Source organism: Homo sapiens, chromosome 12 (assembly GCF_000001405.40).
Source record: "Homo sapiens chromosome 12, GRCh38.p14 Primary Assembly".
Classification (NCBI taxonomy): domain Eukaryota; kingdom Metazoa; phylum Chordata; class Mammalia; order Primates; family Hominidae; genus Homo; species Homo sapiens.
In genome coordinates this window covers 90,951,474-91,023,562 of record NC_000012.12, presented here as the reverse complement: position 1 = coordinate 91,023,562, position 72,089 = coordinate 90,951,474, and the positions used below count along the sequence as shown (strand labels likewise).

General features: G+C 35.7%; 2 protein-coding genes across 4 annotated transcripts, besides 2 other annotated features; both read left to right on the top strand.

Moving 5' to 3' along the window:
- Positions 1-18,590: 18,590 nt before the first annotated feature.
- On the top strand, positions 18,591-59,881 carry EPYC (epiphycan). 2 transcript variants are annotated; one of them, NM_004950.5, is made up of 7 exons: positions 18,591-18,616; positions 20,985-21,162; positions 45,301-45,475; positions 50,583-50,741; positions 51,561-51,763; positions 53,424-53,519; positions 59,237-59,881. In NM_004950.5, the coding sequence occupies exons 2-7, from the start codon at positions 20,998-21,000 to the stop codon at positions 59,405-59,407; spliced, it is 969 nt and encodes a 322-aa protein (NP_004941.2). In that variant the 5' UTR covers positions 18,591-18,616; positions 20,985-20,997; the 3' UTR covers positions 59,408-59,881. The 2 variants fall into 2 exon arrangements, with proteins under 2 accessions (NP_004941.2, XP_011536310.1); XM_011538008.2 differs by lacking the exons at positions 18,591-18,616; positions 20,985-21,162 and adding an exon at positions 43,557-43,660.
- Positions 38,922-39,456: an enhancer, noted in NCBI's record as "OCT4-NANOG hESC enhancer chr12:91377884-91378418 (GRCh37/hg19 assembly coordinates)". NCBI's record gives its function as "activates a minimal SCP1, AML or CMV promoter by ChIP-STARR-seq in naive H9 embryonic stem cells {active_cell/tissue: H9 hESC(naive)}" and the evidence as "EXISTENCE:reporter gene assay evidence [ECO:0000049][PMID:30033119]".
- Positions 59,882-68,386: 8,505 nt separating the features above from the next.
- CCER1 (coiled-coil glutamate rich protein 1) lies at positions 68,387-71,348 on the top strand. Of its 2 annotated transcripts, NR_130711.2 has the most exons (2): positions 68,387-68,440; positions 70,644-71,348. NR_130711.2 is itself a non-coding variant. In NM_152638.4 (1 exon), the coding sequence occupies exon 1, from the start codon at positions 68,821-68,823 to the stop codon at positions 70,039-70,041; it is 1,221 nt and encodes a 406-aa protein (NP_689851.1). In that variant the 5' UTR covers positions 68,387-68,820; the 3' UTR covers positions 70,042-71,348. The 2 variants fall into 2 exon arrangements, 1 of the variants encoding a protein (NP_689851.1); NM_152638.4 differs by having other exon boundaries at positions 68,387-71,348.
- Positions 69,379-69,478: an enhancer, noted in NCBI's record as "active region_6716". NCBI's record gives its function as "activates an Ori minimal core promoter by ATAC-STARR-seq in GM12878 lymphoblastoid cells {active_cell/tissue: GM12878}" and the evidence as "EXISTENCE:reporter gene assay evidence [ECO:0000049][PMID:35858748]".
- Positions 71,349-72,089: the final 741 nt, after the last annotated feature.

The window sequence follows — 72,089 nt, the reverse complement described above, 5'->3', positions numbered from 1 at the left end:
TTGCTATAACAGAACCCACAAATACCTTCTTATGTTACATACTGACTCATGCTGGCCACTATAAACCACAGAAAATTCTTTATGCACACTTTACAGAAATCCTAGCCTCTACTATGCCTTAAAACACATGCCTTTAAGATTTCAGGCTACTTCAAGGATATCACCTTAGATTTCAAAGGATTAAAAGGGAGACTTCAAAGGTCAAGGGAGTGGGTCCTTTGACCCACTCCCACTACCCCAAGCCTCTACACATATTCTCCCAAATTCTCCTTGATTAAGTTAGATTCAGTTACCTTCAATGAAACTTCATTTGAATTCCCCATGAGAGGTATTAAGTATTGTACATTTACTTTTGTTGATGAATTTTATATTCCATGCCATTCTAGAGATTCCAAGATTTGCAAGCTTCTATGAGCAACTTTTGTAGTGATTTGTTAGGGTGTGAAAAAATTTATTTTTCCTCTTTCCTATTCAAGTCCTGAACTAATTAGAGTTTGCAGCAAAATGAAGCATGCTCAGTTAATTTGAATTTCAGGTAAGCAATGTGTAATTTTTTTTTAGTATAAATACATTCCAAATATATCACAGAACATACTTATAATAAAAAATGGTCATTTATTAGAAATTCAAATTTCACTGGGTATACTGTATTTTTATTTGCTAAGCCTGGTAATACTCAATAGTAACTGAGAAATACAATTACAGGGTAAATCAGACATGAGATTAAAATATTACATTTGCTATTGATATAAGAATCAATAGCTGGGCATGGTGGCTCACACCTGTAATCCCAGCATTTTGGGAGGCTGAAGAGGGTAGACTGATTGAGCCCAGAAGTTCAAAAAGAACCTGGGCAACATGGCCAAACCCGGTCTCTACTAAAAATACAAAAATTAGCTGGGCATGGTGGTTCAGGCTTGTTGGCCCAGCTACTTGGGAGGCTGAGGCAGGAGGATCAGCTGGGCCTGGGAAGTTGAGGCTGCAGTGAGCCATAATTGCACCACTGCACTCCAGCCTGGGTGACAAAGTGAGGCCCTGTTTCCAATAATAATAATCTTCATCATGAAAAATATTTATAAAATAATTAATACATTCCAGAGATTTTTGACTTTAATACTGATCTGAATACTATAATAAATTATAACTGAAAACTTTAAGAGCTTTGGATTTTCCAGGTAGCATAGTTCAATAGATAATTTGCTAAGATCTAGAAAGGGTTGAAGGCAGATAACATTTTTTTTAATTTAGGACCTAAAATCTTTGAAAAGTGGAAATTGCATAAAAAAGAACTTTTTACATTTTCATTGTAATTTTAGCACATATAGATAAACATTGTTAATCTCTGGGTGTATTTCCCTCTAGTCTTCTGTGTGTGTGTGTGCGTGTGTGCACGTGCATGTGTGTATGTATGTATATTTGGACCGAATTTTATATATATATATGTGTATACACACACACACACACACACACATATATAGAATGATGAATTGGTATTACATTCTCTCTTCTGCCTTCTTCCAATCTCTCCAGCTCTGCAGCTTTTATCTTTTCTTATTCATTTTAGATTTCAAAATACCAATCAATGACTTATATGTCAACATTCAATAAACACTTCTTAAAGGAATAAAGGAAAGGCTATTATAAAATGATGAATGGGAGAAAAGTTAGGAAAACTCAAAGTATTTCTCACTGAGTGGCTAGAATGGTACTTCATAAAAGCAAGCATTCAGTAAGTGGTACCAGAAGTGTTCACAAGAGGACAAGAGGTGTACCAAATAGTCACCAGTACCAAGTACTGTTTCTAGCCATAGAAGCTGTGGATGTTGGAGGAAACAGGTGATTTGGGTGGTCTTTACTTGGATCTGATGTACTTCTGCACTAATTCCACTCAACGAAATTGAGTTGAAGCTAATCATTCTTCTTTCAACAAACATTGATTGGAACCTTTCCTTGCTCCAGGGACAGAGATGGGAAAGTAAAACATGATTGTTGTCACCATAGAATTCCACTTTGGGGAAATTAAATTGGACAATAAATACAAAATATTCAACAAGTGATATGGAAAATAAAGCAGGATACTATGGAGGAAAAAAACAACAGGAAACATATTTGAGTGAGGAGAAACTATGAAGGTCTCTCTGAGGCATAAATGATCAGTGGTGGTATTTTGCAAGGAGGAAAAGCACATAGAAAACAAAGGGAACAACATAGATAAGGAAACTGTAGTGAGAAATAATTTGGCTTATTGGAGGAAGTGAAAGACTAGCGTCATTCAATACATGGAAAGTGAGTCAAGTGACAGGGTAGCATGAGGTTGGAAAGGCAAGAGGCCATGTTGCAAAATATATTTTAGGCTACATAAAGGATTCATTATTTAATTCTAAGCACAAGAAAGAGTTATTGCTTTGTCATAAATGACCAACAATATCAATAGAGAATTTTTAAAAAATAACAGCAGTATAAAACGATGCACTGTACACAATTTAAAGAAGCTCAGACTAGACCTAATGCATTAAGTGAAAATACAATTCTATAGTCTTTACTTGGAAAAAATCCCTGGTTGTCACAAACAAAACATCTAAATTTTCCTTTGTAAAAGGAAAGCATTTCTGATTTTTTCGATGTGTTTATTTGGTATCTAAGTTACCTAAGCCATGACATAGTCACTTTTACAAATATTTAGATAAGTATTAATAAACCCACTAAAATCCTACTTTTAATTCTTAAGTATATGTATTTATATTATCTAAGTATTCCTTTCATTAACAACGATGACAATAATATTTTTAAAAAACTAAAGCTTGAGAGAGGAAAAACTTAGTAGCAGCTTTTAAAAACTGTACTGAATGCTATCTCAAGCTGCAAACGCCAGAGTAAAATTCACAGTTGAGGTGTAGAAAGAGTGAAAGCTGGATGATGTTTTGGAATCAGAATCAAGTTTAAAGCAAAAACCCTATTCACCTACACCAGCTGTGAAAACCAAGATGAAAAGCATACCATTTTGTAAACAAGTACATGAATTAGTCTATTTAATTTAGAATGAGTGATTTAACTATGTTAGACAACACAAAGAAACTTCAGCCCAAGAAAGACTAGATACTACTCATAACAGAGCCAACAAATGTCAGAGTTGGAAAACTTGAGAGAAAAGTGTTAAGACTGCTGACATTTATATGCATGCGTAGACCTCAAAAGTTGGAAACCAGAGAATATTCTGTAGTAAGAACACCATTAATGCACTGTGTGATACAGTTTCCTGCTCTAGTAAAAGCCTCTTTTGATTTCAAATGTTTTCCTTAAAAAAAAAAATATTTGCTAAAGAACACGAAATTTATTGAGTCTATGTGAAATGTACATAGTGTGTGGTTACCCTTGCAGATGAATGTGGCAACCCATCCATAACTAGATGTAGTAACAGTGGGACTGATAGTACATCTAAGAATAATCACTTCATGTTAAGATGTGGTCTCTCTTTAATCCAGTATGATATTATATTAGTCTATGTTTTCATTACATTATTTCACAAGGGCTTGTGCCCCAAGTACAGTGTCTGAGATATAGCAGGTACTTAAAAATTAAGGCAAATTACTGAGTAAATGAATATATTAATCTTTGTTATTGATATTAAAACAAATAGTGAAGGGTTTCAGAACAGTTTTATATTTGTAGAAAAATAGAAATGGAAGTACAGAGATTCTCAAAATACCCTCCCCCTTCCTGCATAGACTTCCCTTATTGTTAGTATCTTGCGTTAGTTTGAGACATTGGTTACAACTAATGAACCAATATTAATACATCATTATTAATGAAAGTCTATGGTTTATATTAAAGTTCACTACTTTTGTTGTACAGTTAAATGGGCTTTGGCAAATGCATGATGTCATGCGTCCACCACTGTAGTATCAAACACAACAGTTTCATGGCCCTAAAAATGCACACTGCTTCGCTATTCATCCCTACCCAGCCCTTCCCAACTACTGGCAACTGGTGATCTCTTTACTGTCTCTATATTTTTGCCTTTTTCAGAATGTCATATGTTTGAAATCATACCACATGTAAGCTTTTCAGACTGGTTTCTTTCGTTTAGCAACAGGCATTAAATTTTCCTTTGTCTTTTCATGACTTGATAGCTCAGTTATCTTAAATTTCTGAAAAATACTCTATTGTATTGATATACTACTATGTGTTTATCCTTCATCCATTGAAGAATATCTTTATTGTTTCCAGTTTTGGACAATTATGAATAAAACTGCTATAAACAAAGTATTCCTGATTTCTCTCCCCCATTCCTTATAGCATTGCCATTTATTTCATTTGTCTACATACAATAATCTCCCAATACATTGTGGCTATTACTATTTTGAAAAACTATTATTAGATGAATTAAGAATAAGAGAAATAAGACATTTTAATTTCTCTCAATTTATTGCTTCTCCTCTGCTCTTCCACTTTTTATGTAGGTCCACATTTCTGACTTATATCATTCTCCTTCCCTCAAAAGAACTTTTAGGGTTTCTTGCAAGCAGACCTGCTGGTGACAAATTTCCTCCATTTATGTTTGACTGAATGAGTCTTTATTTCTCCTTCATTTTTGAAAGCTAATCTGAATGAATACATAATTCTAGAATTTGGGTTTCTTTTTTTGAAAACTCAATATTTCACTTTACTGTCTTCTCACTTGCATGGTTTCTGATGAGAAATTCAGTGCAATTCTTACATTTATTCCTTTAAAGATAAGGCCCCCACCCCCTGGCCTGGATTATTTCAGGCTTTTCCCTTTGTCTTTGGTTTTCTGAAGTTTGTATACAATATTCTTAGGTATAGGTTTTTGTTATTTATTCTACTTAGTGTTCTGACTTTCCTGAATATGTAGTTTGGTGTCCGTTATTAATTTTGAAAAATACTGTATTATTATTTCAAATATTTCTTCTCTTCCTTTCTATCTTTCTTATACTTCTGGTATTTCCACTCTGCATATGTTACATCTTTTGTAATTGTCTTACACTTCTTAGATATTCTGTTGCATTAAAAAAAAGTTTTCTCTTTATATCTCACTCTTGGAAGTTTCCATTGACATATCATCAAGCTCACTGGTTCTTCCCTTGGCCATCTGTTTACTACAGAGCCCAACAAAAGCATTTTTTATTTATATTACGGTGTCTTTGATTTCTAGAATTTCCTATTGATTCTGTCTTAGAATTTCCATCTTTCTGCTTAAATTACCTACCTGTTTTTGCATTTTGTCTACATTTTATTAATTACTAGCAAATTAGTTGTAATTGTTTTAAATTCTCTATGTGATAATTCCAAAATTTGTGTCATACCTGAGTCATGTTCTGATGCTTGTTTTGTTTCTTCAAACTTTTTATCTTGCCTTTTAAAATGCCATGTAATTTTTTCATTGAAAACTTGACATGATGTATTATGTAATAGGCACTAAAGTAAACAGGCATTTGGTGTAAAAGTTTTATGCTAATCTGGCAGGGTTGGGCTGTGTTGAATGTCTGCAGTAGCTACAGGTGCCACGACCTTCTGTTTCCAGTAATTTCCTTGTTGAACGTTTTCTTCCTCTTGTCTTTGGGTTTTTCTAAAAACTCCTTATTAAACAGAGTCTGTGTCTTGAACCTCTCTCAGTTGTGAGCTCTTGTTTTTATACAGAAGCCCTGTTGATATAGTGGTAAGGTGTTGGGAGGGTAACCATTCTATCATCTTACGATTAAATATATGATTTCAGTAGATTTGTGTTCCTGGGCTGTAACATTCAGAATAAATCCTTAGCCCCCTTTTTTCTTTTCCTTATATGAGATAGGAAGTTTAGGCGGGGCTAGAGTTGGCTGGTTGCCCCTAGTTCACACCAGATACGGCCCTGTTAGAGTAGGTTTCCTTGAAGGGCAGGCCTTTTTTATGCTTTCTTTGGGCATATTTCAAAATATTTGCTAAAGTCAGTAGAAGAAAGGCAGGATTCATAAAATTCTAAAACAATAAAACTGACTAGAGAGAAAAATGATAGTTATGGGAAAAAAACAAAATAATTTTTTGCCATAATTATGTTGTGAATTTCAACACAATATAGTTATTATCTCAGAAAATAGATCACAATGAATTCAGCAGAAATAAAAATTCAAAGGTAAAGTAGAAGAGGTCTGTGTTGAAATTAAGCATAAGAAACTGCAAATTTTAAAAGAAAGATATTAAGCATAACAAACTGCAAATTCTCCAGAAAAGATTGGAAACATAAAGTCCCAGTCAACATCTGGTGACGTTACTAAGGTTCAAGGTCTACTAAACATCTTACTAGCCTCCAGAGAGAAACAGCAAGTGACCTAAACAGTGAAAAATAATTAGGCTGGCTTCAGACTTTTCCACTGTAACTGTTAGTGCCAGAAGAAAATGAAGCAATGTCTCAGTGTCCTAAGAAAAATGTTACCCAATAGTATTCCATTAAAAAATTTGTCCCCAGAATAAAAATTTCACAGATATTTTTGAACATGCAAGGACTCAAAGAACATAGTACATATAAGACTTTTTGGAAAAAAATGATCTGGAAATGAATATAGCTGAAAAGGAAAATTGTATCAAAATTGTGCATTTCAAAAATGAAGCAGAGACAAAAAAAATTATTAATATTAAATAATCAATTTAAATAAACCATTGTTTTATTTATCTAAGGTCAAACATCAGTATGTGTGTATCAAAGGTAAAACATACCGTGTTGTATAGTTGGACAGAGAGAATAGCCTGGATCCACAATTTTGTATTATAATTTCAGCTCTAAAACATTTTAGCTGTATCATCTTGGGAAGGTTAATAATAGAACTATTTCATAGGTTTCTGTGAAGATTAAATGTGCTATAATATATAAATAAAAGTGCAGGAGATATAACTCTTCAAAATATACTAGGTGAAGCAAGCAAACACTGTGCTTTGAGATATAGGAAAATTTTAGCCAATCTCTGTAAAGTAAAAACATAACAAACATTGTAAAGTAGAGTAAAATGTAAATGTAAATAGGTGCATTTAACTTGGAAATATTTTAAAAATAATTTTACTGTTAATATTAATCTTTGAATGGATAATTTTCAAAATAAAATTTCTTGTAATGAAACATTTATATGACTCGTATCTATTCCTTCAATTACAGTATTTTTCTAATATGAAATATAAGTAGAATTACATATTTTAAATCAGATATCTTACATTTTGTATATTATTTACATGTAGCTATATATATCACCTCTTTTATCTGTAGATATGCAGAGACAATAATACTTAAGGTGGCAAATAATACTTAAGGTGGATTACTTTTCCTTTTTCTCAAAATAATTATAGTTCTTGAATTTTTACTTTTACTTACAACTTTTATTTTAGGATTGAGAGGAGGTACGTGTGCAAGTTTGTTACATGAGTAAGTTGTATATTGCTGGGGTTTGGTATACAAATTTCATCACCCACCTAATGAGCAGAGTACCCAATAGGTAGTTTTTCAATCCTTACCCCCTTCCCAAGCTCCACCCTCAAGTAGGCCCCAGTGTCTATTATTTCCTTCTTTATGTTCATGTGTACTCATTGTTTAGCTCCCATTTATGAGTGATAACATGTGGTATTTGTTTTTCTATTCCTTCATTAATTCATTTAGGATAATGGCCTCTAGCGCTAGCCACATTCCCGTAAAGGACATGATCTCATTCTTTTTTATGGCTGCATAGTATTCCATCATTTACATGTACCACATTTTCATTATCCATTATCCGGTCCACTGTTTATGGGCTTCTAGGTGGATTCCATGTTTTTGCTATTGTAAATATTGTTGCAATGAACATATGAGAGAATGTCTTTTTGGTAGAACAATTTATATTTAATTTGTTGTATACCCATATAACAGGATTGTTAGTCAACTGATAGTTCTAAGTTCTTTGGGAGTTTCCAAACTGCTGTTCACAGAGGCTGAAATATTTAGATTCCCACCAGCATTGTATAAGAATTCTCTTTTCTCTACAACTTTGCTAACATCTGTTATTTTCTGACTTTAATAATACCCATTCTGACTGATATAAGATGGTATCTCATTGTGGTTTTAATTGGAATTTCTCTAATAATTAGTCGTGGTGCATTTTATCATAAGCTTGTTGATCATGTGTATGTCTTCTTTTCAGAAGTGTCTGTTCATGTACTTTGCCCATTTAATGGGGTTTGTTTCTTTTTGCTGTTTAATTTGTTTAAATCCCTTATAGATTCCAGGTTAGCTTTTTTGTCAGATGCATAGTTTCCAAATATTTTCTCCCATTCTGTAGGTTGTCGGTTTACTCTGTTGATAGTTTATTTTGCTGTGCAGAAGTTCTTCAATTTAATTAGGTCCTACTTATCACTTTTGGTGTTGTTGCAATTGCTTTTGGAGTTTTCATCATGAAATGTTGCCAGGGTCTGTGTCAAGAATGGTATTTCCTAGGTTTTCTTCTAGGTTTTTTTTTTGTTTCTGGTTTTATATTTAAGTCTTTAATCCATCTTGAGTTGATTTTTGTATATGATGAAAGAAAGGGGTTCAGTTTCAATCTTCTGCATATGGTTAGCCAGTTATCTCAGCACCACTTATTAAATACAAAGTCCTTTCCTAATTACTTGTTCTTTCAATTTTTTGAAGATCAGATGGTTGTAGGTGTTCACCTTTATTTCTCGGTTCTCTAACCTGTTCCATTGGTCTATGTGTCTGTTTTCGTACCAGTATCATGCTGTTTTGATTACTGTAGCCTTTTATTATAGTTTGAAGTTGGGTAGTGTGCTATTTCCAGCTTTGTTATTTTTGCTTAGAATTGCTTTCAGTATTCAGGCACTTTCTTGGTTACATATGAATTTTAGAATAGTTTTTTCTAATTTTGTGAAAAAAATGTTGTTGGTAGTTTGTGGGAATATAATTAAACATGTAAATTCCTCTGGACAATATAGTCATTTAACAATATTGATTCTTCCTATCCATGAGCATGGAATGTTTTTTCCATTTGTTTATGTCATCTCTGATTTCTTTCAGCAGCGTTTTGTAATTCTTATAGTAGAGATATTCTACATCACACATCAAAAAAATTAGAAATAATTCAAATGATCCACCTAACATCATACCTAGAGGAACTAGAAAATCAAGAGAAAACTGACACCAAAGCTAGCAGGAAAAAAAAAAAAAGAGCTGAATTGAATGAAATGGAGATGTGAGAACCCATACAAAACATCAACAAAACTCAAAGCTGGATATTTGAAAGAATAAATATGATGGATAGACTGCTACTTAGACTAATAAAAAAGAGAGAAGATTCAAACAGCACAATCAGAAATGGCAAAAGATACATTATCACTGACCCCATAGAAATACAAAACAAACAAACAAAAACCACTCAGAGACAACTATAATCACCACTATGCACACAAACTAGAAAATTCAGAATAAATGGATAAATTCCTGGAAACAAATAACTTCCCAGGATGGAATCAAGAAGAAATTAAAACTGCACAGACCAATAACAAATTCCTAAATTGAATCATTAATTAAAAAAAAAACAGAAAAAGTCCTGGACAAGATGGATTCACTGCCAAATTCCACAAGATTTATAAAGAAGAGCTGGTATCAATCCTACTGAAACTATTCCAAAAAATCAAGGAGGAGGAACTACTTCCTAACTCATTCTATGAGGCGAGCATCATTCTGATACCAAAACCTGGCAGAAACACAACAACAACAAAAGAAAACTTCAGGCTAATATTGCTGACCAACATAGACGCAAAAATCCTTAGCAAACTACTAGCAAACCGAATCTAGCAGCACACCAAAAGTCTAATCCACCACAATCAAGAAGGCCTTATCCGTGGGATGCCAGGTTGGTTCAACATATGTAAATCATCACATAAAACTGAAAAACAAAAACCACATGATCATTCCCATAGATGCAGAAAAGGCTTTTAATAAAATTCAACATCCCTCCATGTTAATAACGCTTAACAAACTAGACATTAAAGGAACATATCTCAAAGTAATAAGAGCTAGCTATGAAAAAACCCACAGCCAACATCATACTGAACAGGCAAAAGCTGGATGCATTCCCCTTAAGGACTGGAACAACACAAGGATTCCCACTTTCCCCATCCCATTCGACATAGTTCTGGAAGTCCTAGCCAGAGGAGACAAGAGAAAGAAATGTAAGAAAAGGCATCCAAATAGAAAGAGAGGATATTAAACTCTCTCTCTTTTCAGGTGATATGATTCTATACCTAGAAAACCACATGGTCTCTGCGCTCTGCCCAAAGGCTCCTAGATCTGATAAAAGATTTCGGCAAAGTTTCAGGATACAAAATCAACACATAAAAATCGGTAGCACTTCTATACATCAATAATATCCAAGCTGAGAGCTAAATCAAAAAATGCAATCCTATTCAAAATAGCCACAAAGAGAATAACATATCTAGTTCTTATTCTTTTTATAATGATAAAAGACATGATGCATACCAAAACAATAAGCTTTTTAAAAAAAAGTAATATAAAAAAGGCAAGTAAAAGAGAAGAATCTGAAGCCCAAATTATAATGATAAAATGAGTATTCATAGTGGTTGACTGTAACTATTATTTTATTATTGATATAGCATGTGTATTGTGAAAAGTGATATGATAAATACAGTGTACCACATGCTATTCATGAAGCAGAGATTTAATAATATTACTATAACATATTGTTTATCAATTGAACTATGAGTATCTTGCATCCAATTCATTTGGAACACAGATAAGACTGAGAAATGCTAGAGGCTTCAGCTTAGCCAAAACAGGTGTCAGAAAGGCCACGTGCTAAGGTTCAAAGACTACTACTACTCATGATCCATTTGCTATTCTTTTACTAGTCCCTGCTGAGAACCACTCCACCCTTTTTTTAGTTCTCTTAAAACTAAGGGATGAAAGCATTTGTCCTAAGGTCTAAGTCAGTTCATGTATTTAACTGACAAATACTTGCTGAATGCCTGCTATGTATTATAGGCTAGGAATACAGCAGTAGACAAAAATGATAAACCGTGTTTTCATGGAGATAACATTCTGGTGGAGGATATACATAAACTAATAATTTATGTAATCATGTCATATAGTTCTAAGTGTTATAATGAAGTTGTATATATTTTAAATGAAGTGGTCACGGAAGAAGCAACTGAAGTAACATTTGACATTTGAGTAGAGCTTTGAATGACATGAAGATTCAGCGAATTAGGACTCTTAATTCCCCCAAATCCCACCCCCCTGCTTTTTTGTGATGAGTATGTAGTTTGATCAGAATCGACTACACAAAGAAAATATTTTGGAGGGCTTTCTAGAATAAATAATTCCTCAATTCTGGATTTCAACCTGAAAAAAATTGTAAGATACAGAGCAGCTGTAGCCATCTCCTCCATTTGGAAACCCATCTGAGAATGATGCTTACAAAAGGAAGCTTTCTTGAAAAAGAAACTTGTACTTTTCTGTTACTTGGGCAAATCAATTATCTTTTCCTAAGCCAGTTTGATTTTTGGTTTTCTTAACTTTTAGCCAGACAGAGTCTTAAGTGGTACAGAAACTCTTTCAGATTCTCATCAAAAGTCCATGCCATGTATCTTTGTAGGTGACATAAGAAAGTCTTAGCAGCAAATAAAAGTAAAACCTCACTTCCAGAAGCCCATGAATAGCAGCTTGAAAAGTGTCACTGAACAGCTTGGTAGTTTGGCTAGAAATAACAGAAAAAAAGTAATTAAAAAAACAGGAAAAGGAATTAATTTAGTGTGTTGGTCAAGAACCTGTTATCATTATCATAAATACAAACAACCTTCTATATATTAGAATAGCTCAAGCAAATCATAATGGTTATTCATTATTTATTAATTCATGATTTCATTAATTGATTAATTCATTCAAAAATACTGAGCATAAACTTTGAGTCAAGGACTATCTTAGGCACTGAGAATACAACTGTAAATCTGACCAGTAAAGTATATTTATTCACCTTGGACAGACATATGTAAGAATAGAAAAACATAACAGAATATGGCAAGAGCTATAAAGAAACAAATGTGGAGGTTGTGTAGACTATAATGGGAAGGAAGAGGGTCTACCTTGATGTGGAGGGGGTCAGGGGAAGCCTCTTTTGAGGGGATATTTATGCAGAAGTTTAAAAAGTGAGGCAGCCATTCTAAAGTGTGGAAACAAATATTAAGTGCAGTATTTTGAGGATACACTGATTTGGCTTGATTCCAGAACAGAAAGGTCACCCACATGACTGAAGTAGAGTGACTGAGGAAGAGGTGCTTGACCTAAGCTTGGAAAAATAGGGAGGATCTAGCTGATGGGGAGCTTTGCAGGCCATGGCTTGAGTTTTGATTTCACTCAAAGAGAAATGTGAAGCTATTCAATGTTTGCAAAGAAAAAAAAATGTGGGCAAAGGATATGAGCAGACACTTCTCAAAATAAGACATCTATGTGGCCAATAAACCTGTGAAAAAAAGCTCACCATCACTGGTCATTAGAGAAATGCAAATCGAAAGCACAATGTGATACCATCTCACACCAGTTAGAATGGCGATGATTGCAAAGTCAGGAAACAACAGATGCTGGAGAGGATGTGAAGAAATAAGAATGCTTTTACACTGTTGGTGGGAGTGTAAATTAGTTCAACCATTGTGGAAGGCAGTGTGGCAATTCCTCAAGGATCTAGAACCAGAAATACCATTTGACCCAGCAATCCAATTACTGGGTATAAACCCAAAGAATTATAAATCATACTACTATAAAGACACATGCACATGTATGTTAATTGCAGCAGTGTTTGCAGTAACAAAGACTTGGAACCAATCCAAATGCCCATCAATGATAGACTGGATAAAGCAAATGTAGCACATATACACCATGGAATACCATGCAGCCATAAAAAAGTTCATGTCCTTTGTAGGGACATGGATGAAGCTGGAAACCATCATTCTCAGCAAACTAACATAGGAACAGAAGACCAAACACCACATGTTCTCACTCATAAGTGGGAATTGAACAACAAGAACACATGGACACAGGGAGAGGAACATCATACACTGGGGCCTGTCAGTGGGTGGTGGGCTAGGGGAGGGATAGCATTAGGAGAAATACCTAATGTAGATGACAGATCGACGGGTGCAGCAAACCACCATGGCACGTGAATACCTATGTAACAAACCTGCACATTCTGCACATGTATCCCAGAACTTTATAATGAAAAAAATCAAGCAATATAATTTAAAAATAAAATAAAGTAGATAAAACACACAGACAGAAAATGTGGAGTTTTATGTAGTTTTTTCTTTATCTCTCTGGCTCGTGTTTGATGAATGAATGATAGAAACAGAAAAAAAAGGAAGCAGGAAGACTTGGTAATATGCTTTTCTGGTAGTACCAGAGAGAGATGATTGTGAAATGAGATACATCTGTAGTAGAATTAATTTCTTTTGATAGATTGGATGGAGGGGGAAACATTAGGAAATGGAAGAAATCAATAGCAATTTTATGGCTTTGGGCTGGAGCCAACTAGGGTAATGTGATACCACCTAATCACTGGGAAGAGGAGACGGTCAAAGCTTAGAGTGGGTCTAAAAGCCATCATATCAGGTGTATTGTGATTTTCTAATTAGACATCCAAGTGAAGATGTCAAGTTCTAAGTAGTCAACGGCATATATGAATCTTTGACTCAGAATAAAACATGAGGGCTGAGGATGTAAAGCTGGACAATTTACACATAAAATGTTAGCTCAGTGTTGTGGTTAAGAACTTGGGCTTTGCTGCCAGACTGCTCAGCTTTGATTTTGGCTCTGCTTCTTATTTGTTGAAGTCACTTAACCTCCCTGGACCTTAGTTTCCTCTTCCATAGATGAGGATAATAAGCAATGTCAGGCTCATAGTATGTATTCAAAACTAGTTATTGTTAACATATTATTGTTTTTGTTGTAATTATAGCATGGAAGCAGGTGAGGTCACCCACAGAGAAAGGATAACTAGAGAAAAGATGAATCATATGATTAAAACCTGAGGCACTCTAAAAGTTAGAGGTTGGGTCAAGAAAAAGAAGGCAAACAAAGAAACTGAGAAAGCATAGCTCATGTGGTCAGAGAAAAACCACATCAAGACCAAGGTAGGCTGCTGGGACATTAATTAAGACAAAGCCAGAAAACCATTCATACAGAACCCAGACTGCAGTGAAATGATGAGTGAATGGGAACAGAGCAAGCAGAAACAGCCAATGCATACTGTTTATTTGGGAATTTATTTTTCTGAAAAAGGGCACTTAAAAATAGGACTGTAGCAGATGAAAATGTAGACTTCAAGGGCCATTATATTGTTAAAAAAAAAGCATAATTGCAGAAATCAAATTTGAAGGATTTATAGACTGAATTAAATCTGCAGATACATTTTTGGATTCTATAGTAATTTTAAATCATTTGATTTTGAATTCCTTTAGACTTAGCATGTTCTCTCTAATTTGCTGTTGTATCTACCACTTTCGATTGACTTTAATTCAGTTCATTTGGTTTATATAGAATACCTGCCTGACCCCATGCTCAGAGAATGTGTGCATTTACATGGAATCGATCTAGTAGAAGCATGGGATACTTTACGTAGAAGGAGGAGACAACTGAATAAACACAACCCTTGAGAAGAGAAAAGGGAATAGGAGCCTAGGAATGGGAATTTATTTTTTACTTCTTGCACTGTTGTAACAGGGAAGTCAAAGAAGATACGCAGAAGTGCAGGTGAATTTGATAGTGGAAAGTTAACTATTTCTCTGATGACTTCTATCTTTTCAGTGCAGAGAAATGGAATATAGGATCTTTGAAGACAGAAATTATGTTATAAAATATTCATCTTAATGTTGGAAAGGGGATCAACGTTAGAAACACACTAGATCTGCCAGCCAAGGTTGAAGCTTATCTGAAAGAACTTGAAGTGAAACCAATTGTCATTGTATGTGATCTTCACTAGTAATATACAGTTTCTCAGATGCAGAATGGGAGACACTTGGGAGTTGTGCTAAACCAAAGTTGAGGTTTTCCCTGGTGAGTATAATAGAAGGGAAAAGAGAAAGAGCAAAAGTGTTTGAAAGGGAGTAATTATGATAATGGCCCATGGAATCCAAGGGTAAGGAGAAAGTGAAGATAGAAGTTTTAATGGATGGTAAAAAAGTGATGAGGTCTATGGAATGAAAGTCTCATGAGGCAAAAAGACAAATGATAACAGTACCCTACTGGTAGGTTATATAATGCCTGGTGATAACAAGCTGATGGGTTCAACAATGATGGTGAGAGGCTGGGTAGGAATGTGGTAACTTCTACATGTGAGAAGACAAAGCAACCACCAGGCCACCATGATAGATGGATCACACATGGAGGTTCATGTAATTGTGAATGATGATGGACATGTATGGAGGGAATGAATGAACCAGTTGCAAAAGTCATCAACCATAAAAGAGCTGGACAAGGATGTCTAGCAGCTGATGACAGGGAGGATGTTGTGGGTAACTAAGCCACATGTTGAGTTTCAGAATGAATAATGTTTTTGAAAAAGTAAAGAGATCATTTCGGAGAGAAAATGCAGAGCACAAAAAAACTCTCCATTCTTAAATTATGTGGGGGAGGACGAACAGCCAACCAACCACCACTTTGAAAGGACTGCAGAGGAAAACCTTTGTCAGGAGACAGCCAGATTCTTTTAAGGTAATGGAAATAAAGGAAGATTTTCTGAAAGAAGCTGAGACAAATATTGCAGAGAAGGCTTGAAAGATACTGGGAGGAGAAGATTGGATAAAATCAGCATGGTACATGTGGGTTTATGGTGATATGAAGGCCTGGGGCTTTGGATTTCTGCTGAGTAGGAGGCCTCTGAGACAACATGAGGCTTATCTTAATAGTTCTTTTTTGGAAGATAGGTAATCATTGCAGTGAATTTTTGTTGTTGTTTTTTTTTTGTTTTCCCTTATAATCAGTGAGGTGGAATATCTACACCCTCCCATAGCTCTTAATAATGTCACCTTTTGAAGTCAGGGGCAAGGGCAGGCAGCACGGGGCTGTCCTCACAGTGTCTGCTCACCTTTGCTGTAGAACAGAGAGAAAGTAATCACTGGGAGAAAACTGTGTTTAGTTTAAAATTAATTCTGTTTAAGCAAGCAGAGCGGTGTTTAATTAATTTTGTAAAGAGTTACAGTCAAAAGGTTTTGTAAAGTGTTTTGGGGCTTAAAGAGATAAAGCTGCAAAGCCTCTGTTTCTAAATAATGCCAGGAGTCATAATAACTGATCACCCAAGGGTTTCTAATAACCAAGCATGGGCACTACTAAGAAAATTATCATGAGACTAGAAGATATTCACCAAGGATAAGAAAGGCTGGAGCTGGTAACTTATCCTTCCTCACTGCTCAGTCTTGATTAGGTCCTCGAGTGATTGTAACCAATTTGAGGGCTCACACTTCAAAATAGATTTTGAAATATTGGAGAGGGTCCCAATAAGATAGAGAAATGATTTAAGAAATCAACTGTTACAAGGAAATGTAAAAATCGTATTTATTTGGAGGAAGAAAAGGTTCAAGAATGATCATTTCTGCTTGCAATGCTACACAAAGGCAAGTAGTTTGGCCTTTAAATTGTCATGAAAATCGGACTTCAACTGCACAGTGTTCTGAAGCCTAAGGAAGACACAATTTAAACACCAACAGTTCAACAAAGGATAGTGTCGAAACAATATTTCTGGAAATAGTCTTGTAAGTTTAACCAGAGCCCTCCAGAAAGCAAGAAGCTAGGTAGCTCTCACCTCTCTGTCACCTAACAAGGTGCACAGAGTACTAGATCAAATATTGAGGGAAAAGGAAGAAAGTTGGTATTTTCATAGATACTCAAGGAATCTGTTGTTTCTTCTAAAACATTCAGCAGAGCCTGAAGCTAGTGACAGATAAATAGGCTTTGAATCAGAAATGCGTGGAACTGAGAGCTAACACTGCCTTTTTGTGTATACACGTATCCCTCAGACAGACTCAATCATGTCTAGGGACCTGACACAGAGAAAAGCCAAGTTGATTTCCTCTTTTTTTGTGTCACACATGGTGCTGTATCATTTATCATCTGAGTCTCAGTAGTCCCATCTGTGAATAGTGGTAAGCACTCTGCTTAAGAATGTGTTGAGGTGATTAACAATCATATATGAAATCACCTGACACCCCACGTGGACCTTGCTTCTAAAGAGGACAAGCCTAGAAACTTGGATTCAGGCATCTTTCCAGCACTGCTTCTAAAAGTGGCCTTTATATGGTGGGGTGAGACTTCACAGATGCCAGAAATAAGTTCCTGTCTCCAAGATGGCCTCTCTATTTTTTGAGAGGTCTTGGTAGACTTCATACATTACCCATTATCACTGTTTCTGCTCCAAATAAAATTGTTTTTGAGAAAAACAATGCATACTAAGAACAAATCATTTGGAAACAGGGTTGGATGATGGGGATGACAAATAAGAATGCCCTGAATAGATGGGCAAAGACATTTTGAGGGCAGGGAAGATGGGAGCAGAGGCAGGAAGGGGAGTGAGAGAACCTTAAAGACAAACCTTCTTCTCTCCCATCACTTGGCCCAGGAGTAATACCGCTTTCAAAATTCAATACATCTATTCACTTGCAGACATGAAGGAAAAGATTCCTGAAGCATAAGTGAGAACCAAATTCCTAGATTTATCTAAAGCATACCAGAATACAAGATGCAACTTTCACCTTTCTCTAGGACTTATACAATGTAAAATTGAGGTATGGAAATTTAAAGCATATTTTTTCTCTTCATATTTGTATTAAAGTTCAATTTTACAAACCATGGAAGTTAACAAGAGCTTAAAATAAAGCTCCTATTCTAAGGAAAAAATGTGTAATTTGATTTATTTGTCTATGATAGATACAATAACTTTTTTTAAAAAAAGCCCCTTTTCTCCCCAAAACACGCAGATCATATTTATGCATCACTTCTGGATGTAATTTTTTTAAAGTTATGCAAAAGGTTCATTTTTCCCTGTTTTGCTATCAAAGCATTCCATGCAATCAAAATAATTGGGATATCTTTTTTTACTTACCCAATATTAAACAGGTAAGGTTTCTGCAACATTTACCAAATTTCACTTAACATTAATGAAAAGTGAAGAAAGCAATTCAAGACTTCAAGTTTTGGGAAAATTATTTCTTATTAGAACTAAAATATCCATCTATAGTATCACTGTATACATGAACTTCATTTCTTAATTGGTGAGTTTGTTACAGATGAGGTATGTTAAATCCAACTTTTTCCATTTAAAAATTTTAAGGTGATACTTTGGCAATTATAACTCCATTAACATAATTTCAAGAACTTTGTATACTATGTGATTTGGATCCTACTGCTTAGTTTGGGTGACTATAAAATAATTTGAGGTTTTTTAAAGACTGAGAAGTATTTCTCAATATTAGGTTTTGCAAACAGAAAGTTGAGTGTTATAAATTCCACCTCCCACAGACCAGAATTCACAGCCATTGGTCAGGGGCAAATACCACTAGCTCTGCATCCTCAGTCACTTTGTGCCATTTCATCAGGTCAGAGCCAAAGGTAAGTTTTTATACTTGCTTTCTTCTTGGGTCAGAGTTCTTTCCCTACTATAACAACCTTTAAAAAATAATTTAACTTGCCTTAATGTCATCTGGTGAATTTTGATTCAATGGATTTGGTTTATTTTTGTTATTGACTTTGTATTTATATTATTCTTGGAAAATCCAAAATTTTGAATTAGCTTAGGAATTAATAACATACAGCAAATAGTTAATCTCAGTAGTCATGACAGATGCCAATAAAATTAGAGTAGTTTCCAATATATGCCTTAAGTAAAGTTTCCTGACACAGACCACATTCTTTGCCAGTATAGACAGGCACTATTGATTGATATTAATTGAAATTTTGTGAAAAGGGAGGAAATAGTGAAATTTCCTGAGATTAAAAGTATTGTAATGATTACATGACATTATGCATTTAAAATTTTTTTGAGCTATATATTGAAAGTTTTAAATACACAAATTTTAAAATATTAATAAATGGTATAAAGTGAACACAAAATTAAAGTGTTAATTAAGAAACTACATTAAATGCTAATACAATTACTTGAAGAAAGGAATATAAATTTTTTAACTAAACATAGATAGATGCTGTATATATTTTTAAGATTCACACAGCCTGCCTTATAGTTGATAGCTCTAGGAGTGATGCAAAATGCAAGCAAATTCTGAGATGTAGCTATATGTAATCAAATATAGTATGATGTGAGAAAAAAGGCCAGCAAGTGTATAATTTCTTTGAATAATGGAAGTTGCCAGAAACATATAAGGAAAAATTTTTTTTAAGTTGGTAGTGGCTTCTGTTAATGTTTCCAACTTGATTATGGGAGAATGGTTCCTGGAAGATTTGCAAACCCACTGTTTTATTAAGTAGGACTTTGTTGGTAATTGCCTAGAACAGTTCCAAATCTGCAATCCTGCAAAGACTTCTGCAAAGGCAACTGAAATAGAGGCTTAGTTTATCCTGTGTGAATAAGAAATTTATTTGAAGAAAGCATAGGAGAGCTAAGAAGGAGCTCCTTGTACTGCTTCTTATTCTCAGAGGAATTTCATATCCTTCTGCCTAAACCTGCTTCATAAAGGCTTTCTTTCAAGTAACTGAAGGTCATTTTGTCTGCCAGTGCATTCAAGTTTAAAAGTAATATTTATCATGAATTCCCTTTTATATGTATGCATAGGTAGTAACACCACAGGTACTGTTCTTAAAGTAAACCCAAGAAGTGTGTCCAAATGTAAAAGCCTCTAAAATTAGACATGCTTGATACAGAATTTTACAATACTTTGCCTGCTCAATAAGGGATCACTAGGTAACATTTTGGTAAGACTAACTTAAATGTTTCAAATTAAATGTGAAGATTTTTTTTCTAAACCAAAATGTATTCAAATGAGTACATACAGAACTAAAAAAATAATTAAATTATAGGATCTTGATTGAATCCTCAAAAAGCATAATGTTATAATGGAAAATAAGAATTGTGCTTATTAAGGAATTAAAAAACAAAGATGGCTATAATCCCACAGGCATACAAGGGAATCTTACCAAATAGTGCCTTTTAAACATGTATTCCTGTTGGTTCTGAGTTCAAATCTTAGATAGCTATTAAGAATTAAATAAAATACTGAGGACTAAAGGAAATTTTTTTTCTATTCTATTTCATTAGGAGCATTTTGAACAATATTGCATGAAATACTAACGTACATATTAAACAATGTATGTATTTATATGTCCAGAGGCTACAAAGAAGTAACAGAAAAAACAAACAAAACTTTGTTACTTTGTTCTGAAGAAGGCCTTAGACTTAAATGTACAAGAAACAGTTATGAGTCCTATTTTTAAAATTATTTTTAAAACCCCAATGCCTAAGCCACACTGTGGATCACTGAAATTGGAATTATTTGTGGATATCCTAGTTGCATTACCAGTCAACTCTGCCTCAGTTTCTTCACCTATAAAATGGTATGACAGTTGCAGTCATCATCACCGTCATCATCATTATCCTTATCATCTTCAACTTCATATCCCAGAGTTGATGAAGGATCTTAATGTTTATTAAATGGTAAAATTATTAGATGATGAAAAGCTTTTGTGAATAAGCTCTGTTTTTCTCTATAAAATAAAATAAAATTTTACTGTAATTAAAATATCCACTGTAAAATTAGAGACAGGTTTGTGAATTAATTTGAACATCTGGCAGCAATGGTCCTAGGAAATCAGATGATTTTGTGTGTTATGTTTATAAATTATCCATGGAAGGAAAGCTACCAGCTTGAGTTCTTTGATATTGACACTAATTTATCATTTCTATTTAGTGCAAACTATTCATAAGTTATCAATTAAATATTTATGCATTTTAATATTTTATAATTAGGAAAGCTTGAAAAATGAAGACATTAGCAGGACTTGTTCTGGGACTTGTCATCTTTGATGCTGCTGTGACTGCCCCAACTCTAGAGTCCATCAACTATGACTCAGAAACCTATGATGCCACCTTAGAAGACCTGGATAATTTGTACAACTATGAAAACATACCTGTTGATAAAGTTGAGGTAATCGATCCTCCTACTCTTGAAACTTTAAAAAGCATAGGATGAGGAATGACTTGGGTCTGTTTTCCTCAAATAGATGTTTGGGTTTTTTTATAAGTAGAAAGATTTTATGTTAATAATTTCATATTAACCTTTTCTCCAAAACATGTTCAATCTTTTGGAGGTTAATACCGGAACAGTCTTTTGCCCTTTTTTTTTTTTTTTTTTTTTTGAGACAGTGTCTTGCTCCATCTCCCAGACTGTAATGCAGTGTCGCAGTCTTGGCTCACTGCAACCTCCGCCTCCTGGGTTCAAGCAATTCTCCTGCCTCAGCCTCCCGAGTAGCTAGGACTACAGGCTCGTAGCTAGGACACACGCAGCTAATTTTTGTATTTTTAGTAGAGATGGGATTTCACCATGTTGGCCAGGATGGTCTTGATCTCTTGACCTCGTGATGCACCCCCCTCAGCCTTCCCAAATGCTGGGATTACAGGTGTAAGCCACTGCACCTGGCTAGTCTTTTGTTTTTTTAAAGCTCATGTTATTTCCTTCAAATTTTATTGCCAAATTGAACATAAAAATGTATTTCTGTGAAGTTAGAACAGAGAAAATTAGAAAAAGTCAATCAGCAAGGAAAAGAGTTAAAATGGTATGCACGCAATGATGTGGAAAATTTGGGGTAAAGGAGAAAGATGTGAGATTGAAATAAACTAGAAGAAAATAATAATAGAGAGAAAGAACAATAGTTTGGAACTCCACTGTAGCTCAACAGTGAATGTGCTTCCCTAAATAACTGATTGTCTCTCCGGCAGTAATGTAGAAATTGGCAAGGTTGTAGCCCATTCCATAAATCTGATATGACATGTTCCTAATTAAATACAAGTCTTTTAATATAACTAAAGGATACAGGCTAATCTTTATGAATCAGAAAGCAAACAGACCTTGAAATGCAGGAGTGTAACTAATGTGCAACACTGACAAAGACTAATTAACTATAAATAAACAAAAAGAGAAATTACATCACCTTTAAAGGATCATAACATATTTTGGGCAATCTTTAAAGTGTAAATCTTCTTAGAATAACTACTTTTGATAACCAAGGATAGAAAATATTTAGATGAAATCGTATATTTAACTTGTATTGAACTTAGATATATCTTTACTAAGAAGATACTAAAATTTTTCAATATTGTTTATGTTGCCTTATGAATACAAGAGTCAGATTTTCACAATGTGATAGATTTTAAAAATCTACTCCCCTCTCCCCCTTCTCTCTCTTACTTTCACCCTCACCCTCTTTTGACCCTCATTTCATCTTTCCCTCCCATTTTTCCTCTCTTTAGTAAAGTTTAGGCTCTACAGCAGATTATTTTTCTTCTGCACATTTGATTGTGACTCTAAGTCTTTATTAATATTCACTGTTTGATTTATTTCACTGTATGGATTCTGTCTGTTAACAGGATTTTCTGTTGAGAATTTATGGTTGATAACAACAATCTTGGCCTATGTGACTTCTACATCTCCAATGTGATGCATCAATGTAGAATATAAGATGAAAGTTTTTCAGTGGTTAATTCATCTGCCTTGCTTCTTTTTTCATCTTGCATAAAAACACATTTTTTTAAAAAAAAGTTAGTGCATTTCTGAATTTATCTATCAAATTAAACATTTTAGTTCAAACTTATTTGTCATTTCCCCCCAAACTATTCCAGAGGATCAGAGAGATTTGATGATCACTATAACTGAATCTTCTATTTTGAGTAGGTTTTGGGAATGGTTTCAAGGGTGCTATTTATTCCTTTCACAAGTCCAAATACACAATAGAAAAAAAAATGCTGTTTGGGATCATGGCTTCTCTAGGCAAAAATGAAAAAAATGACTATATCTGCAGAGCTCTTTTAACCCATTCCTTACCATCAGGATCATTTTCACTGCCCATAAAGCTGTAGGCATTCTCATGAGGTTCGGACATTTTTCATGACATCAAGAAATTTAAGCTAACAAACATATCTGTATAAACATTACTTAATATACAATATTATCTTAGTATCTGTGTTTTCTGGAACAACAACTTCCTGTGGAATGCCAAATATAATGTGAAATACCAAATATAAAGCATTGCGTCTTTACATACTTCAGCCTTTACCACATACAAACAATTCTAATTTTACACAGAGTCCTTTCTGAGAAATTTTACTTCAAACCAAACTTAGAATACTCAGTGAGTGAGGGATCCAGAGAGCCACTAACAATCCCTTGTGGTTGACTGAAATATATTAGTTATCCCTTACTTAACATTCCTTGGTGATGAACTCATGATCAGAAAAACCAGTTTGTAGGTAGACGGTATAGATACAGATATAAATAGGCATATACATATGCTATAATAACTCTAATGCACTTAAAATAAAACCTGTAGTTTTTTAAAATATTTATAGGGTAGACCTAGTAACAAGAAATCAACCAACTCACTCATCCATTATCTAAGAAAAAAAGAAATACAAAAACAAAAATATATGATAAAGTAAATAAGATGACATGAGGAACAAAATTTAGAAGAACTTTAGCTCAGATATTAACAAATTAAAATGAATTGCTTTTCAAACAAGCAAAAAAAACAGCACACAATTTCTTATGGGGTGATGTAAAGTAAAGATGATAGATCCAGTCATGTGAATAGATTAATAGAGTTACTCATGACATGAATTTCTTCATGCAGTCCTGGAAGTCCAGATTTCAGTGACTCGTGGTAAGCATATTTATCTCATTTTTATATATTAAGGTGAGTTGTTTCAAATGTTCTTGATTTCATATGAAACATTCTGACTAAATACTACTAACGTAACCAATATAGGGTACAGTTAAAGAAAAAAATCCATGGTAAGTAAAGCACATGGAAAATGGTAGGATGAGATTCTTCATATTTTTTTAAATCTCCTATGTGTGTGTTTCTGCCTGTTTCAGCCTAGAATTTATCTCATCTGTAGAATAGAAAACCTTTGTTCTAAAATTATAAATTTATAGGATAACTGAACAATGCCTTTAACATATGTACCAGTTTCTTATAAGTTATAAGACTTGGCATTTTGGACTAGTGTAATAGACCCTTGGTTTAGGCTTTGGCAGATTAATTCTTAAGGCCTTTGATGTATATTGCAGGCAGAATTCTAAGATGTTCCCTAAAAGTCCCATTCCTAGTATACCCATGCCCTCTATAATCCTTAATATCATGGGTATTTGGGGATATCACTTCTATAATTGGGCTATACTATATGGCACAGTTGAATTTAAGAAAGGGAGACCACCTAAAAGGGCCTGACCTAAACTCATGAGATGTTTAAATCAGCATCTTGATGTCAGAGTCAAAATTTGAAGCATGACAGAGATTCAAAGCAAAGTGAACTGTGTGTTGATGACTTAAAAGATAGAAGGACCAATTTGGTAAGGAATGTAGAAGGCCTGTAAATGGTGAGAGAAACTGATGGCCAGTAAGCATATGTGGTCCTCAGGCCTACAGACACAAGGAACTCTGAGCTCTGCATGAGACCACAGCCCTAGTCATCACCTTGACTTTGACCTTGTGAGACCCTTGGGAGAGAAGCCAGTCAGATCAGGCCTGAACTTCTGACCTACAGAAACTGTGGGCTAAAAAAATGGGTATAGCTTTACTAAGTTTATGGCAATTTGTTATGCAGCATGAAAAAATTAAAACAAGATAGAACAACTTAAAAGTTTTTTATCTGAAAATCAAATTTGAATTATTCCACTGTAAGTGTTGCATTTGCATTTGTGAGTCTAGGGATTTAGGTGGTCAATAAGTCAAACCATCCCCAAAACCCAGGGGAAGAATCTCAATTGAGCTTTGTTGATTTCTACTGATGGTGGTAGATTTATTGCCTCCTGAGTTGTTGAGAAAGGGTCATTAAATTATTTGTGTTTGAAAATTATATTCAGTAATATAATTTCAAACTGATTATTTGTGTGATTTCTCATGATCTAGAATATCTATGATCCATTGTTTTCTATATTAGAAGCAAGTTTTAGACCCAACAATGCCATCAGAGTGCTATATATTACCCAGTAAGTACATTTATTGGTGTGACATAAAATGGTTGCAGCTTTTACTGCACTTTCATTTTACTCTAGTGCTGTGAATAGGAATGGGTTGTAGGCTATATGATCAAAATGTAGACTTTTTGCTTTCTGATAAACTACAGCTAACCTTAAGTGAGCATTTATTATGTGCTAGGTACTGTTCTAGTCATATTACATATATTATCTCATTTATTTCTCACAACAAAATTATGAATTGCTATTGTTATTCCTATTGAATAGATGAGGATTTTTGGACAAAGAGTAGTTAGGTAAGTAACTTGACTAAGATTAAACAGTTAGTAATTATATATCATAATAGTGATGCTGTCTTCTCATATCACAAAATAATTTCCAAAAGGGTGATAAAAGACTATTATTCTGCCCCCATTTTCTGTCAAGCTCTAAATTGTTCTTTTAACTTGATATTTGTTTTAGTTGAACTGAATGCCAAGTACTCTACGACTCCCAAAAGGAAAAGAAAAGCCTTTTTCTATGGGTAGATAATGTGAACTAGAGGTAACCTTTATAGATAATGGACTCTGTTATCTAATTATTATAAGAAAGAATGGCATAAGACTACTTCTAATTGTAAGTATGCATTCTTCAACATATATCTAAGTTCTGGGCTATAATTTTATGTTTATCACATATTTACTAGTCTAGGAAAACATTTTTCCATGTGCCTTAAAGGGTTCATCAGAAAACTGCATTGTTCAAAAGTTGATATTCTTTGAGTGTTTTAAACTGAGATAGTCTTTTTGATGAAGGTGGTTATTTGAAGTCTCCATTGTCATGTTATAGTTTTAAGTTATTTATATTTCATTTTGCTTAGGTTGGAGGGGGCTTCAACTTGTTTTCTAAGAACAACATTAGCCCTAACTATGTGTAATGCATTTTTCCAGCAAAGTGCTTGGTAGCAATATTAAGATGTATAGAGGCTCTATAGAAGGATGTCAACATCCACTCATCCAGTAAAATTTTCTTGGCTTCATCCAGATTAATAAACTCCTCCTCACCTCTACTACATTAATTAACGTAGCCTTATATAATTACTTTTACTTTTCCTGTACTACCCCTGTGTATTCAATAAACACCAAGAAATGTTATACTACAAAGTGCTATAGAGCTGTTAATTGTATTTGCTGTATGATGACATGGAGGGCATTTACAATGACATTAAGTTATGGTCTTTGTGGGGATGTGTAAGAAAAATTTCTCTCAGGTCTCAGTGTCAGAATGGGTTACAACTTCTAAAAACAGTTGCTTACTTTCTGGGTTCTATATTGGTAACTGAGTGTGCTTGTCATTATGGCTTGCCTGCTCAGCAACCTGGAGCCCAATTTTTGTCTCAGTCTTCCCTGGTTTCATATAACTTTGCCTACCTTTATTTTCTTGTCACCTCAACTACTTATGTAGATTTTTAAAAAGTATTACCATATGTTGTTTTAAAACTGTCCGTATCCTTTCTGGAATGATATGGTATATGCATTCATCAGTAAATAACTGTAGCAATGAATAAAGGAATATTAGTAAAAACTGGTCATAGAAAATTTCTTGCATGAGAGATGCTTTCCTTGATATTACCCTCCAGTGATCTTAAAATTGAGGCAAATTCTCTTCCATGGACAGATAAAGTGGCTAGATTGTTTAAAATCATCCTTGTAAAGAGAAGTGCCATAAAATACAGCAGTTACAGATGATGAATTTTTTAAAACTCTAGAAGATTTTTGAAAGGAATGAAAATTATATTTAACAAAATTGTAGGAATGGTAGAGAACTCAATAAGGGCAGTTGTATCAATTAAATTTTGAGGAATGGTTTCTTTTTATTTGTCTTTATTATAATATGGTGCAATGCAAACTAACCAAGCCTCAGCACCAAGCAATATACTCCTATAATAAACCTGTGCATGTATCCCCTGAACTTAAGATAAAAATAAAATTTTTAAAAAATAAATAGATAATAACTTTAGAATATATGTTGATGCTCTGTAACACCAGAAATTGCTTAAGGAGAATCAAGCTAATTCCGGACAACTTCCAGAAATCAAAGCACATTTTAGATAATGATATATAAAAAGTATCTTAACATTAGTTTTTCTAAATATAATAAATCGGTATAGGACTGCATTGATATTAAAGGGTAATTAGTCTAGGAAATTGTCTCTGTATTTTGTGAACACAAAGTACTTATATTAGTAATATTTATACTATTCTGGTGGCAAAAGATATGCAATACTTATCTTTATATTTAAAAATATATCCTACTTTGGCCAATTTATACAGTATATTTTAAAGTTTCATACATATGGTTTGCATACTCAACACTTTATGTTGGAAGAAGAAACTTTAACACGATCAGCCTGAATTAAATATCTTTTTCCAGAGTACGTGAAAAATAAAAGCTAATCTCTCTCTTTACTAAAGATGATCTACAGGAAGGGAGGAAAGAATTTTGCTGATGAGATTTTAATATGGTTGTCTCATTGACTTTCCATAAGATTCTTTTAAAAACAGTGTTGAACTATTTAATTCTCATCCTAAGCTACAGTATTTAAGAACCTTAAAAACTTAAGCAAAAAAAAATATACAATCATGTAGGCTCATTGGGAAAACAAATACTGATAATCTTTGCTGGTGACTTCTTTATATTTATATTATATATTATTTATGAGACCACAAACATAAGATAACTCAAATAACTAACCCTGGAAATAAGGTAATATTGTAACCATTTGATAAGGATAACTGCAGAACAGAATTTTGCCCCGAGTTTTCATCTAGTAAGTTTCTGAGTAAAATTTAATCCAGTCTTTTAATGCTAAAGGAGAGAGACTTTGCCCCTAAAAGCCCCCATTCTTTTTCTGCTTCTTCTGTTTTATCTTTACTTCTTTGAGCTGTGTCCAATATTGAGGTTTCTTTTCTCTGAAATTAAGTGATTTGATTATTAAGAATCAGAAAAACAAACATTTCCAAGTGATTACAATTAACACAATATTCAAACATCTCTGTTAGCTGTCAAAGTGTTTAAAGGGGCAAGAGGTAATATGATCCTTCTGAACTGAAAGCTGCTTTGTCAGGAATATGAGGATTGAGCAAGCTTTGCCAAATACATTTCTTCCTCATCTATTTTCAAGATAAAATAGAACTTAAGATACAGCTTCATTGCCAGGTATTCATGGTTACGGTCTTTTAGATAATTAATGTAGATCACGGAAACAAATGTGAGCACCAGGCTCATGTTTAAAGCAGAATTTCACTGTGCTTAACATATCTATATGTCAGTATGTTAAACCCATAAAAATACATCTTTAGTAACTCAGGCCAAACAGTGCAGAGCCTTTTAACGCCTTTAGAAGTCAATTGTTGCCGTAGTGGTAATACAGAGGAGTAGCTTCAAGATTAATTTATTCAACTGTGTAGAACAAATTGAGAGACAGATAAATTCAAAATTTCATTTTGTTTAATGAAAACCTTAATTCTGTGCTTGAGTAAAAGTCCAAATATTCTGGATTTCAAATGCGTTTTATTTTTAAAACAAAACAAGGAAGAACAGTAATTTAAATATTATCAGCTGAATATTATCTGCTCTAGGTCTGGGCTTTCTCAATAGGAATTGACTGGTACAATGGGTATCCTAAATTAAGTGAATAAATAGGTACAGATATTTCCTTTCCAATTTGGCTCTGCTTGAGCACATAACCATTAACACACACACTAAAGAATAATGGGAGAAACTATTGGCTTTGGGTGTTGCTCATTTCTACACCCATTTCCTCCTCATTGGGAGACAGTCTTGTCATAATGCTGAATAACCCAGGGCCTAAAGTCAGACTTCTAGATGTAAGTGCCAGGTCTGTCACACAAACTGTATAACCTTGGGCAAGTCATACAACCTCTCTGGGCCTCAGTTTTCTATTTAGAAGATACCTTTTGAGGATTAAGTAAGATAAACATGTTAGCTGTTTAATACAGAACCTGGTACATAGCAAATGTTTAATAAATGCAAGTAACTTTACCATTGAATCACTCACTCAATTAAAAGCCACTGAAGCTTATGTGCTGATGATCACAGATGCCTTAAAGGAAGGGATTCGATTTGGGCTATGATGAAGGCTAACCCCATTGTGCTTGGGTTCACATTAGATCCACTTACCAATCTTTTGCTGAGAGCCAAGAATTTGGGAAGGCAAATTAGACCAAATCTCTTCCTGTGCCTTGGCATTCTCAGTCTAGTAGTCTTATAAGTATTTTCAGCACAATAGAGGAAGTTTAAAAAGACACATATAAGATATATGTATACGAGATCTGTAGCTATCTATTGGAATGTAAGTTTTTATGAGTTCACTCACAAAATACATATGCTGAGAAATGATGTTCTTGAATCTGTTATTAGTTTTAAATCTGGCAGCTAATCTGAGATATAAAGTATTTACTCATTTATCCATCACCTTTTCTTAACAGTATTTAAGGTTACTTACATGAATAAATGCTATAATATGCACACAAATTAACATAAAAAGATGAAAATATAAATCTTAGTTCAATAATTTTATCTCAAAATATTATACATAATAAATGTATTACATATAATTTTCTATTATATTATCTGCTATATCATATCTTATATATATTACTGATCATGTGTTATGAGGTGACAAATACAAACTTAGAAAGTGAGACAAAGAAAAAATAACAGTTGGGAACATAATACAAAGCCAGGAGTCAGATAGATACATCAAAATTGAAACCATTTTGTATTATAACTCATAGAGATTCATGAAAATAGTAAAGGTTTTCTGGGCAGTAATGCTAAATTTTAGGGAACCCCTATACTTGCTCCCACTATTCCTATCTAAATTCAGGATCAGGTGAGAAGAAGAAATGGGATTCACACAGAAATAGAGCTCAAAATGTTCTATTTTATGTTGATAAAGGCGAGGTGTACCCCCTAAATTTAATGCATGACTTCAGTGTGAAGCAAGTAAGAGCTTCCTAATACAAAACTCCAGAAATAAACTATGCCATCAGTCACAGGCAATGCTGGCCAGCCACAAGCCTCGGACAAAGTCTACCCCCATAAATCTTTGTTCATGCAGGGGCAAAATGAAATGTATGCAATTGATAGTCAATTATCCCCAAAAGGGAAGGGGAACCATCTGGGGCCAGTTCCTTCTCTCAATCATCAATTAGCTTAGGAGTGAGAAAAGGGATCAACAGAGGATCTAAGAAGAGATTTGATTGTTCCAGAAGAAAGTCATAAGATGGAAACCAACTTGGTTTAGCCTCATCCAGATGTTAGTCAGTTTTTATGTCCCTTGACTCTGGTCTGTAACCTGTGTACTCAAACACAATTTGGAGAAATGCCCCACCAAAAGTTAAATTATGATGCCACATTTGACTAATATTAGAGCTGTTCTTCTCTAAGTGTGGTCCCTGAACTGGCAGCATCAGCATCACCTGGGAGCTAGTCACGAATGCAAATACTCAGATCCCACTCCAGACCTAGGGAATCAGAAACTCTACGGAAGGAGCTCAGTGAACAAGCCAGATCATTCTGATGAGCCTATGATTTAAGAAGAATTGAACTAGGAAAATTCTCCCTAATATAATGTTCCTTCTCTCAGAGTAACATTTGAGATCTTTCCGTTTTCTGGCACAGTTTGTAAATATGCAATGGTGGCAGAATCAGTCATCCAGTCTTACCTGAAGTTTCTCTTTCTTTCTGAATATTTGAAGGCTTTGAATTCCCCTTTTTGTGCTAAGACCTATCTTTCTGGCAATTGATGCTGCATTGCATATGTGTTCTATCATATGACAGACTCTCTAGTGAGCATGTATTTTCAGCCAGAGGGTTCTCCAGCCTGGATGTTATATGCCCAGTGGCTTCTCCCTTTCCTCCTGCTATGGATTTCAAGAAGTCTACCCCTCGGAAAGTTTTCTCTATTCCCCATGCTTTTTTCACCTGAAGCAGGAATTTCTAATCCCCTGCCTGTGCAGTTCTTAACAAGCTGTGAGGCCTGTCAGGAACCAGGCCACACAGCAGGAGGTGAGCGGCAGGCCAGCCAGCATTACTGCCTGAGCTCCACCTCCTGTCAGATCAGCAGCAGCATTAGACTCTCATAGGAATGCAAACACTATTGTGAACTGTGCATTCAGGGGATCTGAGTTGCCTGCTTCTTATGAGAATCTAATGCCTGATGATCTGAGGCAGAACAGCTTCATCCTGAAACCATCCCTAGTGGATAAACTGTCTTCCACAAAACCAGTCCCTCGTGCCAGAAAGGTTGGAGGCTACTGATCTGAAGAATCAACCTCAGCATATTTTCAAACTGAAGTTGCTGTTGATATTTTTGAAGTCTGTGCCCCCAGGAGCCTAGTAAAAAACTTACCACATTCTCCTCAAGACTTTGTTCAATAGTTCAATGTTCCAGACTTAATTAGTGTTTCTGTCTCCTACATCCGAGTCTGCATCACAAGTCACTTCTCTGGTGCAGTGATTCTCAACCTTGGTCACATATTTGAATCAGCTCTAGAGCTTTTTAAAATCCCAGTGCCTAAGCCATACCCTGGACTACTGAAATTGGAATGATTTGTGGATGAGACCCAGGTTTGGTGTTTGGCTTTCCTCATCTATATTTTCAGTGTCACATGCAGTTGTTTTTAAAAAATTAATATGCTTCTTAATTTTATCTCTTTACTTCTCTAGTACTGTGTCATCTAGAAAAAGAACTTTCTTTTTAAGTTATTTTTTATTTTCTTTCTGTTCCACACCTTCATTTTCAGGCATAGTTCACTACATTTCATAAATCAGTAACTTATGAATCTGCTAAAAGTAACACTGTCCAAAACATTTTGGAAATCTTCACATTTCTGAGTTGGATATTCTTAATTGGATATGTTGTCCCATCAGACTAATTTCTAAGCCAGAATTGGGACTTCACTTGTTATTGTCCTGCCTAGCCCTCCATTAATATGCATAATTTTCATTGGATCTTCCCTAATTCCACGTTTCTCATTCTCACTCCTAGGGCAAATTCTAGTAAACCCTGTCTTGAGTTTTCCAGGGACAGAGAAACTTACCCTTTGTTGGTTAATGTGTACACATATAGGCATGAATATCTCCTTGCTAATATTCAATGTGGGCTTTAAAGAGTTAAATAGCATGTATGCAAATATATATTATATACTCCATTCCTTGGCACGTTTGAGAAGAACAAAGAAATATATCTAAAAAATATTGAGACTGGATAAAATCTTTTTTTCAGCGTGTTCTCTCTAGAGTTATAATATCAAAACTCTGATTAAAGACATAAAATTGAAAGAAATTAAATCTAGGCCATTTAAGATAAAATAGTTTATTCTACGATAACTACACTGAATCTGTAATGTATAAAAGGATAGAATGGACATTGAAGAGGATCAGTAAATTTTGGAAGTAGAGAGAAAAAAAGAATATCCCAGAGGGTAATGTTGTCAAGTCTAATAAATCACTATTCAGCAGTCATCTTTTGGCAGGGTGTTTTTTTATCATGCTAATGACTGCAAAAACTCATGAGAGCTAATATATTTAAAGAGTTCGATCCCTTGGAAAAGAGTCCTTCTTTTGCCTTATGCTATTATGGAGCTGATTTATCGTTTGTACTTGTTCTATGGTCATCAACAATCTTTTGACTATAATTAGCTTCCCAAGTGGGACTACCTACAGAGAATGTGGTGGCACTAAGAGGATGAAGGTTAACCTTTAGGTTTAATGTGGTCTTTGAACTTGTTTAAGATAATTTTGCCCCAGGAGATAAAATCAGGTTTCTAAGTTAGTAAAATTTGCAAGAATTTGCCAGTGATACTGGACAGTAATAAAAAATTAACATGTAATGATTATCCTTTTCAAAGGCAATTGGCGATTACCTGGTCCTCTCTGGGATATCCTTTGTAAACACACATTTTTTTCTTATACAAAATGTGTGTAGTTACCCTGTGATAATATGTGCATCATCATTATCATTGTCATTATGTATAAATACTAGTTTTATCCAAAGAAGTTCTACAAATTAAAAGGCATGGATTTATGCCTCAATAAAGGCTGTGTTACAAGAAACAATTTGCTTTGTGTTACACTGAGAAAGATAGAAACTGAATAAAAAATACTAAATTACTCCATCAGAAATAAAGAGCTAGAGTTTTGAAGGTTCCAAATATCTTCGTTTTCAGTCCAACTTCTTTGTTTTCAATTACTGTGACTGACTCGCTCCCCTCCTCCCATCCTCATGAGATTACTGATTTCAGCCTACATTAAATTGCCTAAATTGTCTTTCTGGCATCCTTACATGGGGAACAAGGGCAATAAGGGGGTAGGGAATATGAACTGACTTTGCTATTAGATAATGTGTCTAAAGTGTTTGCCAAAGTTCCCTACCAATATTATTTGGAGACATTTAATTAGAACTAGATGACACATTTTAAGAAACTTATTAAGTTTCTGGAGCCTAAGGAGATGATGGTGAATGGAGTCTTGAATAAACTGGGATAAAGCTGAAGTAGAAACTCTTTCTGGTGACTAAAAATGGAATATTGCCATTTTCTGACAATAAGAAAGGAAGTAAGAAGAGAAGTATGTGAGCAAAGAAAAAATACTAAAGTCCCCAAAGAGACAAAGACTAGACGGTATGATTAAATGAAACTGTAAAATCAGCTCTTATTTCTTTGGCATGGAATTTTTCACTTAAACATTGCATTGTGTATGAGTAAGCATTATCTTTTAGAGTTATGAATCTATGAAAAATAACTATACATTGGGATAGATTTAAAAAAAAGCATGTACATGTTCTAAACTTGATATCCTAGCAAGTCAATACAAAATACGATTTTATGATATTTGGTGTAATCAAAAGGCCATTAACTATTTTGATATTTGACTTGCAAATATTCATTCATTACATAACTTTGTTAATTTTGACTTCAGTTAGTAAAAACTGAGATTTAACAGTAAATAAATGGAAATAAGTGAATTTACACAAATTTGGTGATATTATATTTCAGTAAGTACTACAACAAATAAGATCTAAGAACAGTTGTTTATAAAAAAGAAATCAGAGGATAAAGCAACAAAAATATGCTTTTATTTTTTCTAATGTCAATGATATGTACTAGATAAATCAACCTATAATTAGTCATCCCTTAAAATTGACAAGTATGAAAACTTTTATTTAACATTGATATAGGAGGTTTGCAAACTACAATCATGTTCATTATAATTTTTCTTACTTTTATGAGAAATAAGTATTGTGTCAGAATGAAACTTTAACCTATATCTACATGATGGGTGAGACAATTCCATGCATTCAGCTGTTTCATTTTCCTTCTGGGCACTTAGCTAAAACACATTGTTTACTTTTTCTAAGTTGGCTCATGTGGCTAGTTCTCTTCCCTTAATCTGTCAATGGATAGACAATACCAGTGGACCTTGAAGTCTCAAGCTGAAAACGGTGAAGTCCTAGCAAGAAAGAAACTTGGATCTCTGAGTAACTACATAAAGTCATAAACTTGTTTACCTGCATTAGATAGTCATGTCAGCAAGATAGAATCTCTTATTGTGTTAAACCACTGGGATTTTGGACTTGTTTGTTACAGCTACTAATAAGACTTGCCATAATATAGACATTTTCAACTTTTGCCTTATTATCCATTTCCCAGTTGTATAAAGTGAGCAATTTTTAACATTTTTGTAGATGATTTAAGCAGAAATATACTTGGCTGAGTACAGAATTCATGCTAGTTATTTTCATAATTGGAGAACATTTCATCTAGCCCATGATGAGATCCAATGAAACCTTTCTTCTCCATGTCAGATATAATCTCTTTACTGGACTGAATGGTTCATTTTCAACAAATTTAATATTTCCCTCCTCCAAACAGTCCTGACCATAATAACAAACCATTCCTCTCTGAACACAGCTTTCTAGGTTACCTCCTTAGCTTACTTTCTTTTCTTTAGCTATATCGTCATCACTAATCAGCTAGAGTCAAGAATAAAGAAGCTGCTCCTAATGGCTTCAGAAGAATCATTTCCTCTCATTGGGCATTTTAAATATCACTTTTCCATGATGAGAACAAGTGAAAGTAACTTCAATTGCTTGGCAAGGGGACCTTAATATGACTATCTCTGGCCTTAGGTATATCTACACTAAAATATGCCTTGTTTTTCCTGTTATAATAGGAACAATGGTATCCTCATAAATATCAATGAATCAATAAGGATCTCAGTGTATACATGTTTTTACTTTCTCTTTCTTCAAGGATTTCCTGGACTATCCTTATTTCCCATTTGCACATACAGGCAAAGGAAAGATTAATAAAAAATTATCCTTCCCTGACTAAATTGGGGTTTTCAGTCAAAATTGTAAGGAGTGTGACCGAGATAAAGAGGCTATAGAGAAAGAAAAGAGAAACCTAGGTGTGAAGACTGGTTGACTGTTCACTTAGAGTTAATATGTACTCAGGTAAGGCTATTACATTGTACACATCTAGGAAGCACCATTCACATAGAATACCACATAGATAGTGCTTCTCAGAGTTGTGCAATGGAGTGGTTCTACCACTAGGTGTATAATTTTTCCATCTTTCTCTCAAATACAGAGCATATCTAGCTAAAATTCTTGGCTCAGCAATAGATTCAAAGCTTGTTTCATCTAAAAAAGTTGAAGCACATCTTCTTTAGTTTCCTTTCATAATATGTTAGCATGTATAATGAAGGTCCATAGGCAGACATGGAGATGTCTGAGCCATAGCTAATGTATTTTCATACCTGCTTTCTCTATGAGATAAATAAGAAAGACACATGAAATGTGGTCTAACAATCAAAGACAGGTTTATTTTAGAGAAATAAACCTGAGAGGGGCTTCTGGCCAATTTTGGTCAGGAGTATTCTCCCTTACAGACTAAGAGTATATATTGGTTTTAGGGTGACAGGGCCCATCACAAGCTTGGAATGTTTCTGTGTGGGGGAAATTTTATGGTGTGGTTGGAATGTCTCTGGGCGGAGGGGAGGTTATCTCAGGGCTAGCATGTCTGTGGTTGGGGAGGGGTTTGGAATGTTTCTGGTCAGAGATGTTATTGTGGTTTATGGTTATGCTGACCTTAGCCATTAGGTTGATACCCTTTGAATTTAGGCATTTTTGATCAAGGTAAATTTTAAAATGACAGTGCTTGTCCAAGATGGTGATATTCCTGCTCTGTCACTCTCATGCAACTTTAACCATTTTATAATATTTTCTTACTCTTATACACAAAACAATCATTTAATGTATCAAAAATTGCCATGATTTACCCATACTGATTCAACTGTATTTTTCAGGAGGCCTAATAATTGCTAGGCATACTGGAGTAGCAGCTGGGAGTATAATGGGGAAAAAAAAGAAATATGTAGTATTTATCCCCATGGGGAGAGATTAATCAAATACTCACAGATACAATATAAAAAACTGTATCAGTTAGCTTTTGCTGTGTAACAAGCAATCCCAAATTTTGGTTACTTAAAATAACCATTTATTCAGCTCATAGTCCTGTAGTTCAGATATATGGGTTCCGATGTGCTGCTGGTTTGCACTGGGTTGACTCAGGTATATGCTAGGTTGGTACAGTGCTGGCTGGACTAGCTTGGCCTCAGCTGAAGTGGCTTTCCCCTCCCCTCCACCGTGTGCTCTCTCATCTTCCAACAGGCTGGCCCCAGCTTGTTTATATGGTTATTAAATAGGGTTCATAGAGGACAAATGAAAGTTTGCAATGTTTCTGGACAACTATCCTGCTTCCTACCATTCTGCTTCCTCTGGTATTTGAGAGCGCAGAGTATAGGGGTTGGATACAATTGGATATAGAGGAATTACTGTTTCATTGATGAGTCTAAGATTTTGCACTAGTCTATACTGACCATTTGGTTTTTGTACTCCTAGAATTGGGGTGTTGCAGGGACTGCTGCATTTTCTTACTAAGCCTTGAGCTTTTAAATGTCTAACAATATCCTGTAATCCTTTGTGAGCTTCAGGCCTTAAGGGATATTGCCTTTGATAAGAAGAGTGGTGGGGTCTTTTAGCCTGATTTGGACTGGGCAGGCATTTTTTGCCCCTCTGAATTGTCCTTCCAATACCCAGACTTCAGGGTTGATTCCTTCCTCAAGCAGGGGACAACAAATGGGTAACTTGTTCCCCATATTCATATAGATAATAGCTCCAACTTTGGCTAATATGTCCCTCCCTAATAAGGGTGTGAGACTTTCAGGCATAACAAGAAAGGCAAGTGAAAAGAGCAAATTCTGCCAATCACAAATAAGGAGGTGGGAGAAATACCTGGTTACAGGCTGTCCCAGGATTCCTCAGATGGTAATGGACATTGAGGACAGCTGTGTGGGACAGGAGATTAACACTGAGAAAGCCACACCAGTGTCCAGGAGGAAGTTAATTTCCTGGCCTTCAATGGTTAAACTTACCCAGGGCTCAGTGAGGGTGATGACATGAGCTGGTGCTTGCCCCAGACACCCTCAGTCCTGTCATTGGATCATCTAGTTAGGGACTTCTGGCCCAGAGAACCTTTGTCCTCTAGGGCAGTGCACCTTCCAGTGATTGCCTTGGCATAATGGACATGGGCAAGGGGGCAGCTTGTTTCTCGTTGGACAATCTTTTGTAAAGTGTCCTTGCAAATCACACAGATAACAAGCCCTACTGGGTGATTGGCCTGCTCCATTTTCTGTCCTCTGAACCACCAAGGTTTGTTTGTCTGAGAGCCATGACTAAGGCTGTGGCTTTTCTCTGATATCGCTTTTCCTTTTCAGCCTGTTCCTCTTGGTCCCTATTATAGAACACCAAGGTTGCCAGGTTTAATAATGCCTCCAGATTTTGTTCTGGGCCCAGGGCTCGCTTTTGGAGCTTTCTCCTCATATCTGTGGCTGATTGGGTAATAAACTTATCTTTCAGGATCAGTTGACTTTTGAGGGAGTTGGATGACAGGGGAGTATATTTTCTTAAGGCCTCCCATAGTCACTTGAGGAAGGCAGAAGGATTTTCTTCCTTTCCCTGAGTTATGGTGGACATCATTGAATAATTCATGTGCTTTTTCCTAATTCTCCTTAGTCTTTTTAGAACACAGGTCAGCAGATGTTTATGACTCCAGTCCCCATGATCTGGGTCGAGGTCCCAGTGGGGATCCATACTGGGGACAGCTTGCTGACCAGTAAGGAATTTGTCCCTTTCCAGGTATCTCCAAACTCTCAGGCTGCAGCTAAAGCCACATTCTTTTCATTAAAAGCCAGGGTTTGATCTAACAATAGCATGACTTCTCTCCAAGTGAGGTTGAAGGTTTGCCCTAGACCCCGTAGGACATCTATATACCTATCAGGATCATCTGAACACTTCCCTAGGTCTACTTTGATCTGCTTTAAATCAGAGAGGGAGAGGGGAACATGTACCTGGGTTGGGCCAAATTCCCCTCCCCCTACAGCTTGAAGGGAACATAACCGATAGCCCGGGGGTTTTTGTGGTCCCCTGGAGATTTCTTTGCTTGTTTCCTTCTGGGTGGAGGAGATTAGAGGAGGCTTATTAATATGAAGGGGAGCTGTAGGAAGGTTAGGATACGGAGGTAAGCTGAGAGGTCCTCCTGTGAGATGTAAATTGCAAGCTTTGCATAGTTGTGGATTCTCCTTCAGTGAAAAGAAAGCTTGAACATAAGATATTTCACTCCATTTGCCTTCCCTCTTACAGAAAAGATCAAGCTGCAGGATAGTATTATAATTTATACTTCCCTCAGGTGGCCATTTTTCCCCATCACAGAGAGAATATTGGGGCCAGGCCATAGTGCAGAAAAAAAATGAGCCACATCTTTTTCAGAGTTTGTGGGTCAAATTGGTCTCAATGGCTTAGGATGCATTTTAAGGGTGAGCCTGTTGATGCCTGAATGTTTCCCATTTGAAAGAAAAGACCGCCTGTGGTTTTGGTTTGTTTGTTCCCCCCACCACCAACCCAAGAACACACAATGGTCCCTGGACCCTGCTGATCGGAATAGTTGCACTCACCAATGCAGCAGCAGAAACACCAGTTTTCCTCTTAGACCACAAAGAGGACCAAGGAAGGTCAGATTTAGTGGTCCTTACCAATGCATTCTCAAAAATCTGTTAGAGTCCTAAGCGTTTTCCTGTTAGTATTGGGACCTTACCCCTGTCCTATAAAGATGTTATGCCCCAAAAATGAAGTGGAGGGCCATACCCTGAGGGAGGGATGGGATCTCCAGGGTTGGAAGAGTGATGCCTTTTGTCCTCACTTCTCATCATATGAATAGGAAGGATATCATTTCTGAGGCTCCCCATATCCTAGCTTTAGGAATAGCTTTTGTTAGGCCTGCTTGTCTGAGGAGGGATCCTAAAATTCCAGATAGTAACCCCCTCCAATGGGGCTTTGGGCAAAAATTATGTTTTTCTGATTGGTGAGCCTGGGTGCCTAAAGAAAGGAACAGAGTCCCAAAATTTATGCTAGAAATCATTCTTATAGGAAAAAATAGAAAAGCACCAGAGATGGAGTGGTTTTTAGAAGCAGGACTAGCCTCAGAGAAGAGATGTGGGAGGAAGTTTGTCTGACAGGCATTAGTACCCAGGAGTCAAGGGTCAGGATAGATAGAATAGATGGGCGAGTCTCACTTGGGCGATGTGACTTTGAGAGTTCCTCGCATGGCTGCAGGGTCAACCAACTTTTTGTTGGGACCCCGGAGCTGAATGGCTTTCCTCTCTGTCAACCCTCAGCTCAGCCCGGAAGTATAAGAAAAGCAGAAGCTGGTTTCAAGCAAACCAACGCTCTCAACTCCGAAGAGTCAGGGTTGTTAAAGAGCCCTTTCCCAGAAAGCCTGACACCCATGTCTTTAGTCTGGCAGCCGCACTAGTTGCTTTTAACTGGCCAACAGGTGCCCGGTGTTTAGCCTCTGAATTCTAAGGAAAAATAGGACAGAATAGCAAGCTAAAGGGGTCCAATGGTACTCACCGCTTGGTGATATTAGAACTGTTAGTAGTTACAACTGTAGATAACTTATCTCATGGTAGCCTTTGCTTAGGGAGTATATTTTGTGTCCATGAAACAGTATCTCTATTCTGGAGATGACAAATGCATACCTCACATTGACTACATGGCTACTAAAAGATAAAATGTAAGTGTTGGTGAGTTTGTGGAGAAAAGGGAACCCTTGCATACTTTGTTGGGAATGTAAATCAGTACAATCACTATGAAAAACAATGTGAAGTTTCCTTAAAAAATTACAAATAGAACTACCATAAGATCCAGCAAGCCCACTACTGGGTATATATTCAAAAGAAATGTATCAGTATGTTAAAGATATATCTGTACTCTCATGTTTATTGCAGCACTATTCACAAAGGCCAAGACAAAGAATCAACCTAGGTGTCCATCAATGGATGGATGGATAAATACAATGTGGTATATACACACAATGGAATACTATTCAGACACAAAAAAGAATGAACTCCTGTCATTTGAGATAGCATGGATGAACTTGGAGAGTATTATGTTAGGTGAAATAAGCCAGGCATAGAAAGATAAATACCATATGATCTCAGTGTATGTGGAATCTAAAATAGTTAACTGCATAGGACAGAGTGGAATGATGGTTACCAGAGGCTTAGGTAGTTAGGCAGAAGAGGGAAATGGGGAAATGTAGGTTGAAAGATACATAATTACAGTTAAAGAGGAGAGAAAAGAATAGTCCAGAATAGGCAAATACAGAAATTATTTGCCTAATACAAATATTAGGCAAAAGTACAACCACAAAAAGTTGGTAAGTGATTGCCTGGGGCCAGGAGGTTGGAGAGGGGAAGGAGAGAGGATGAGAAGAGAGAAGTTGGAAATGGCTGTTAATGGTTGTAGAGTTTTTTTCTTGGGTGATGAAAATGCTATAAAATTGGGTGATAGTTGCGTAACTGTCAACATACTAAAAAACATTGGACTGTATACTTTAAAAGATGAACTGTATAATATATGAATTACATCTCCATAAAGCTGTTTTTAAAAGATTCCATTCTTACTACATCTACACTAGAGGACATCCTAACTTTATATCAGTAGTCTATTGCTGTATTCCAGCTAAGAGAGGATAGTAATTTAGATAATGGTGATGATGGCAGATAGGGAGCGAAAGTAATGATATTGATAGATGTTTAGAAAACAACATTGACAAATAAAATGAAGACTTGATCATAACTTAAGCATAATGTTTGACATAGACATTTTAGATAATTATAAAGACTGGCAAACCTTCCATCATTTACAAATTCACACATTCACCTGGTGATCCTTTTATTCATTCATAAAGGTAGGAATCGAATCTGGTTTATTTGAATTTCTTAACAGCATTTTTTTCCATAACATATATATTACATTATCATTGATTTCCTTATTAGAAACTTAGCTGTAGATTAACTAAAATTAAAATATTAAAAAAAGAGTTTTATTAATTCAAACACAATGTTGAATGGCAGAAAATGGTTTATGATCCTCATAAACAGGTATAATTAACATGTTCAACAAGAAATATGTACTAAAAGGACTCAGTGGATAATGAAGCAATCAGGAAGATGTGTGATTGCTGTTTCTGAACACACCAGTTTTTCATATTTTTACCCTGAAATTAAGACAAAAAAGTAGGCTTAGTGGCAGCAATATAATTATATAGATCATTTAAATGCACTTTCTGCTAAGGGGCAAATGAATTTCATCAAAATTATTGTAAACCAAATCTTATTGTCACTTAAAATGGTTCTGAGTGTTTTTACAGAGATAATTTTCTGTGGACAACAATGGTGATTATCAGAAAATAAAAGTTTTAAATCTTTTGTCATATTTTTAATAATAACACAAATATTGCTAGTAAAAGTCCCAGTTCAATCTGATACAATAAATGTAATTGGATGATTTTCTGCAGAGAGTCTTTATTTCTCCAGGGAGCAGAAACTTAGTCTGAGACACTTCAGGGTCACTTCAACCGCTTTTACCCTGAGATTGGGTTGAGGTGATATGTTGCTTACATGGAGTCAGGGCTGTGCAGGGTGCAGAGACTGGCACAGGCCTAAGTACTTCTTCTCTTGGTAGTTATCTCTTCATACTGACATCTGCTGATATCTCACTCAGCCTAGGCCACTGTGAGCTATCCATTTGTCATCTCTGGAATAGATATACTGTTTCATGGACACAGAATGTACTCCCTAAGCAAAGGCTACCATGATATAAGTTATCTACAGTTCTAAGACCAGGTACAGAAGAGAATAAAAATAGATAACTTACTGCAAACCAGTCAACTCAAAGATGTACTCTGCTGGTACGATGTTAAGAAGACACACAAGTGCAGTGACTTTGACTGAAATCAAAGTCATACGTAGTAATGACCATTTGTATTATATTTTTAAACTTTAGGGAAATATAATGAACAGATTTAAAAGTTAATTCAGGAAGAAGCAAGTCAGAGTAAAACAAGCAGTCAAATAAAAAAGAATAGAGCATAAAGCTGAAAGAATTTATGAATATTTGTAGAAGAGGCTCAATTATGTTTACATTCAAGTATTACCAATTGTAGCTTGAGAAAAAAGACAGGGATTTTTTTCTGGTCATTTGTGTTTACGTTCAAATTTAGTTTTCTGCAACATAAGCATACAAGTCTGCCACACAGAAGGCCAGGTGGTCTTGTTTCCCTGGACTATTTTTTGTGCATGTGTGCATTGCCTCATAACTTCATATCACAGTACGAAGATGGTTGAAGAGGGGAAAAAATGCCTAAATCTCTTCTATTTAATGGTGAAAATAAATGTGTCTACAAAACAAAAGTCTCTCCAGGCATAGTATTTTGAGGTTCTTCAATTTTGCTGATGTGAAAAGGCATTCCTTTTTCTTGGTTTTCAAAGTTGTATTGCATTTATGTTTTATTTGCAAGGAAGCATGAACAAAACAATTTTTGATAAACACAAAAAGCTGTTTTGCCTCATTATATTGGATGACAAGTGAGATCTTACAGCTTCACATCAAATCAGTGGAAAAACAATTATCTGTAAAAAGTATGTGCAAACATTTTTCTTATAAAGCTAAGATTCAAGGCAACGTGTCTGGAATTTGTTTCTCCCTTTAGGCTGCCTCCATTCCATGAAACATCTGTCTCAATTTCCGCTCTTCCTGGAGCCTCCTTTGGTCTCTCTACAAATCCATTCCTTCTGAATCTGCCTCATTCTGACCTACAGATGGAAACCGTATGTCTTTCTGTTTAAGAAAATGTGCCCAAACTTCTCAGCTGGAGCTTTCTGGTCAAGCTTTATTGTATCTTCATGTATTGCTCCTAAAGTATCAAAGACAGTATAATCTGTTTTTGTTTTGATTTCATGCTTTAAATAATTTAAAGTAAGTATTAGCACATTCACTGATTTGTCTCAGAAAATCTCTAAACATAGAGCTGTGACTTAGATATATTTTGGACAAGCAAAGTTGGAAAAAATTATACTTCAATAAGTACTTGCTGATTGCCTATTATGCTTACAGCCTAGAGGTACACAGATAAAAGACATGACATACTTTACCATCCAGCAGGCTTGGAAATGCAGAAAACAAATGGAACCAATGTAATACAGCACAGAAAAGGCTGAAATAGAGAGACTCTATGGAAGCACAGAAGGATGCACAATTCAGAAATATAAACTGATAAAAGAAAGTTTAGTGTTCCTTAAAAAGAATAATTTTCATTTGTGATTTGCAATGCTTTTAAATCTATTATAAGTGATATTAAATCATAAGTGTATTCCTAAAATTTTTTGGTTACTCAAACACCTAGAAAATACCTGGTCTGAAAATATACCTGTGTTATAGATGAAAGGAATAGTTTGCAGATCACTTGGTATTAAGTAATCCAGAAATAATTTATGTGTTTCTTTACTTTCTTAATGAAAGCAAATAAAGAAGGGTGGAAAAAAGCAAAAGGCCATATTGGTGTGGTTAAGGGAAAGTCTGGGATTTCTGGGGATACCACAAGGACACTGGGCCACAAAAAGTGGGTCCTGGATGTCGCCATCCCAATTGCCTGGAGCAAATTTTCAGCCCAAGCTTACGAGACCGTCAGAGAAGTAGACATTTACTAAGTACCACAAAGAAATAGACATTCAGACAAGGGAAGAAATCTGAAAGAGAAGATTTCTCCTAAATCCAAACAGTATTCTTAAAAGCAATGATTCTATTACTTAAAATGTACAAGTTAGATAAGAGCAAAGCAGTTGTAATCTAAAATATAATATAAAAAAAAACCTTTGAATAATTTTGTAATTTTATAACTGCCTCCTAGTGTCAACGTTCTCAAAGAAGTCCATTTTAACATACCTAGATATCATTACAATATTTGTTATTTTAATAATATTGAAAACACATGAGAAATGGCATATCACAATCAAATCATAGTTTTTATGTCACTATATATTTTATTTTAGTATAAAGGATACTTTTCAGTAAAATGCCATTAGAGACAGTATAAGTCATTGGTAAGGAACAGAATATTTGAACCTAGGAAATCAAGGATTGAAAGGACAAGATAATATGTATCAATTTCTGCTCAGTTATTACCTTCAAGGGGAGTAGAATGAGAGCTGGATGGTAAAGGGGAGTTTTGAATTTACTCTGTACACTTCTGAATTAATGTGAAGCTTTCACAACATTGATGCATTCTTATAATGCTACTTATTATTAGAAAACAATAAATGAGCTTTTTTTTAAACCTATGAAATGAACAAACATATACGATATTAAAGAACAAGAAGACCAAAAAAAAAAAGGCATTGGAAACAACTTCTAAGATTTGAGAAACAAAACTAATTAAAAACAACAGTTACTAGAACCATGTGTGTTCCTCCAAGCAAGCAGGATGGTCAAACTATTGAACTTTAGAACATGAGTGTCCTCTTGTGGCAAATATGGGTACATTTTAAATTTGTGTCACTGCCACACAGAGTGACTGAGAAGTTGGCCTGAAGAAATTCTCTTTTTTTTTTTTTTTTCAGATTGAAATAGCCACAGTGATGCCTTCAGGGAACAGAGAGCTCCTCACTCCACCCCCACAGCCTGAGAAGGCCCAGGAAGAGGAAGAGGAGGAGGAATCTACTCCCAGGCTGATTGATGGCTCTTCTCCCCAGGAGCCTGAATTCACAGGGGTTCTGGGGCCACACACAAATGAAGGTCAGGTACCTCAAAGCAGAATTACAATTGAGTCCACTTTGTCATCCTCAAAACTGCACAGCTTCAACTCTACAGGGAAACCACATGACATGACCCAAGAAAAAAGTTTTGGAATAGGCTAGGTTTGAAGCATATTTATACATAGATTTTATATTCAAATATAAAGCAGTTTTAATAATTCAGCTTCGGTCTCATAAAAATGATCAAATAACCAAAGATTTGGGATGAAAATATTGTGTATCATTACTCGAAACCTGGTGGTGGAATGTATTTGTAGAACAGAGAGTAATTGATGAGCAGGATAAAATCTTTGCCTCTGAGATTAGGCCACAGCAGTTCAAGGGGATAAGAGATGATGAGGATGAAGATGATGGTAATAGTAATAATATTTTGCACTAATTGAGCATATACTATCTGTGGCCTATATGCTCAGCACTTCACATTATCTCATTGGATTATTAAAACCTCCCTGTCAGAGTGTTAATATTACTCTTCTCATTATCATGGAGAAAACCATAATTCAAAGGGGATAGTAACTTGCCAGACATCACAAAGCTGTTACATAGCAGGTTTGAAGCCAGCCTGTTCAGATTCTTGGCTGTTTATTTATTTAAAAACAGGCTTCTTCTCACTCAATCCTAAGAAGCAACAGAGAGAGGAAAATATTGCACAACATCAGACACCATGTTGCATGGCCTGCAGATGAAACCAGAGCCTTTTAGTTAATGAGAAGGAATTCTTAGTGCTACATGTAATTCTATAATATGTCCGTATTTCTTGTTCAAATGTGTCACTGTCAACCTTGGGGGTACTCAAGAGGACTCACACTGGAATACTTTTATATACACAGAGAATGGCATAGTTAGGGAGTATAGAAAAAAATAGAGAGTTCCCCCTGCAAAGGTTGAGTGAATGTAGAGTGTCTCTGTATTCCAAGTTCTGTAGACACAAAACTTAGTTTCAAATAACTACCGTTCTCATGAATATTTCTGCCTAGCACAGGAAGATAGACATAGAAACAAATTTAGAGGCAATACTGTATGTATTAATCCATTTTCATACTGCTGATAAAGACATACCCAAGATTGGGTAATTTATAGAGAAAAAAGAGGTTTAATGGATTCACAGTTCCACATGGCTGAGGAGGCCTCAAAATCATGGTGAAAGGCAAAAGGCGTATCTTACATGGCAGCAGGAAAGAGAGAAAGAGAGCCAAGTGAAAGGGGAAACGCCTTATAAAACCATCAGATCTCATGAGACTTATTCACTACCATGAGAACAGTATGAGGGAAGCCGCCCCCATGATTCAGTTATCTCCCACTAGGTCTCTCCCACAACATGTGGGAATTATGGGAGCTACAATTCAAGATGAGATTTGAGTGGGGACACAGCCAAACAATATCACTGTATTACAGGTCTTATGAGAAAAGTCTGTCCAGAACACATTGGGAGACAAAAAGAGAGGGAGGAGCAATATTACCTAAGGCATGACTAAGAGCAAAGTACAGGAATCAAAACTGAGAGTTTCTTGGACAGACAGAGGAACCAAAACATATGTATTCAAATCCCAGCACTGTGACTTGTGGGGTTTTTATAGTCTTGAGTAAGGCATTCAATATTACTGTGCCTTAGTTTTCTCATCTAAAAAAATGGGATAATAAATAATAGAACTTACCTTATAGAGGTGTTGTCAGGATTAAATGAATACATGTAGTTACTGGCCCATAGTAAACATAGTGTTAGTTATGAAAATTCTATTGATAAAGGAGTTCATGCATTTTTTTCTCTCAAAATTTTTAGTGTACAATACAGTATTGTTAACTATGAATAGTATGATATAGCAGACCTCTAGAACTTGTTCATCCTGTATAACTGAAATTTTATACCCCTTGAACAACTCCCCATTTCCTGAGGCTCTGATAACCACCATTTTACTCTTTGCCTCTTTGAGTTTTTAACTGTTCTTCAATAAGTAATATGAAAAGTTGCCCTTTCATCCCATGCCTTCTATATGCCAGACACTTGAATTGTTTTATCTACATTAACTTTTTGAAGAGTCAAAACACTATGTACTAGGCACTGATTACCCATTTTTAAAAATAAGAAAACTAAAACTCTGACATACTATAAAATGTGTCCAGTAACACAGAGGTGATATGTGGAATGCAACATAGACCAATAAATCCTGTCAGTGTCATTAATGAATATATTATATTCTTTCTGTGTAGTTAAATTTCTGTGTAGCAGAACACTCTACAAGTAGAAAAAGGAAGAGACACAATGAGAAGAAAATGTAAATATCCAGCATAAAGCACCCAAAATAGGAAAATTAAATATCCCTAGAACATTACTTATATTTAAATGATTTCAGATCCTTCAAAAGTTGACCAATCTTGTATCAGTACCTGTATGTTGGATCTCTCAGCTTAGCCAGAAACAACAGAAAAGCAGAATGCCCAATCCTTTCAAAAGCTTGAGTCAAGTAATGCTTCACTAATGTCAATTTAGAAACATAACAAAAACTAAGACTTTTAAAGAAAATTTTTGTTTCTAAAGTACTCTGAGGATAAAAAAGTTAAAAACTCAAACTCACTTTTTAATTTCCAAAGAAGAGGCACACATTCATCAAAATTAGTTTAGAAATATTTAGAATATTAAAAATAAAAATACCATATTTTTACTACTAAAACAAATTTCTAAAGATAACATTCTAAAACCGTGTAATATAGCCTTGAGTTAGGTGTAGAAAAACTTAGAATTAAAATATAACTACTGCGAATATATATAAATTACCCTAAGCAATCATTGCTTAATTATCAAGGTGATAAATATATAGAAGAATCAAATGCCTTAACTCTTAAAATTTTTATGAGTAGAAAATATTAATTTATAATGATTGGAGAAATTAGCACGTATTAAATATTTTACAGCTCCTGCTTAAACATTTTTTCCTGGCTTTCCATTCTTAAAATGGAAATGACTTTTGTATTTAATGATAGTAATAAGACCTTAATGGGTACATTATTAGTTCTTGATTACAAACCACAAACAGACCTTTCAACTAGGTTGATCAAATATCCTGGTTTGTCTGGGTGTGATGAGTTCCCAACACAAGTGTCTTTCAATGTTATAAACATGAAAGTCTCAGGTAAACTAAGACAAATTGATCACTGAGAAATTTCAGGACATTTCTTCCACCACTTTTCTCTTCTAGTTTATGTCATAGAGATTTCACTTTCTCCATTCATTCCACAGCTTACAATCCTTATTTACCTCATCCCTAGACCCCTCAAGGCTGTCAGATAACTTAACTTCCTACTTCACAAAGAAAATGCAATTTCTCAGTCAGCAGCTCCTTGGTCTTCCTGTTTCCAGACAAATAATCTACCTACATCTATATCAATGTGCTCTTCTATCTCCCTCTCCTTCTAGCACAACAAAGACACTCTGTCCTTCCACAAGTGGGATGAAAATCTTTCCATGTTCTTTGAGTTCTATTTCCTACTGTCCTCTCATGATCCTTTTTATATTCAAATTCACCTCCTCTGGATCTTTTTCTCCAAATTCCTTCCATGTTAATCACTCCCTTCATCAAACAAACCCCAAGCATATTTTATTATAGATATCACTATGTCTCATCCCTTGCTCTTCACAAACCTCTCAGCATTTTCAACATTTGTGGCAACTTTTCCCTTACTTCCAACTTCTCCCTTAATGGACTGTAATCTGGCTTTCAGCTCCCTCACTTTGCAAATCTTGTAAATGCTCTGATAACCACTGCAATAACTAATCCAAGAACATTTTTCAGTCCTTAACTTACCTGACATCTCAGGAGGCTTAGGTTGTTGATTATTTCCTTTCCCTTAAAACTCTCTCCCCACATGGCCTCCATGACATTGCCCTATCCTGATTCTCCTCCTTTCCTCTGATCATTAATTCTCCATCTCCTTTAGAAGTTTACTGTCCTCTCCATGATCACTAAACAGAAAATGAAGAAGGGGTGGAGAGGTAGGGGTGTGTGTGTGTGTGTGTGTGTGTGTGTGTGTGTGAGTGTGTGTAAGACAGAAAAGAAAAATCAGTATGTCAAGATAAAACCCAGCCTCAGAAACATTTTTGGTTCCATTGCCTCCTCTAATTGTTACCATCTTTTGTCTACACTATGATTCACTTCCACTTTTTCCAGTTGCCCTGCTTCAGTCTTCCATTACATCTTCCAGCAGACTTAACTCTTACCATGCAAACCGCATCGTATGATACCTCTGCCCATCCTTATGGGAAGGAATAAAAGCTGTAGCACAGCCTACAAGGCCCCTGCATGTTATGTCCCATACATTCCAATGCTCTCTGAGTTTTAACCATATGGACTATCCTTCAGTCCCTCCAAAGTGAAGGCATATGCTGCTTCCTCTGCCTGGCATACCATTCCTGTCCTACCTGCATAGTCAATTATTCCTCTTCTGCTGATCTCAGCTCAGCTTTCACTTCAGAGATGCCTTCCATGACTTCCAGACTAGGTCAAATCCCCCTATGTTATGTTCAGATGACACTTCATGACATTTATCACATTCATAATTTCATTTGTGTGATTAACATTCATTTCACAAAGCAGATCATAAAACACAACTGTGTTCTTTGTGCTCACCACTGTTTCACCAGCTACCATGGTGCCATTTACATAGAAAGGATTCAATAATATGTATTGAGCAACTGAATATTAATAATTATTATCTTTTATTTTTCTTGAAGCAAGTGTTGTTTTAGTGAAATGTTTCATTATTAAACCAAAGACTTAATGAAAATATTACATGTGATATTTTAACTTTATGAAAAGCACAATAATAATGTTTAAATTTTGAATATAGAATTTCTAATAGAAAAGTACTAATTTTAAATTATTTTTAAAATGTTACATTGAATATACTAATTGTTGAGACAATTTTAATTGGTATGCTTGACTTGAATATTCTATTTACAGAAAGCATTACGAGAAAATATAAAATCTACTTGGTTAGTGGGAGACTCTAATCTTGTGTATCAAACATTCCACATTATTTCTTAGAAATTGATTTGGTACTTACATTTAATTTTATTTTCCTTTATCTTTTAGACTTTCCAACCTGTCTTTTGTGTACTTGTATAAGTACCACCGTGTACTGTGATGACCATGAACTTGATGCTATTCCTCCGCTGCCAAAGAACACCGCTTATTTCTATTCCCGCTTTAACAGAATTAAAAAGATCAACAAAAATGACTTTGCAAGCCTAAGTATGGATGACAGCATTAACGGCCTTCACCGCTTTACACACTTCCTTTAAATTTTTACATTGTTAAATGTTAGCACTGAGAATGAAACTTGAATGCCAAAGCCTGGTTCATGAATCAATAGTTTTTTGTTATTTAAAAATTTGAGAGTTTGCTTTAACAATTATAAGAAAAACAACAAATAAGCAATGGTCATTTCAAAACCATATAGGTGATGTTTTCAAATGAGCAATTTAAACTAAATATGCATAATAAATAATTATATTGTACATGCTGGAATGTTTTATCATATTATGACATTATGAGTAAAATATTGTGGTCATATTTATGAGGAGTTGGCTTTTTAAAAATAAACTTCCACTAAAGCATAGTTGCTTTATGATGGATGAATGTAAGCCTAAATTCTGACTTTAAAGTTGTTGCCAACTTAGAAGAATTTTGGTATGTGTTGTCATAAAGTGTTTTAATCATTTGAAGATTTCTTTCTAATGCCTGTATCTTTGACTATTAGAAAACACAACAGTCTTTATCATTGAGGGAAACATTTTAAATGACAAAATCCAGACAAACTTTATGAAGATTATGGAGAGAAGACCAGTTATTTTAAACGTGGTGTACCAATTTCTTTGCTAAAGTTATACTCCTAAGTACATAAATATGAATAGTATTTGGAGGAAATAATTTTTTATAAAAAGAAAGATAATCATCTCATTAACTGTGCATTGCTAAATTTATATTTGCAAAATAAAGGAAAATTACATTTATATTTTTATGTGAGCAAAACAAGAATATTTAATTACTTCCTTTATTTTTTTCTGCTAGGTGATTTAAAAAGGATTGATCTGACATCAAATTTAATATCTGAGATTGATGAAGATGCATTCCGAAAACTGCCTCAACTTCGAGAGCTTGTCCTGCGTGACAACAAAATAAGGCAGCTCCCAGAATTGCCAACCACTTTGACATTTATTGATATTAGCAACAATAGACTTGGAAGGAAAGGGATAAAGCAAGAAGCATTTAAAGTAAGTTTTAAGTTTGATATGCAGACTTTTATCTTCCAATTTTATTTGCTGTCATTGACTACCTTTTTTATTCGTGTAGGGAAAATAAATTTATTTATTTATTTATTTATTTATTTATTTATTTATTGAGATAGGGTCTCACTCTGTCACCCAGGCTTGAGTGCAGTGGTGCGATCACAGCCCACTGCAGCTTCGACCTCCCTGGGCTCAGATGATCCTCCTGCCTCAGCCTCCCAAGTAGCTGGGACTACAAGATGCGTGTCACCATGCCTGGCTAAATTTTGTATATTTTTGTAGAGACATGGTTTCGCCATATTTCCTAGGCTGGTGTCGAACTCCTGGGCTCCAGTGATCCTCCCGCTTCGGCCTCCCAAAGTACTGGGATTATAGGTGTGAGTCACTATGCTCAACTTCTATAAGGGGATTTAATTTAGTGAGACTTTTAACTTTCAAGATAAACTTCCCAACTGCATCTGTCATGCTTCTGAGAAACACCATATTCTGGTACATTGTGAGGGTGATCAAGTACCAAAAACAGAAAGCAGGGCCAGAATAAGAAGTTGGTGGCTACCTGAAGCACCATCTACAGAAGCACCATCTACAGGAGCACCTGGAAGTGGTACAAGCCAGAGAATCTGTATTGATCAGACCCTACACTCAGAAAGACTATCTGGCTAAAAGGATAGCTACTTGGCAGGGAATGGGCAGTGTCTTGAAGACAGAAGGCTACTAAATGACCTTATAAAGAGGATGGATTCAGTTAGCCTTAGAGATTTTGTTTTCTATGTGAAGCAAGCAGGTTTGGGGCTAGAGGACTTGCTTTGAAAAACAGCATAGGGTCTGAGAACAGTAACCAACTGGCTTTCTTGCCTCCTCTTATGGCATTCAAGCAGCCCCTCTCAGTGTACACTGAACATGTAATTGTAAAATACTCTTTAGAGAGACACCACAGTATTCTCAGGGATGGCACAGGGGATAGTGTGGCCTCATAACCACTGGGTGGTGGCAAATGCCCTGTCTCTCTGCTAGGCCTCCAGTGATACCATCAATGGTAGCTATGGGAGTTAGGGCATCTCACTATAGCCAGGCAAGGGTCATAGTCTAGTCTGCCCACTCTGCCTGTGTTGGCACAGGTGGTGATGAGTCACAGTTTATTCTAGGGTGTTTGGCTAGAGTAGAACAGCTATTGTCTAAATGTTTTTTGTCTTGCTAGGCTGCCCTTTTCTGGTAGTTGGGCTACCAGGCCATTGCTGGGGAGGAACTCTTTGTTTCCATGCCTATAAAATAAAGGAAATGCTTGCTATGCCTCATCAAAATCCTCAAAATCCCACTGCAGAATGCCTTTCATAGGAAGAAGCAGCCTTGCTTAAATTGAGAAAGTCAGACTGAACAAAACATGGTTCTTCCTAGAGACTGAGAAACACATTGTATTTTTATGAAGAAATATTTGCTTGTAGCCAATTTTTCCAAAACTCATCTGAATTGTCTAGTAACTCAGAAAACTAAGCTGCCTCAACTTTACAAAACAAGACCTGAACTGGAACATGCTATTTTACAAATATCTGCATGTAGAGGGAATGGGAAATACAGCTGTGTTTTTTATTTCTTATTGAGTTTTTATTGAGTTTTTATTGAGTTCCCACATTTGGAATGTTTACAGGACATGTATGATCTCCATCATCTGTACCTCACTGATAACAACTTGGACCACATCCCTCTGCCACTCCCAGAAAATCTACGAGCCCTTCACCTCCAGGTAGGAGTCTACCAGTAAGGTGCGCCCAAGGGCTTCAGAGAAAGCAAAGCCAAAAAGGACATCAGGACACAAGAATTTGTCTGTAATGGCATGTTGACACACTGTGATAACTTTTCTTCTTTTTCTCTTTTCTCATTTATTCTCTCTCTTTATCTGAGTACAAAGCTATCTTTATACATTCATAGCTCTATCTATTCTAATTGAATTCTGATAACTTTACTCTTTTTCTTATTTTCCAAGGCAAAATGCATCCTTTTGGTACACAAATCTTCTTTAGAAAAAAAACCACTGAAAGTTTCACGTGTTGAAGAAAATGAAAAGATTAGAAGTGGAAAAGAAAAGGGAGAAATAAAAATCTAACTTGACATTTAGCTGTCAGGGGAAAAAAAAAACATCAGTTTCAGCCTGTGATTTTAGGTTTTATGTATTGAATTAAATTCAGTCCTAAGGCATTCCTATGTGCTGAGAGATGGCAAGCTCCATCTCTCTGGATAAACAAAGTGCAGGTTTTTTTTTTTTTAAACACCATATTTGAAAGTTTTGGTTATTTTAAAGCCCATTAAGCTACATGTTATCTTTGAAGTATTCAGTTTGATTAGTTTAATGAATGAATAATATTTTATTTTCACCTATGTGATTAAAAAATTGTTCAATCATAATGAATATTTTTGGTTGTTAAATATAAATTATTTCTTATTTCAGTTGTAAATTTTAGTTTGTAGCTATAATCAACATTCTCTAATCAATTGATCTGTTCTATGGAATAAATATATAGAGAAAACACCCATTTCATGCTCAAAGAAACAACATTATAGTTTAACATTATCTTTTATGGCAGAAAATGTACAAAAAGTGATTTTGCTATTTAAGAGCTGGACATGAATTCCTGTGTTTCCCCTTGTGGATTTTGTGAATATTTACCTTTGTGCCTTTTCTTTTTTTCCTATTAATATAAATATTTTCATATTTTTGGTGTCTACATATATATAAATATATATCTCTATACATATATGTATATACACACACTATATATATATATATGTATATATGTCTGTGTCTTGGATATCTGTCTCTTTTGTAGGTTTGTCTGATTTGTTTACTTGCCTATTGTATATGTATTTTCTAGCCATTTGGTTTGATTTCTGGATGGCTCTCTCTTTTTTTCTGGGGGTGAATTTCTATGCATATAAAGATGTCTTTCCTTGTTTATGACTGAAGGAAAGATTTCCAAGGGAGTACTTAGAGATTTTAGAATGTGTTTTCCAATTATGAATTAAATTTTATTACTATTATCTGGGGTGATATTGATTCTACCAATAAAACAAGTCTTTGATGTTATATTTAAACATAATTAGTTTGTATATATAATATGAGGGAATTTTTTAAAGTAACAGCTTTTACATTCCCATTCTAAGCTTTGAAAGTCAATAAGTGCAACTTAAAATTTTTTTCTCCGTCACTGTCAGCTCACAACATCCAATATATATATGTCTGTTTTTAGCTTACATTGTCTTCAACTTCTGTATTTTTAATACATAAATAAATCCCCTTTTTTATTCATTTGGAAAATGTTTGCCAACATGTAGTATAGCAGTTAAAACTGAAGGCTCTGGCAAAAGCATATGCCTTGGGCTGAAATTCTAGACCCAAAACTATCTGAAACTCCCTGCATTTCTGATTTCTCATGTGGATTAAAAGGTGATCTTCTATACAGGATGGCTGGGAGGATGAATGAAACAATGTTTATAAAGCATTTAATATAGCTACTGATATATGATAAATACTTAAATGTAAGTCACAGTTATTAACAACACATATCTATCACATATCAAAGGGAATAGCAGAGTTAATAGGCACAAAACATGTATTATTCCTCATTGACACTTTATAATGATAAGAGGGTTAATACATCAGGGTCAATACATACATGATTATAAACATATATGCATCTAACAACAGAGGCCCAAAATACATGAGGCAAAAACTATCAGAAATGAAAGGAGAAATAGGCAGTTCAATAGTAATGAAGTATTCCATCTTCTTATTTTTATTTTTTAATTTTAATTTTTTTTTATAGAAAGGGTCTTGCTCTGTCACCCAGGCTAGAATGCAGTAGTATGATCATAGCTTACCACAGCCTCAAACACCTGGGCTCAAGCAATTTTCCACCCTAGTCTCCCAAGTAGCTAGAACTTTAGGTGTGAACCATCATGCCTGGCTACTTTTTAAATTTTTTAGAGACCAGGTCTCACCATGTTGCCCAGGCTGGTCTTGAACTCCTGGCCTCAAGTGATCCTCCTGAATTGGCCTCCCAAAGTGCTGGGATTACTGGCATGAGCCACCGCACCTGGCCTTGCTTCAATAATGGATAGAACAACTATCTATAAGATCACTAAGTAAATAGAAAACTTGGACAACACTGAAAACCAATTTGGCATAACAGTCATCGACAGAACATTCCACCCAACAATTTCAAAATACACATTTTTCTCAAGTGCACAAGGAACATTTCCCAGGTAGACCACATACTAGGCCACAAAACAAGTATTAGTAAATTGAAAATAATTAAAATTATACAAAGTATGTTTTCTGATTCCAATGAAATTGCATTAGAAATCAACAAAAAATAAAATTTAAGAAATTCACAAATACGTGGATATGAAACAAAATTTTTCTTAATCACTAATGGGCCAAAATAGAAATCTCAAGAAAGTTAAAAAAAATCAGAGATAAATAAAAACAAAAATAAAACACATTGAAATGTATGGGATGGAGCTAAAGCAGCACTTAAAGGGAAATTTTCAGCTGTAAATACGTATATTAAAAAAGAAGATCTCAAATCTATAACCTAGCCTTCTACCTTAAGATAATTGAAAAAGTAGAGGAAACTAACCCAAAGCAAGCAGAATAGAAATAATAAAAATTAAAGCAGAATAAGTAAAATATATAATAGAAAAATAATGGAGAAACAAAACTAACATTTGTTTCTTTAAAAGATCAACAAATTGACATATTTTTAGCTGATGTGACCTAGGAAAAAAGTCACAAATTACTAAAATCAGGAATAAGAAAGGGGACATTACTACCAAACTTACAGGAATAAGAAGGATCATAAGGATTACTATAACAACTGTAAACCAACAAATTAGATTAAATGAACAGATTTCTAGAAAAATGCAAGCTATTGAAATTGACTAAAGAATGGATAATCTGAATAGAGCTATAATAAGCAAATATATTAACTTAGCAATTTAATATCTTCCAAAAAAGACAACCCACTCCCACATGGATTTACTCGTTAACTTTATCAAACATTTAAAGAAGAATTCATAACAATCTTTCACAAACTATTTCAAATAACAACAAAAAAGAGAACATTTCCTTCCTAACCCATTCTGTGAAGCCAATATTACCCAATAACAGTACTCGACAAATATATCACCAGAAAATGAAACTACAGGCCAATATCCTTTATAAATATTGATGCAAATCGCCTCAACAAAACACAACAAACGGAATTCACCAACATATAGAAAAGATTACACATCACGACCAAATGGGATTGCAGAAATATAAGAATAGTTTAACATTTAAAAATCAACCAATGTAATATATTAATAGAATAAAGGGCTTAAAACCATATGATTATTTCAATAGATGTCAAGAAAAGCATTTGACAAAATCCAACACCATTTTATTATAATATTACTAAAAAAGTAAAACTAGGAATAGAAGGAACTTCTTCAATCCAATAAAGAACATCTATAAATAACTCAGGCTAACATCATCTTCAATGGAGAAAGACTGAACACTTTCTTTCTAAGAACAGAAACAAGACTAAAATTGTTTGTCTCACCACTTCTATTCAGTATTGAGCCTGGCAGTTATAGCTAGGACTATTAGGAAAAATAAATACATAAAATATAGTAAATAAATAGTTTCCAAATTGGAAATAAGGTCATTCTTCTATTTTCAGATGACATAATCTTGCATATAAAAAATATTAAGGAATCCACTAAAAACTAGTTGAACTAATAAATGAGTTCAGCAATGTGGCAGGTTACAAAATCAATATACAAATATCAATTGTATGCAGGATATCTATACACTAGCAATGAACAATCTGAAAAAAAATTAAGAAAACAATCCTGTTTATAATAGTCACAAAATTTTAAAGGTATCTAAAAGAAATTTAACAAAGGCAGTACAAGCTCTGTATACTTAAAGCTACAACACATTGTTGAAATTAAGATCTAAATAAAGAAAACATAATTCCATATTCATGAATCAGAAGACTTACGACTAAGGTGGAAATGGTCCCCAAATTAATCTATAAATCTTAGGTATAGAAAATTCTAAGGAATCCACTAAAGTATTTGAACTAATAAATAAGTTCAGCAATGTTATAGGTTATAAAATCAATATAAACTATCAATTATGTTTCAATACACTAACAATGAACAAAAACACAGTGAGATACCAACTCATACTCACTTATTTGGCTAAAATAAAAGAGACAATTAGAAGCATTGGTTAAGATGCAGACAAAATTGTAACCCTCATACATTGTTGGTAGAAGTGTAAAATGGTGCACCTACTTTGGAAAACGGTCTGACAGTTCCTCAAAATAAAACATGAAGTTACTATATGACTCAGCAATTCAACATCTAAGTATATACCCAAAAGAACTGAAAGCGTATGTACATACAAAACTTTTACACAAATGTTAACAGAAGTATATTCATAAGAGGCATAATTTGGATTTGGAAATAATTCAAATTTCCATTAATTGATGAATAAACAAAAATGTGGTATATCAATACAGTGAAATAGTATTGGACAACAAAAAAGAATGAAGTACCAATACATCCTACAACATGTATGAACTTTGAAAACACAATACTAAGCGAAAGAACTCAGTACCAAAAAATTTATATATAATTCTACTTACGTGAAATGTCCAGATAGGAAAATCTATATAAAAAGAAAATAGATTAGCAGTTGCTGGGGTGGGAGGAGGGGAATGTGTGGTTTTCTTTTGGGGGTGTTGAAAATGCTTTAAAATTAGACAGATGGTTGCAAAGCTCTGTTAATACACTATAAAACACTGAACTGTACCATTTAAGTGGGTGAATTTTATGGTATGTGAGATACAGTAAATAAACCTAGGTTTAAAAATCCAGTCCTGGGCCCTGCTTATCTTCCGGATATTTGCTCCCTCCTTCCTTCCCCTCACTTCAGCCACATTGACTTGAATGTCGAATGTTGAGGGAGGAGCATTCCATGTTGATTCCTCAGGACTCTAAACCTGATGTTCTCTGTGCCTAGAATGTTCTTCCCTTGTTTTTTTTCCATGCCTTTTTCTTCTTGTCAATCCATTCTCAGTTCAATTGTTACCTCTAAAGATAACTTTTCATAGTCATCCTATTTTCTTCACAATACTCATCATTTTTGGAAATAACTTGTTTTTCTTTCAGTAGTTTTCTCACCTCAAATTGTATTTCTCTTACTGAAGTATAAGCTCCTTAAAAACAGGAGCATGTCTATTTCCTAATTTACCCCCATTGCTTAGAAAGTGCTTGGCATATACATTAAGTAATTTTGATTGAGGAAAATAACAAAAGAATAAAAACAAGGGTGAAGCACAGTGGACTGCGCTATCAATCAATACTAAGAATGTGTTATATCTTGTCATAATTTATTTTCATCTTTTTTAGAATAACAACATTCTGGAAATGCACGAAGATACGTTCTGCAATGTTAAAAATTTGACTTATATTCGTAAGGCACTAGAGGACATTCGATTGGATGGAAACCCTATTAATCTCAGCAAAACTCCTCAAGCATACATGTGTCTACCTCGTCTGCCTGTTGGGAGCCTTGTCTAATTTCAGATAATGGTTAGCATTACGATGGCTACTATAAATAAACCATTCTTACTGCTCTCTTCCAAAACAAAACTCAGCATGATACTTTGAGATTGTGTTCTGAGAGATGATATGACTACATAAAATACAATTAAAAATGTTATAATGAAAATGTAGTAATTTAAGAAAACACCAGATGAGTTAGGAATAAACCTATAACATTTACAAAAAGAGCAAAACTAAGTGATAGAAAATATTTCACACATGTTCTTATAGATCATGTATCACTTGCAAGTTTTAGGAGTTCATATCCTATATCATTTCAAATTAAGTACATAATAAAGTAAAATTTTGAAATGAACACTTTAGGTATTTTTGCCAAGATTTAGATGTTTTTAATTAAACTTTTCTCTTCCTTTTTTTTTCACTAAAGCATGTTTATTCCCCTAATCCATTAAAGAGCATGAAAAAAAGAATAAATGTATTTGAAAATTATAATGGCCTTGTGAAATAGTCATTATAATGACACCATGCAAATAATCATATCCAACAATAATACACATAACCTGCAGTTTTTGAATTATAACTTTTTATTATTTTAAAGAGCTGACAACTCATTTTAGATCTTCGATAAACTGATTAGTTATGTAGTGTATTTCTGTGTGCCTGTAAGAAAAATAAAATATAGAAAATGGAAAGAAGATGATATGATAATCATATTAGGGAAGAAGTAATACTTTCTAAGGAGAGTTCGTCTTTCTAAAATGTATAATCATAATACAGGCACATACATGGTTCAAAACTGAAAGACAATAAAAGAGTATTCAATGAAAGGTAAGTTTCCTTCCAGCTGCAACACCTCCAGGTCTACTCCTCAGAAATAATGTTTTCTTGCATAATTTTATAAAGATTTCCACAAGAAACAAAAACTTGCATATAAGTAACTTTTTCTTTTTTACACAAATACATATGTGTACATGCTACATGTGCATTTCACCAGAATGTGTGTATTTATACATAAAATATGCATTTTTAAGTACAGAAGATAAACACTATTCTGAACTTTGCTTGTTTAATTTAAAATTATTGCTGGATGATCATTCCATATCAGCACATATAGCTGTACTGATTCTGAAAACCACATATCAGTCCATCACATGGATGTACATTTTTTTCATTTACACCAAACTGCAAAGAATACCCTTGCTTGAACATGAATAAGTTTGTATACATGTGAGAGTACATGTATTGATAAAATCATGCAAGTAGAATTCTGGGTCAAAGATTATTATTTTGAATTTTAATAAACATTACTAAATTGCCCTTCAAAGACAGTGTAACCACTTAAACTTTCACCAACAGTGTGGGAAAGTACATAATTCTCTAGAACTTTACTAAGATGGTTTAGTATCAAATCTTTTCATCACTTCATAGCCTATTTCTGAATTAACATATTAAAAAAGAGACAATTAATTGTTTTGTAGTATATTAACAGAGCTTTGCAACCATCTGTCTAATTTTAATCCAGGTAACCTCCATATGATCTTAAAAAAGGCCAACTGGTTTGGTGCTTTAATCTGCTTTTTTTTTTTTTTTTTTTTTTTTGAGACGGACTCTCGCTCTGTGGCCAGGCTGGAGTGCAGTGGCGTGATTTCGGCTCACTGCAACTTATGCCTCCCGGGTTCAGGCGATTCTCCTGCCTCGGCCTCTCAAGTAACTGGGACTACAAGTGCGTGCCACCACACCCAGCTATTTTTTTGTATTTTTAGTAGAGACGGGGTTTCACTACGTTGGCCAGGATGGTCTCAATCTCCTGAAGTCGTGATCTGCATGCCTTGGCCTCCCAAAGTGTTGGGATTAAAGGCATGAGCCACTGCGCCGTGACCTGTAATTGTATTTTAACAGTACCTAGAAGAATGTTTGAATAACCAGAAGGCAGGAATCTCAGAGACCTATCTTTAAAATTCTACCTAACACAATCTCCAAATCCTAGTAGTATAAGCAAGTGGTGATGCACCATAGATAATGACCTTCTTTCTCTACTCTTAAATCCTCCTAGAAACACATAAAAAAATAGTGATGATAGTAGTGGGAATAATAAGGAAACAGTAACATTTAATGAAAGCCTTTTATTATTGTTTCTCTGGGATGGAATAGTCATCCTTTGATGATGTCTCTATGTGGACAAAGAAATATACAATGTCACTGACTTTTCAATTTCTGCTGTGCCAATGAGGTAGACAAGTGGATGATTTGGTTTTGATTCTCTTGTTATAGTTTAAGAAAAAGAATTGCAATGATTCTTTGAAAAATTTAGTTATTTTAAACATGTAGACATATTTTTAGCCAAAACTATCTTCTAATGTTACTTTTGCTTGCCTTTGTGGGAAATATAAATGAAAGTAATAAGGGCGAAAGAAAAATCATTTGCTATATCTTATTGTGTACGCATTTTAATGAGGTTAAATGATTAACACTGTCAGTGGACAAACTTGTAGCTCCCAGAGTGTCCATACAATCACAGGACAACTTTGCACAACTCTTACTAAAATAGAAATAAGAGCTATACAACATCACTGCTATAAAATAGAAGGAGCCATATAACAGTATACTTTAGAGGATAGTGTCAGAAAATCATTTTTAGGCCTGGCGTTTAACTTTGAAGCATACTAAATGTTGTTTTAAAGTTAATTCATGTATACACACATTGTTATAATAGCAACCAGCTATTGGATACAAACTATGTGCCAGGCATCTACTAAGGTTTTCAGCATGTATTAATTCACAATATCCTAGGAGCTGGAGATAATCACTATTCCAAGTCACAAATCAGAGAAGAGAGCTTAAATAACTTGGCCTGGATCCACAGCCGACTCCTAAATCCTGTGCCATTTGACTCCATTGTTGCACCTAAAGTACCACAGATATGACTTTTTCCAGTTTTATAAAATAAAGAAAATGGTGTACAGGCTGGACAAAGATGCAAAGATCAGCACCGGCTTTTCGTATGCAACAGTGACTTCCCACTGGTCTAGTGCCTTATTTCAAGCACCGTGGAGGGACCATTTACCGAGGCCAGAGTAGTCCTCCAGATACCTGGCCTCTGGAAAATCAGCAAAAAGATGGACTGAGATACTTAGTGCCATCAGGGTAAGTGGAGACTCCCAGCAGACAGTACTGACTTATTCATTAGGTACAGTCGGCACAGTGCCCACAGCTTGCAAGAGCCTTCAGAACATATGAAAATATTTAGTTTCTTTTAAAATAAAGAGAATGTGGTAATAATAATATATGTGCAATAATCAGTCAAACCTGGATTACATTCTTTTCTGTAGCAACAAGCCATAAAATAGAGTTTAATTAATTTTTTATGAAGAAAGGGGTCCATGGAAGTCTTAATGAGGTCCTGCCTACAAGAACATTATTGATGATAACAGATCTCCCCCCACAAATGTCATAGAATAACTTTCTGTCCTCACAGCCTACTCAGCATACAATTATTACAGAATATGGGGGAAGAAGAGATTTTAGCAAGAAATAAAATGAAATAAATAAAATACTGGGATAAAAAGGGCAATATTATACAAATGTTATGGTGCTAACCGACATTCTCACAGGCATTATGACTGCCTACTGACAAGGTGGCTTTGCAGATGTAGTTTGACATGAACTCTAGAAGGACAAAGTGTTCACTATAACTCTTAAATTGTGATGATAATATTTTAGTGATCCTGCTAAATGTATCATATTTAAGTGGCCATTTCAAATACCTCATATTCTTATCTGAAAACTCTAAATTTAAAACTGACTTCTGATTAAAACACAACGTATATTTTTAAGCATCAAATTGTTTTTTTTCCTATTCAGTTGTTATATATGTTTATTTTTCTCTAAATATTACAGGTTATTTGCCAAGAAAAAAATGAATACTGCATCCTACTGCCCCATAATACTTTATACTTTAAAACTACTTATAAGCAAACATGACCAGGCTAACAATTCCTATCTAAGTATTTCTGAGTGCCCAGGTTTTTCAGATGTGATAACTACAATATGTTGTGCTAATCCTCTGAAAATCTTGAATTGTTATAGGATCAATAATAATTTCAAGAGGTGGTAGCAAATAATATCTACACATAGTACTACGATTTGTAAAACTGGCATTTCTTATTTCTCTGAATCTATAGAAACATTGTCATCACAAAGTTAACTCCCTCTTCAAAATTTGCTTAAAATGACTCGAGGATTCATAAATGGAAAAAACCACAATGGTGTTCCCTGATGCACAACACACCTCAAAAATCTGCAAACTAACCCCAAAACTTCCCAAATTATTAAGAGAAAGCAATATGCCCTTTGAATCTCTATCTCAGCTTTGAAAAGCTAGAAAGGCTTAATACTTTGTACTTAGCCTTTGTGACCACAAGATGGCGTTGACCCTTTGGTTTTAAAATCCTGCTGCGTGGATGTCTGCAGTAGGAAAAGGCAAGCCTGACAGAACATGTATTTTTAAGCATCAAATTGCTATTTTTTACTATTCAATTGCCATATATGTTTATTTTTCTTTAAATATTACAGGTTATTTGCCAAGAAAAAATGAGCACTGCATCCTACTGCCCCAGAATACATTATACTTTAAAACTACTTATAGGCAAGCATGCATTCTATTTATTTTTGTATCACATAGCACTGTATTAGTGACATAGATGGATCTAAAAAATATTTGTTGAATTTCATTTATCTGACTGGATCGGGCATATCTAACTTTTCTCTGAAGAATTTTATTTACAAGTTTAATTGGCAGAGGTTTGCTTTTTCAAAGCCAATTGAAAAATGCTGAAGTATAATAAAAACACCCAATTCTACGACAAGAATAAAAGGTAATTAATACTGCAACCTGGAATTGTTTAAAAATGGAATTCATGATAAAACACAAAAATGAGTTGTTTACTTGTCAGTTTGTTTTGTATAGGAATTGTTGCTGACTGTATTTTGAATGAGCTACTACTGCCATCAAGTGTTAGAATTCTTCAAGTCACAAAAATGCACAAAAACCAACACCAAAATTGCAGTATGTTTTCAACTTAAAAACATAATGCTCTGCACAACATAAAACATAGCAGAGCCTACGCCATCATACGGCACTTATTACAATTTGAAAAAGGCCAACAGTGTCATTAAAATCTTCCAAATAAAGTAGCAACAAGTGAGTATGAACAACATATTTGACTCAATTTACTTTACATATGTGGGAAACTGATGGTAAGATTGTCTGCCTCCTGGTCTCCTGGTGTTCACACCTTTGTGTAATACCCACTCCCCCAACCCCTCCACACGGCGTGTCCACGGGGACCTGGGCCTTGCTTCTAACCCACAGACTATGGCAAAGGTGATGGAAAACCCAGGATTATGTTAAGGCAAGAATGTCAAGGCCAGGATTATCATAAACAGCCACACACTTTCACACACACACACACGTGTATATGTCTGTATTTACATCTGTAACTTTCCATCTTGCTAGGAGAAACTATGGAGATTTTCTTTGCCAGTTAGATGATGTGAGCAGCCCCGTTGAGGAAGCCCACAGTTCTTGCTTTGGGCAGTGTCTAAGAACCGCCCTTAGCCCCTAGGACTAGTGGGTGGCCTCAAGTCCTAAAGCTGGGCTCCAGCCAACAGAGAGCTAAAAGGCAGGGCCATCAGTCTTACAGCCATGGGGAATAAATTCTGCCAATGCCATAAATGATCTTAGGAGTGAATTTTTCTGAATTGAGCACATCAGTGAGAACTCAAACCATTCAAAATCTTAATTACAGCCTGTAGCAGTCTGTTCTCATGCTGCTAATGAAGACATACCCGAAACGGCACAATTTATAAAGAAAAAGAGGTTTAATGGACTCACAGTTCTACTTGGCTGGGGAGGCCTCACACTCATGGCAGAAGGTAAAGGAGGAGCAAAATCACGTCTTACGTGGTGGCAGGCAAGACAGAATGTGAAGCAAGAGAAAGGTGTTTCCCCTTAGAAAACCATCAGATCTCGTGAGACTTATTCACTACCACGAGAACAGTATGGGGAAACCACCCCCATGATTCAATTATCTCCCACTGGCTCCTTCCCACAACATGTGGGAATTATGGGAGCTACAATTCAAGATGAGATTTGGGTAGGGACACAGCCAAACCATATCACAGCCTGTTGCACCCATGGACAAAGGGCCCACTAAGATATTCCTGGACCCCTGATTCCTGAAAACCTTGAGATAATAAATGTATATTGTTTTAAGTAACCAAGGTTGTGATCATTTGTTATGCAGCAACAGAAAGCTAATACAATATTCAACAACAGGATGAATGTGTTATATTTCAATATTGAATCAGAATATTTCATTTCATGGTATTGAAAGAATATGGGTCAATTAAAAATGTGTCCTTACATTGGTCAACAGGTACAAAGTTACAGGTAGGGAGAAGGAGTAAGTTTTGGTGTTCTAATGCACATCAAGGTGACTACAATGAACACCAATGTATTGTGTATTTCAAAATAGCTATAAGAGAGGATTTTAAATTCTCACCACAATTAAACGACAAATACTTGAATATACTAATTAGCCTAATTTGATCATTTCATAAAGTATATATGTATGGAAATATCACATGGTGCCATATATATATACAATAATTTGTCACTAAAAAAAGAACTATAAAAGTGTCTTTAAAAATTAATTAAATGTCTGACTTTTTGTTTAACATGCTTTAGTGGTAAATTTTCTTGGATGATTTACCAGTACATTCAAAACTTGTATTATAATTCCAATCTCTGTAAAATTAAAATCATAATCAAAATAATAAATTGCTGCTTCTCTTAAGAAAATTCGGGCAAGCCAATAACGTGTCAATGTTGTTCAGTAGGGAGAATAAATATTCTCACCATGCAAAAAGTATATAATGCCAAGATTAACTGTATAAAGGTCACATCAACTGATCAAAAAATGATGTCCTTAATTACCTGTAAAATGAGTTAACCATCTCTTTTAAAACAAAAAGAAACTGATTGGAATTTCAACACAGCAACATGGTCCATCTGTAATGCTCTCAATTAAAACCCATTTTTGCATAACACACGTCCTTAGAAAAAAATAAAACTGGGCTCTCACCATTCCATTTTGAGTACACAGAGCAGGGTCAGAATAACTGCCAAAGGTGAGTCCATATCTAGAAAGGGATACTGCAGGCTAAACATGTCAGCATTCTGTACTTTGAGTCAAGCAGGGGTGTCCTCAGCAAACCACAGAGCAAATGAAATTAAATGAAGCCTGTGGATTCTACAGGTCTCAGGGCAAATGTTGGAGTCCTGATCCAAGACCCCCTATAATGTTCTCAATTTTCAGCCAGGAATGCATAAATGACCTTTGCCAGCTTCAGGGCTTTCACACATTTTGCTTTTCTGGCATTTAATGGAGCCTTATATAGACTGAAGTTCCCAGCAGGCAGTTTTCCATTTTGTGCAATTCCACTCAGCACAGAAAAGTAAGAAAGGGATATAAACTGAGACGGTTTTCTCTAGGACCAAGTATGGTAGCACTTTCCTTGACGTTTTACAAAGAAGGACAAGAAAAGGACACAAGCCAGGGTGGGGATGCCTATTTTTGCATCAAGAACAAGTGCCTTTACATATACTATATCATCTCTTTTAGAAGTCATGAAGTATTTACAAATAAGGATGATAGTTAACAGTTACTGAGTACTTACAGGGTACCTGCACTAAGTACTTGAAGGAATTACAGTAAGTCCTCACTTAGCATCATAGGTTCTTGGAAACTGCTACTTTTAAATGAGAAGACATATAATGAAACGTGGTTTTGTTATTGTTGTTGTTTTGCCTCAGCAACGTTATAAGGAAATGACATTGAGCAAAACATTAATATTAGAGGACCTGTTATATGCATTTAATTCTTTACACAACCGTATGGAAAAGGTAGTATAATCATGGTATGGGTAAGGAAACTGAGGCTTACAGAGATTAATAATTGGTGAGTTGAAGTTGAATCCCATTTATTTAAATTAAAACCCATATGCTTAACCACAATGCTTTAAAGGCTTCCCGTGTATATGCTGTATGGTCAGTGAAGGGACAAAAGGAAAGACAATCAGAATATTCCTCTTCCCAAGGACAAACCTGTGGTATTCATTATGGTAATAATAATATTTGTTTAATTGAGGTACACATGTACGGTATATTACCAATAGCAAAGTACCTTCCCAAATGTTATGTCATTTAGTTATCACAAGGGTCCTACTGGGGGTTTGGTAGAACACATAGCAATGTCATTAGGAACCTAACTTTTGGGTCAAACAGGTTTAGGCTTAAATCGTAGCCTGGAAATTTATTAGCCCCACAACCATGGGGAAATTAAGCTCTCAGTTCCCTCATCTGTGACAGGTGATAAGATACGCCTACCTCTCAGGGTAGATGACAGGATTATTTGTCAGTGAGCACATGCAATAATAAATGTTCGTGGTCTTGTTTTATGTATTATGAATCCCAATTCTCAGGAGTAAGAAGAGTTGGCACCGGCCAGAAGGTAAGAGGTTGGGCAAAGTTTCCTTTCTCCAGTAATTTTCCATGATCCCTTAGGCCCTCCAAAGGTGTAGAATGTGGGGTTTTCAAAACTCAAGTTCTCCCGCCCCCACCGGGTTCAGATGAAGGCCCATCTTCTAAACCCCCGCCTCAAGGTGATACAAAGCTTTCGGATAAACTGCCTCCAGACTTGCTTGAATTGAGCAGCAGAAACCCAGCCTGGACCCCTCTTCACCTCCCCCAAACGCTGCGTCACAAGCCCCCTGCGAATGTTCACCTGGAGCCTGGTTCCGGACAGAACCCGGCCTTGCACACAGGGAGGACGATTTCGACCCCAATTGGCTGTTGCCCTGGGTGACCAAGAACGCAGTGGGCACGCGGGAGACCACAGCCAGTATTTAAAGGCTGCCGCTGCCCTCGCCACCACAGTCCTGCCAGGACGGCGACAGTGAAGCACCTGGGTTGAGAGGGAGCAGCAGGTAACTGCGCAACCCCTGCCTCCCCCGGCCCCAGCCCGTGCCTCAGCAGAGCCGGGTGTGGTGGGGACCCGGGAGTGGGTCTCACTGCGTGTCGCCTGCCAACACCTTCCTCCCCCACCATCCTTACCCAGCCCCAGTCCCACCCAGCACACCTGGGCGAGACAACCCAGGTGCGAAGGACAAGCGATTACTACCGAAGAGCGTGCAAACCAGGAAGAGAGCAGCCTCCTGGAGAGGAAAACGTGATCCCAGGGGTAGACACGTGGCGCTGCGTGGAGAGACAGGTTGACGAGACGAGGCTCTTCTGACCGTCCTACCTGGCAAAACTTGACGACAGCTTCAGGTCGCTACCATCTGGACCTCTCGGAGCTCCCTGAACCATGACTCAGACCCTCGACACAAGGGAAGACCCTCTGAACCTGGGCGGCGGTGGCGGCGGCGGCTGTGGCTGTGGCTGGGCACACTCGGCCTCCTTGAGCTCCTGGTCGTCCTGCCATCGAAGGCGCCCGGGTGCTCCAGCGTACAATAGACCGCACCGATATAGCCCCAAGACCGAGTATGGGCCCCCAAGGAAGCAGCCGAAGCAACAGCACGGCCCGGGCTTTTGGTTCCAACCACCCGTGTGCTCTAACTGGGGGTGCTGGGGAGGGCCCTGGCGCCCACCCCCTCCAGGATTCTGGAAATTCCCCTGCCCGGTGCAAGTGTTTCGGGTGTATGGCCTGCACCCTCTCTGCTTTTGCTGCTGCTCCTGCTGGAGCGGGTCCTGGAACCCTGGCTGGGTGAAGCCCCCAGGCAGGAAGAAGCGCTGGGGCCGCAGAGGCCGCGGCCTGCGCCACCACCCTCGCCACTCCTACCCGCGGAGCCCGCCAGCGGATGTGAGCACGCTGCCGCGGCCGGTCAAGCTGTATGAGTGGAGAGAGCCTGGCATGCGAGCGCCGCCCAACACCACCCAATTCATCATGAACCAGATCTACGAGGACATGAGGCAGCAGGAGAAGGTGGAGCGTCAGCAGGAGGCGCTGCGGGCGCAGAAGGCCACGGTGAGCGGCGAGGCCTCCCCAGCCAGATCCTCCGGAAACGACGCGCCCCCTGGCGGCAGCAAGGAAACCTGGGGACTGCAGGAAACTCTGTATGGCTTTGTGCAGAATCCCTCTCTAGCATTCAGTCCCAACCCAGAGGAAAACCAGTCTCTTGCCCCGCTGCTGGTGGAAGAAGAGGAGGAGAAGAAAAATGATGATGAGGAGGAGTATGACCAGGAGGTGTGTGATGCAAAGGAGGCGAGCGAGGAGGAAGAAGAGGTCGAAGATGAGGAGGAAGAGGTCGAAGATGAGGAGGAAGAAGAGGTCGAAGAGGCTGAATATGTGGAGGAGGGAGAGGAGGAGCTGGAAGAGGAGGAGCTGGAAGAGGAAGAGGAGGTCCTGGAGGAGAACGAGCAGAGAGGGGAAGAATTTCACTTGCCTCTGGAAATGCCTTTATCAATCTTCGTAGAGGCTGAAGAAAAGAGAGAGAACTTTATAAGCTGCACTTTTTTAAACCCAGAGCAGATAATTCCCAAAGTGCCACAGGAATCCCTGTTCATGGCACAGGACTTTAACTGTTAGACATCAGAAAAGGGATTGAGAAAAGGGATGGAACTGATTTGAGGCTAAACTGGATTAGCAATTTATTAAAAACTGATTAAAAAGTGAGTTCCATTAATAAACAGATCTATGTAAACACCTTCTTTGGCCATTATAAAATGTTTAAAATTTGATGCGTATGTGTATGACTATGGGTGGGTGGTGGGGAAGCTTTCAAATATAATTTTACTGGAACTGATTAAAGGCCAAGTATTTTATTACTACCATTTGAATATTTTCATTTGGTGTTTTCCCCTCTAGAAAACAGAGTTGCTGTTGTTTTTTTAAATCTGGCAATGCTGAAAAAGCGTTTGTTTTTGAAACAAATTTATACAACTTGGCCACTTAATGAGCTTGGAATCAAGAGATAGTTTATTACATGCGTAAGAAGCACATTCTAACGCTACTAAATGTTCACCAGTGCTCTTAACATAACTGAAGCCATTTTCAATCCCTGTATTTTTTCAACAATATTTTTCCTCATAGATTTTTCCACCATCAGAGTTCATTTTTGAGGGTTATATTTTGTTAACCTCATTTGCAGGCTCTTGTGTCATCGCTTATTGATATTCCTTGTTCCACAGTGCTATGGATCTTCCTCAGAAGAACATGAAGTTGCTTCTGTGGAACTGGTTATCTGCCATGGCCTCAACAATCCATAATCCAGTCATGGAGAGGATTCCCCATGGTCAGAAGTCAACTTGCACATCTAGTTAAAGTCCAAGGTAACTGCAAACAGTGGAACATGGCTTAGGTTTTGAAGCCTCGTTATTGGATATAGTCTTTATCCTAAGTTCTGAGGAGCCATAAAAATAGTTTTCCAGAATGGATTTTTTTTTTTAGATAAAAAGATTATCTACCTTTTGGGGGTGGAATATCTTATTTTGTTTTTGAATTTGTCTTTGTTATAAAGAAGAGTAAAACAAAGATGTGTAAGTGTGAGTCTGTGTGAGCTAGTTTCTGATGTCTAAACAGCAATTACCTATGGAGAATACATCATTCAAAGTAATAGCTTTTGTTCAAACATTTTTAGGAAGTAATAATACATTTCTTCCTGGACAGTTGATAAAAGTTCCATCCATAGCATATTTCCAGAATATCCCTAGATGATGAATTTAAACATGCCTTCTCAGAAATTAAATCTTTTGACTTTGAACCACAAGTTAGCATTTATTTGTTGAAGAGAAGAATGTGTGGTGATGTCTTACCTGAATGTTGGTTGTTACTGATATATTACAATTTTCAAGGTGATAAGCTTGAGCTATTAAATAATAAAAAGTATTAAAGTACCTTGCCTCTCATTTCTCATTATTGAAATATCACAAATCCATGCAGCAATGCTTCAGTGGCCAAAAGGATGAATAGAAGAAAGGGGGAAAAAACTTAGGAATTTTAAAATTACACCAAACATTCCAAATTGCAGTGGTGAATAACCAAAACTCTAAGATATCATTACTTTCTACAAGATGCAATTTCTGAATGACCTATAAAATTAAAAGTAGCCATCCCTATGTGTTTTACTGTTCTAATATATATAAGTAGAGGGAAATCAAGAATCCAGCTCCTGAAGCTAGGTAATAAATCCATGCAAGTCATAGCCCATAAATACTTTACTGATGACACTTAATCAAAAGGTCAAAGTTAAGTATGTTCTCACTGGAGAAGCCTTTTTTCATTTAGGATTGAATTTATTTACAATCCCATCTGGACATTTCTCTATTTCTTCCTGCAAAATATTTTAAATTTAAGAATTCACCACATATTAATTGCCTTCATATGCAAAGATGTTATTCACTAGTTATTTTAAGGGATGTAAACATGTGCAATGCCTCAGGAGTCTACATTCTTGTGCATGAACCATTATTCAGCAAATATTGAACTACTGGGGGCCAAGCACTGTGAACAGTGATAAGAATACAATGGTGAATAAGCAAAACCCCATTCTGACATTGTTATTGTTTAGTAGAAAAGTCAGACATTAAATGAGTTAGATGGATTGCTCATTGCAAGTGGTCTGAAGGAAATGTACC

What these genes read in the sequence shown, in the direction of transcription:
- EPYC (NM_004950.5), top strand. Translation starts at nt 20,998, where the DNA reads ATGAAGACATTAGCAGGACTTGTTCTGGGACTTGTCATCTTTGATGCT. An exon ending in GGGGCCACACACAAATGAAG is followed by an intron (nt 45,476 to 50,582) that starts GTCAGGTACCTC and finishes TTTATCTTTTAG; the next exon opens with ACTTTCCAACCTGTCTTTTG. An exon ending in TAAAGCAAGAAGCATTTAAA is followed by an intron (nt 51,764 to 53,423) that starts GTAAGTTTTAAG and finishes GAATGTTTACAG; the next exon opens with GACATGTATGATCTCCATCA.
- CCER1 (NM_152638.4), top strand. Translation starts at nt 68,821, where the DNA reads ATGACTCAGACCCTCGACACAAGGGAAGACCCTCTGAACCTGGGCGGC.